The following is a 72,089-nucleotide window of genomic DNA, read 5'->3' as shown; positions in this document are numbered from 1 at the left end:
CATCACATTCGGCTCGCTCGATCCGATCCAAATACATATCGCTAAAAAGCATGAAGAAGAGTTATTGGAACTAGACAAATCTCAAGTTGATATAGATGGTGATGAAGGCTGGATTCTCGTGACTAGGCGAAGACGCAACAAGTCAAGCTTACAAAAATAATCATGTGAGCAACCGAGTAGAAAGAAAATGGTGAAGAAATCGATGAAACAGAAATCAATCAAGCGCCCAAAGAAGGCGAAGGTAGATGTGCATCACTACCAGAAACCTCGACATCCTGTAACTCTAGAAGAATTCTTACCAAGTTGGTTGCGCACAAAGTCTACTCAAGAAAATGTCGAGGCATCATGTTTTAATGTTGATAAAGAAGAAACAATGAAGGTGTCTCGAACTGACAGAGAAGGAACTACGAGAGAATCCTTACCAAAAGTGTCTCCTAGTGGCGAAGAAAAGCAACAAGGGAAATCTCGTCAATGATGACTCCTTCATCTTCTGAAAAGCCTATTGAACCTTCTTCCCAAGAAGCTTATACATGTGATACAAAAATCACATTCACAGATAACGATCTTCTGTTTGGTGAAACACTACATAATCGTCCTTTGTATATGGTTGGTCACGTGCGAGAGAAAAAGATAAATAGAATCTTGATAGATGAAGGATCTGGAGTTAACATCCTGCCCATTCATACATTGAAGGAACTTGGCATCACGACCGAAGAACTTAGTGAAAGTCGTTTGTTGATACAAGGATTCAATCAAGGAGGACAGAGGTCCATAGGCTCTATTAAATTAGAAATTCACATGGAAGATTTGCAATCAAGCGCATGGATGCACGTGATCGATGCAAAAACTTCATACAATATATTACTTGGTAGGCCTTGGGTACACGAGAATAGAATTGTCTCATCTTCTTACTATCAATGTTTGAAGTATCTTGAAGACAGGATTGAAAAGAAGATAGTTGCAGACGATAATCCTTTCACCGAACTTGAGACGCACTTTGCCGATGCAAAATTCTACTTGAAGAGTTATGTTGTTAAAGGGACAAAATCTAATGATGTCAAATCAACCAAGTCTGACAAGATCACAAGCAAAATAATTGATACCGTTGTCGAAAAGGTGAAAGTTGACACTAAAGTACTTTGTCCCAATCTCAATGAAGGGAAGACCATGTCTTCAAAGAAGAATCTTCGCTATGTTCCAAAAGTAAAGAAAGAAGAAGTCAAATCATCTAACCTTCAAGAAGATGTATTAAGAGGACTAACTTTTCCTATCAGACGGATTGATGCAATAAACTTGCCTTCAGAGCTGTCAGTAAAGACAATCGCTCAAAATCAAGTGCGAGATGTAGCACTCCCTACAAAATGAACGGGAGAAGGTTTTGATCCTAATGCTCACAAGTTATTTGCGAAGGCTGGATATAACCCTAATGAGCCATCAATGTTAGGGAAACTCCCATCAGTTGATAAAACCAGGCAATCATGTGAGGGCATAGGCTATAACCAACCACCGCCAGTTCGCATCTCCATAAGAAGAGCAAGTAATAATCATATAACTTTTGAAGATGATGTTACTGCTCCCAATAGAAAGCTTTCCGTCTTTGATCGACTCGGAGAATCGACTGCAAGAACTTCTGTGTTCAAGAGATTAGGTCCATTGAAAAAAAATAAGAATCTGAGAAGTTATTTAAAAGTTACAACGCCTGCTTCACATTTGGTTCGAAAGGATTTCAAAAGTTTGATTCCTTCTAGAATGAGGCGACGAGTGGAACTTGTAGTTTGATGTAAAGAGGAGCTTAAGGCAAAGGTTTGCACCGTGGTTTACACCAAGGAGCGCGAGGAAGATGAAGAAAGTGTAGGCTCCTCAAATCATGTTACAATCCAAAATGAGTACGATTCTCTGCCTCAAATAAAGTTTGATGAAGAGTTAGAAGATATTGTCTGGTGTTGTCATATATCTGTCAATGACAATGATCCTTTAGAAGAGGAAGATGCTAGAGATGCTCCACCAGAACTTGAAGAAGGAGTAAAGACCACAATAGACCCTTTGAAAGAAGTTAACATTGGCACTGATGAAGACCCAAGGCCAACTTACTTGAGTGCATTTCTAGAAGTTGATGAAGAAATCGCTTATATGAATATACTCAAAGAATATAGGGATGTCTTCGCTTGGAGTTATAAAGAAATGCCTGGATTGAATCCTAAAGTAGCGATCTATCAGTTGGCAGTCAAAAATGGTTCTCGTCCCATTAAGCAAGCTCAAAGACGCTTTAGGCCAGACTTGGTTCCATTGATAGAAAATGAAGTTAATAAACTCATTGAGGCAGGCTTTATTCGTGGGGTTAAATATCCTACATGGATTTCAAGTATTGTTCCTGTGAAGAAGAAGAATGGTCAAATTTGAGTATGTGTTGACTTTAGAGATCTTAATAATGCATGCCCTAAAGACGAGTTTCCTCTTCCCATTCCAGAGCTGATGATTGATGCCACCACTGGATATGAAGCAATGTCATTCATGGACGGTTCTTCTGGATATAATCAAATCCGCATGGCTCCAAAGGATGAAGAACTCACCGCATTTCGCACACCTAAGGGTATTTATTGCTACAAAGTGATGCCATTTGGTTTAAAGAATGCTGGTGCTACATATCAAAGGGCTATGCAAAATATATTTGATGACTTGCTCCATAAAAATGTTGAATGTTATGTGGATGACCTGGTGGTAAAATCCATAAAGAGGAGTGATCATTTGAAAGACTTAAGAATGGTGTTTGAGCTGCTTCGAAGATATCAACTAAGGATGAATCCATTGAAGTGTGCCTTTGGAGTTACTTCTGGAAAGTTCCTTGGCTTCATTGTGAGACATCGAGGAGTTGAAATTGATCAAGCCAAAGTTGATGCAATATTGAAGATGCCTGCACCTCAAAATATTCATGAGTTAAAAAGTCTCCAAGGAAAGCTAGCCTACTTGAGGAGGTTCATCTCAAACCTAGCAGGACGATGCCAACCATTCGGTCATCTCATGAAGAAAGGCGCTCCTTTTAATTGGGACGAAACATGTAGCGATGCCTTTAAAAGTATCAAGTCATATCTAGCAAAACCTCCAGTTTTGGCAGCCCCTATACCTGGAAAGCCATTGATACTCTACATTGCGACACAAGAAAGGTCCGTAGGAGCCCTGTTAGCTCAAGAGAATAGTGAAGGCAAAGAAAACTCTCTTTACTACTTGAGTAGAACGATAACACCAAATGAGCTTAACTATTCACCGATTGAAAAATTGTGCTTGGCGCTAGTCTTCTCAATTCAAAAGATGAAGCATTATTTTCAAGTCCATGTTGTTCGTCTTATTTCTAGAGCAAATCCCATCAAGTTTGTTATGTTGAAACTTGTCCTTAGTGACCGACTAGCGAGATGGTACCTCCAATTCCAACAGTTTGAGATCGTGTACATCCCTCAAAAAGCTGTGTAAGGACAAGCATTGACGGATTTCTTGGCAGACCATCCGATACCGAATGATTGAGAGTTAACTGATGAGCTTCCTAATGAAGATGCAATGTTAATTGAAGTTCTACCTCCTTGGAAAATATACTTTGATAGAGCTGCACACCGTGGCGGAGCTGGTGCTGGTGTAGTGTTCATTACTTCACAAGAAGAGATCCTACCATTCTCATTTTCTTTGAAGCAATGTTGCTTCAATAATGTCGCTGAATACCAAGCGTTGATACTTGGACTTGAGATGGCCGTTGACATGAAGCAATTAAACTTACAAGTCTTTGGTGACTCTCAGTTGGTGATCAACCAACTCTTGGGAAGTTATGAGGTAAAGAAGCCTGAATTGCGTCCTTATCATGATTATGCTCAAAAGTTGATAGGATGGCTTGGAGATGTAACCCTTCAACATGTGCGTAGAACGGAGAATAAGAAAGCTGATGCATTGGCTGCTCTAGCTTCAACGCTAACCCTTCCTGATCAGACGCAAGTGACTATTTGTAAAAAATGGATAGTACCACCGCCAAATAAGGAAGAATGTATAGAAAATGAGTTTAATCATTTCGTCGCAACTTCTGAAGCCGCGAAGGAAGAGTGGAAAAAACCCATTATTGACTACATGTGTTATGGGATCCTTCCAGAAGATCCAAGGAGAAGGACTGACATTCGTCGTCGTGCACCTCGCTTCCTTTATTACAAGGACACATTATATAGAAGATCATTTGAGGGTGTACTATTACGATGTTTGGGAGAGGAAGAAGCAATTCAAGCGTTGCAAGAAGCACACTCGGGAGTGTGTGGATCACATCAATCTGGACCAAAACTCCACTTTCACATAAAGAGGATGGGGTATTATTAGCCAACCATAGTGAAGGATTGCTTAGATTATGCTCGGAGGTGCGATGCTTGTCAATTTCATGCGAATTTTATACATCAGCCGCCCGAAGTATTGCACCCAACTATTGCATCTTGGCCATTTGACGCTTGGGGATTGGATGTTGTGGGACCACTACCAAAATCTTCTAGTGGACACTTGTACATCTTGGCTGCAACAGATTACTTCTCAAAATGGGCTGAAGCTGTCGCTCTTAAAGAAGTGAAGAAAGAGAATGTTGCAAATTTTATCCGAGTGAATATCATATATCGCTTTGGCATCCCTCGCTACATTATAACAGACAATGGCAAGCCATTTGATAATAAGTTAATGAACAAAATTTGTGATCTTTTTAACTTCAAGCAGCGTAAATCTTCTATGTATCATGCTGCCGCCAATGGTCTTGTTGAAGCATTTAATAAAACTCTATGCAACCTCCTCAAGAAAGTTGTCTCCAAGTCCAAACGAGATTGGCATGAAAGAATGGAAGAAGCTTTGTGGGCATATAGAACGACATACCGCACTCCAACTCAAGCAACACCATATTCACTTGCTTTCGGATTTGAAGCAGTCCTGCCACTCGAGCGTCAAATACCTTCCTTAAGACTTGCTATTCAAGAAGGGCTCACTGAAGAAGAAAATGCTCGACTGCATCTTGCTGAGTTAGAAGCACTTGACGAAAAGAGGCTAGAAGCCCAACAAAACCTTGAATGTTATCAAGCTCGTCTATCTCGTGCTTTCAATAAGAAAGTTCGCTTGAGGTGTTTTCAAGTTGGAGACCAAGTTCTCGCTGTGAGAAGACCCATCATTACTTCGCACAAGTCTGGGGGCAAATTTACCTCAAAATGGGATGGACCGTATGTTGTACAAGAAGCATATTCACATGGTGCTTACAAGCTTGTTGATGCAGATGGCGTAAGGATTGGTCCTATTAATGCAAAATTCCTAAAGAGGTACTACCCTTGAAGTAAGATGATGCTCCTTAAGGTACGAGCCTAAATTGCATGTCACTCCTGGCCCGCAAGAGTATAAACTGTGTACGGCACAAAAAAAAATCACTCAATCCCCCAGAACTACGTTGTGACTTGATCCTCTTCACTGAGGTACGTAGGCGCTTAGAATATATCCTAAGTTCAGTTGCATGAGTGTCAAAAAACCACATATTCCCACTTGATCTGTCACATGACAATCAAAGCGGTAAGTATTTTGTTTTATCTTTTGTCCCATCAAACTTTAGACTTGTACGAAGTATTCATTGGTCAATAGATGGGGGAAAACCTTTAAAAAAAATGAGTTCGGTTAACAACATGCTTGAAGTTTCTTTAAAATTGAAGGTCTTTAAGTCTTCCAAGTATGCAAGTTGAAGTCTTCAAATCCTCCAGTATACAGGCTGAAGGTCTTCAAGTCTTCCACAAGTATACAGGCTGAAGGTCTTCAAGTCTTCCAAGTATGCAAGTTGAGGTCTTCAAATTCTTCATCTGCAAGTTAATGTCTTCAAATTCTTCAAGTCTGCAAGTTGATGTCTTCTAAGTATGCAAGTTGAAGTCTTCAAATCCTCCAAGTATATAGGCTGAAGGTCTTCAAGTCTTCTAAGTATGCAAGTTGAAGCCTTCAAATTCTTCGAAGTCTGCAAGTTGATGTCTTCAAATTCTTCAAGTCTGCAAGTTGAGGTCTTCAAATTCTTCAAGTCTGCAAGTTGAGGTCTTTAAATTCTCTAAGTCTGCAAGTTGAAGTCTTCAAATTATTCCAAGTATGCAAATTGAAGTCTTCAAATTCTTTAAAGTCTGCAAGTTGATGCCTTCAAATTCTTCAAGTCTGCAAGTTGAAGTCTTCAAATCCTCCAAGTATACAGGCTGAAGGTCTTCAAGTCTTCTAAGGATGCAAGTTGAAGTCTTCAAATCCTCCAAGTATACAAGCTGAAGGTCTTCAAGTCTTCCAAGTATGCAAGTTGAAGTCTTCAAATCCTCCAAGTATACAGGTTGAAGGTCTTCAAGTCTTCCAATTATGCAAGTTGAAGTCTTCAAATCCTCCAAGTATACAGGCTGAAGGTCTTCAAGTCTTCTAAGTATGCAAGTTGAAGTCTGCAAATCCTCCAAGTATACAGGCTGAAGGTCTTCAAGTCTTCCAAGTATGCAAGTTGAAGTCTTCAAATCCTCCAAGTATACAGGTTGAAGGTCTTCAAGTCTTCCAATTATGCAAGTTGAAGTCTTCAAATCCTCCAAGTATACAGGCTGAAGATTTTCAAGTCTTCCAAGTATGCAAGTTGAAGTCTTCAAATTCTTCAAAGTCTGCAAGTTTATGTCTTCAAATTCTTCAAGTTTGCAAGTTGATGTCTTCAAATTCTTCAAGTCTGCAAGTTAATGTCTTCAAAGTCTTCTAAGTATGCAAGTTGAAGTATTCAAATCCTCCAAGTATACAGGCTGAAGGTCTTCAAGTCTTCCAAGTATGCAAGTTGAAGTCTTCAAATTCTTCAAAGTTTGCAAGTTTATGTCTTCAAATTCTTCAAGTTTGCAAGTTGATGTCTTCAAATTCTTCAAGTCTGCAAGTTAATGTCTTCAAAGTCTTTTAAGTATGCAAGTTGAAGTCTTCAAATCCTCCAAGTATACAGGCTGAAGGTCTTCAAGTCTTCCAAGTATGCAAGTTGAAGTCTTCAAATTCTTTAAAGTCTGCAAGTTGATGTCTTCAAATTCTTCAAGTCTGCAAGTTGATGTCTACAAATTCTTCAAGTCTGCAAGTTGAGGTCTTCAAATTCTTTAAGTCTGCAAGTTGAAGTTTTCAAATTATTCGAAGTTTGAAAGTTGAAGTTTTCAAGTCTTGACCTCTAAATTACCTTCCTTAAGGTGAAGATGCGTATCCATTCTCTTTTCACATTAAGGATACCATATAGATTACCTTTCTTAGGGCGGGGATGTGTATCCATCCTCTTTTCGCCTTTAAAGAATACATTTAGATTACCTTTCTTAGGGCGGGGATGTGTATCCATCCTCTTTTCGCCTTAAAGAATACCTTTCTTAGGGCGGGGATGCATATCCATCCTCCTTTCGCCTTAAAGAATACATTAAGATTACATTTCTTAGGGCGGGGATGCGTATCCATCCTCTTTTCGCCTTAAAGAATACCTTTAGATTACCTTTCTTAGGGCGGGGATGAGTATCCATCCTCTTTTCGCCTTAAAGAATACCTTTAGATTACCTTTCTTAGGGCGGGAATACGTATCCATCCTCTTTTCGCCTTAAAAAATACCTTTAGATTACCTTTCTTAGGGCGGGGATGAGTATCCACCCTCTTTTCGCCTTAAAGAATACCTTTAGATTACCTTTCTTAGGGCGGGGATGAGTATCCATCCTCTTTTCGCCTTAAGAATACCATAAATTACCTTTCTTAGGGCGGGGATGTGTATCTATCCTCTTTCGCCTTAAGAATATCAGCTGCATGACAGAATTTAAAGTTAACTTCAAAAAATCACCTAGAAAGATTCTGAAGGTATTAAACCTTGAATTTCGGATATATTGTAGACCTTTGTGTCTAGATTCTAAATAATCAAGCGGCTTGTGATTTCGTCGTTCCTACATCAAGACATAAGAGTTTTAGTAAAGCCACACAAATCTGGAATTTTCAGCATGACAGAATTTAAAGCTAACTAAAAAAAAAAATCATCTAGAAATATTCTGAAGGTATTAAATTCCGAATTTTGGATATGTTAGAGATTGAGAAGTCTAGTTTCTGAAAAATCAAACCGTTCTTGATTTCGATTTTTCTACAATGAGATATGAATTTTCTACGACAAACGTGTCAAGCTGTAGAAGGGGTGACAAAAATCAGAAAAAGGGAGGAAAACTACCTTGAATTATGCCCCTTTCGTCACAGGCTCGTAGCTCACAATCTGCAATTGAAGACAAAATTATGGATACTATGTGTCTATTTATAGATGTCATGTGGTGGGAATAAAATCTCTCTCCTAGTCCAATTACAATTCCTTTTTTTGCTAGGACAATGAAAAAGGCTATGAATTTGAAATTAAGTGGGACTACAATTCTTAGTTCAACTACATTTTGAATTTAAATGGCATCATAAAATCCCTCTCCTAGACTAATAGCAATTCCTTTTTGGCTATGCTAAAGTAATTGACGGAAATATAGTCCTAGTCAAATTCGTTTTCTTATTGCTTTTTAACAAGCATATATTTGCCTCCTATCATGATTCAAATTGGTCAAATATATGTTTGAAAGTGGTAGATTCACGTGCCCACTCCAATTACATGTATTGGAGTCAGACAACAAATTAAACATTACATGGGCATGACAAATAAATTACCATTTAATTAATGCTTCAAGTCTAGTCTTTAAATGATAAAATATTTTGACAAGCCTTGAAGCAGGGGGCATTTGTAATCATTTAAAATTTATTTAATTATAAATTTATTAAATGATTCGGATTATATTAAATTCATGAATATATTAGTCCAAATAAATATTATGGATTAATATAATTGATTTAATTATTTAAATTCAATAAATATGAATTTAATTAAAGCCCGCTCCATAAAGCCCATATGCCATGTCACTTAAATTTGATTGGCCGAAGAGAGTCCTCTTCTAAACACAACTCCTCTATTTTAAAACTATAAATAGGGGTCCTCATAATTCAGAAAAGGAGACCAAGAATTTTAACAAGAAGCTAGAGAAAGCTCGTGGATCAAAAGTTGCAGATTTCTCTACAAGTTCAAGAGTTCAAGAATTCAAGCATTCAAGTTTCAAGAACATTCAAGTCTCAAGAACGATCAAGATCAAGAACGATAAAGATCAAGAACGATCAAGATCAAGACCGCAGGATTCAAGATCAAGCTCGAAGCCCTTGGATTCAACTAGATGTCAAGATCAAGATAAAGTTCAAGTTCAAGTTCAAGATCAAGATAAAGTTCAAAATCAAGTCCAAGTCCAAGAACAAGTACAAGTTCAAGTTCAAGATAAAGATTAAGATCAAGATAAATCTCAAGTTCTAGATCAAGCTCAAGAGTCCTTGAATTATATTTGAAAAGGCGAATTCAGAGGAACAAATAGAGATTGTAACACTCGCACTTTGAAATAATAAATACGATTGTTGCTATAATTTTTCTGTTCTTGATTATTGTTTTCTCGACGCGAATTTTATTGTCTACAGTCATATAATTGAAATTTGTGTGATTATTATTTAGTAATATACACAATCTAGTAGTATAATGATTTGTTTGTTTGTCACAATGTAATTACAAATGTATTGTTTGGAAACACAATTTAATTATAAGATTATATTAAATTTTAAAAATAAAAAATAATTATTTAAAATTTATATTAGACAAATAAGAAAATTTATAAATGATATTACATTAAATATTTAAGATCTATATTGTCTCTTAAAAATAAATTAATTAATAAGCATATGCTCTTAACTAATTTTATGAAAAAATAATTAATTTATATTTTTCAAATTAGTATTTTCAATTGCATTAATCATAATAGCTAAAATACAAAATTTCTATGAACAACATGAAATGCATATTTGAAAAACAAAGTATTATAATTAAAATGTCGTAAATTATTAAAATATTTGGCAATAAAATAGTCTATCAAGTTTAATAAAAAAGTAAACGACTTGCAATGTGAAGTCTTAAGTCAATATTACTAAAACAAATGAAACTAAAAACATATATAGCATAAGCTTTACATTCAAAACAAATTAGTCTTATGTCAAATTTCAACATAACATACATAAATATCATTTAAAAGAAAAGGAAAATGTAACTCTGTAACCTTACTCAACATTGAATTCTACTTTAATTTAAAAATTCGAATACTATCAAAATTATGCCGATAAAAAAAAAAAAGCATGACATTAAAAAATAGATAATACGAAAAAATGCATGGAATCACATAAAATAAAGGTTGAGAATGAGAAGGAAATGAAATATAAAACATAAAAGATATTTTTTTAGAATAATAAAAATTAAAAAAGCATTTAGAAATAAAAAATAAATAAAAAACGAAAAAATAAAAATAGAAATTAAAACATAACCAAGTTGTAATTACACTATTTAATTATCAACAATTCACAAAACCTCCCTTGGAATTGGAAAGAGTAATTATTTCCTGCCAATTGTACCTAATTACTTGGTAACCAAGTAATTACCAGACCAATCAAACAAGTCAGAGAGTGTAATTACACCAAATCTAATTACCTGGTTTTTCGAACGGGCCCTTAACAACGGCGGACCCACGTGGGTTCCAAGGGATTCACCCGAATCCCTTGAAAAAAAATTGCATTGTATATATAAGGTCAATTTTCTGTAGATGTATATAATTTGAACCCCATCAATGATAAGGAAAAACTAATAGTGCAGTGGCAAGTCCCCCTGAAATTAAGCTTCATGTCACCAGCTCGAATCCTTGTGAAAACATTTTATTTTTTTCTTTTTTAGTTTCAGTTTTGTTTTTGTTTAATTTTTTTTAAAAAAAGTGCTAAAAGTGTGGTTTTAAACTCAAAAGAATTCAAGAGTCCCAATTCTAAAGGCTTATTTACATGTTTATACTTTTATTTTCCGAACCCCCTGAACGAAAATCTTGGGTCCGCCACTGGTTCTCAATCACGTAAGAAATCTACAAAACATTCAACCATGGCCATATTTGAATCACGTTAAGTCCTCATTTATTTTCATTAAAACTAAGACGTCTTAATTTTAAATAACATCTTAATATTAAGATGTTGTCTCTAAATCTTAATATTGTACAAATCGTTTATTGAAAAGATGCATGTCTTACGGAGGCGATAACAACGTCAGAGATATCATTAAATTATATGTAGTCATTGCAGGATGAGTACAACTAGCAACTGAAGCAGAAGTTACTACATTAATTCCAAAATTTTATAGCGAAAATTTATCTTAATATTGAACATTTATTTGGATGAAAATGTACCACAACATACCTAACTGAGTGCAGCATATCCATTTGACTCAAAATATGATCATTGAGGTAGCCCAAAAACTTCGAAAAGTTGCATACTGGTCACCTTTCATAGCTTCCTGGTTGGCGTGGGTGGTTCAATTGAGCTACCGCTATGATAATGAACATCTAAGAATGAAATAGCTGAACTTTCTCTAGTGAAAGATTAACTTGTAAATTTCTAACACTTAGAACTCAAAGCAAATGATAACATATGCTATTGTCAATAAAAAATCGAGATTTCAGTAAAACAATGTAATTCGCGCATACCTTGATAACCAGAGATTCCAATGTTCCTTGCAAGGATTACAAGAACTCTTTACCATTTCCCATTTGAGCTTCCAATTCAGCTCCTTCAATTTCCTCGAAGTCGTCCCATAAAGTAAGCAGAACTTGGTTTCGTCTGAAAGCATGAGGAATGCACGAACACTATTTTTTCTTGAGTCTATAATAAGATTGTGTCAAAATCTGAAAACATAAATATCAATGTATAACATAGAAGGTTGTACTTACTGATCATCAGAAATAGTAACCTTGCGACACCTATTTTGAGTGCGGCCTGCATATTTTGAAGGGCCACAACGGAGAACAACTCCTACAATATATGGTAGAGATAAAGAAGGATTAGTACCTATTTGGATATATTGAGAAGTCTATGAGAATAGGTATGATCAGTTCCACGAAATACAATAGAAGCAGCAACCATTGTTGCATAAGTGTCAGCAGTCCAATATGCGATCGTGAGTCTGTTTTTGTCTTAGCACATACCATCGTGTAGTCCTGCTGATCTGCCAGCTTTCTCATTGACTACACTCTGAATTCCCATACTACAGAAGAAGGCCACAAAAAGATTCAATTAGACAATCAAATTCAACACAAATACTACATTGTTTCATCTCTTAAATAAAAGGCAAAACTATCAAATGAAAGCAACACCATAGTTCAATAGCAGCAGTACAGAGTCAAATTCACCTTCTACACACATAAATTAGCTTTTGATCTAGTTATAATCGGCTCTTCATTAATGATCAAACATAAAGAAAAATTGACTAGGAGAAAGTTATTATTTACAATCAACAGATGTATACAGAGTCCTAAATTATAAGCAAACTAAATACTTGAAACATATGATATAACCTTATACAAAAAATGAATATAGCACCTGAATTCCAGTCATTCTAACTTTCCCAACAATGTAAGTTGAATTCATGGATGAGTGTTTTACATTATTAGGGAGTCATGTGAATGATCTAAGCATATATTATTGTAGACAAAATTAAGTTTACTAGTGGAAAGAAAATGTCAATTTTAGCACGATCAGGCATAATAGACTTGCCTGCAAACATTTCAGCCATCAATACATATTTTATAATCTATAGCACTTAGTAGAAGTTCTGAAGCTCTTCACCAAAATGTGACAACTTGATTTGAAATAGGATGCTCTTTTTGAAAATTTAAAGAATTTGTGAACCTAGAACTAGAGATTTTTACAATCCCATATTTGTGAATCAACAAAGCAGATACCTTAAAATCTTGGTGCAAATACCCCTCAACAAACGAAAATTAAACTTGAATGATATGTCTGTTTTTCATTGCAGGGTTATTGTGCATCAAATCCTCAACACCGAATGCGACATTCTCATTATACCCCTCTTCCATCTCTAATCCAAATAAAAAAAAATATTGCTTCTACTATGCTAATTAGTTAAGAAGTCTCAAAGAAGACATGCCATATCTTCAAGGAGCGCAAACCAAAGAAAAAAATAGAGAATCCGATTGCTTCCTGCAGTTGGCAAGCATAAAGTAAGAAAAAAATGAGATAATTAGAAAACTATTGTTAAACTATAACCATTCAAAATTCAGAGGAGACAAACTGAACAGATGAAAAGATAAGTTCAGTAATGGTTAATTGGCCAAAGTTTCTTTCGAAGCAATAGAGATCCAAGCATACTATATTTAGCACAAAAATAACTCTTATTTCTCCTTTAGTTCTCCTTTTTTTTTTCAATTTTTCGTACTCATTTTTCTCCCCCTCTCTTGTAGCCACCACTTTCTCCATCAGTTGAAAATCTATATCAAATGAAAATAGACCAAAGTATAAGCATGTGCAAATTGTGATAAAAGTTTATTGTTTATTTAGAAAATTAGAAGAGTATAGTTATCTTTTATATTATCAGTGTAAAAGTTGAATTCTACAATGGGACCCAACACAAAAAAATTGTTTGTATAAATAATAATAAGCTATCACTAAAAAAATTCATTCAATTATAAATCACAATTATAAGGGGAAAAAAGAGGACGCTCAAGAAGTTATTAGTAACATCCTCTGCTTTTGAAATCTATTATATATAAACTTTTATATTATTCAATATGTCACAGAGTACTCTTCAGATTTTTGTACATGTGAACTTTTTAGTGCAGACATTACTATTTGTTCTCGCAAATTATCAGAAAGTGTACACACCAAAAATTTGAATCTGTATAATACATATTTTTACACAAAAATTTCACAACATACAGAATTCATTGCCTACAATACACATAATGCTACAACAGAAAGATTATTAAATAACATACCTCGAGGAGAATTTGAGTTAACAGTTTCTTTGATTTTCATAGATACTGCTCTATTGGATATCAATTTAATCCATCACATTCCTTGCTCTCCATTGAATCTCTATCTCTGAATAGACGAAGAGAAAGAATAGAGTAGATGATCATATCTAAAATCACTCTCACATCTCGAAAGATGTTTGATAACCTACAAAGAGGAAAAACAACAATGCAAACAAAAAAAGACATTGTTAGAAAGAAATTCAATTAACAAAGTAATCACTCCTAAAGATTAACTAGAAATACTTGATGAATCCAACCATTTTGGCCTTAGTTTCAATATAAGCAACATCAAAACTATTTTCAACTTTTTCACATCTGAATGAACTCGAAGCACGAATAATAAAGCATTGAAAATTAAATCTATGACAAAAGTAAGTTAAAAGTGTTTCAATATATAATACAACAAAAATAAAGAGAACTCGTCTCCTAAATTAGGCCTACTAAATTCAAAGCTAAAGCACAACACTCCTCCAAAAACCAAGTCATTACTATAGAACTACATACAATTTTCATCAAGCAAACAACCGAATGACGACATTAGCATTCATCAATCAACTATCAGACATTACTTATCCAGAAATCATCTTTATACTTGTTAGAATTTATCATTTGTATCAAAACATAGAAAAGATAGCAATTGATACACAAGAAAATGTAGAAAGATATAGCAAACTGATTATATTAACAACAACGAAAGTTAGGATATGTTTAATGCGGAACACATGCCTACAAAATCAAGACCAAGGAGAATGAGACATTAACGTAAAATTTTACAGGGACACATATAACAATGTAATTTTGATTTTTTAACAGACATCAAATTGAAGAGTTAGAATCTCTAGTAGTAATTGTTTTAAAAAGAAAATCTCTTCTAGCATAGCACAAGCAACGTCTGTCTCTTCTGGACGTGAAACTAACAACACATTTAGCCTGGATTTCAATCATATTACTAAATGCAACAGGTGAAGATCCTTTCTAAGGAAAAACGTATTTCCATGGGGGAAAATTGCAATCCTCAAGTCTAGAGATATTATAATATAATGTAGGAACACTGATCGACAAATATGACTATCGGCCAGGTCATTCAGAGAGCCCGACTTACTTCACCGAGTGACTCTTCGCAGCACATTTTTGGCAACTATAAAAACATTTTTGAACAATTAGTTTAGTATCATTATTCATTATCAATTACTCTTTAGAACAATTATTATTACGTTTTGAATTGGGAAACAAGTTTTCTCTAGTTTTCCTTTAGCTTAGAAGAATTGAAATTTTTCACTTTTGAGAAATTGGAAGTGGATCTTTGAGATTCTTCGATTTGGACCTTTGTAAAGACGAAATCAATCTTACCTAGTTGATGGAAACTCAATTTGCTAAATTTTTTTTTATCTTTTTATGATGTCTAGCTAAAACCCCAATTCTTGGGGTGTGATTATGGTTTGATTTAGTTTATGAGTATTGCTAATTGTTAGCTTCAATGCAATATAGAAGTGAGTTCAATCAATAATTGTTGTTTAATTTTTAATAATTGTAGTTGCAAATGCAGTTCTACCCTTGTGTTTTTGGCTTGCTCGAGAGAGAGATTCTAAAACTAAGATTATTGATTGATGGTCTATGGGTATTGGGTTGTCATGGGTTCAGCTCGAGAGAGTGAATCTTAAATCCTTTTCCACACATTCAGCTCGAGAGAGTGAATGTAATAAGGTGTGGGCTAGTCTTATTTTGCATGCTTGTCGATGTTAGTGAGAAATTGACTTTATTCAGGGTAAATTATTTGAGAGAAAGTTTACCTCCTCTATAGTCTAGCTTACTCACTAATATTTGACTATTTTCTAATAGTTGCAATTACCCATTTGTCTATATTAGCCTATAATCGAATCACATCCCAAAAACCCGTCTCATTATTGTTAATTCGTATTGTTTGCTGTTGTTATAGTTGATAATTTCAAACCAAAACCCCCCATTTGACATAGTGTCACCCCCTAATTTGAAAGATGTCTTTATTTGATAATTTCTATTCCTATGACTGATTTGACCATATTCACACTTTCCTATTGAATCTTAAACATGTACCGCTCCCTGTGGGTTTCGACCCCAACTTATTTAGTTGGGTTATATACTGATTAATGATCGTTGATGCTTAGAATTGGATCAAGTGTCTTTGATAACATTATTCAATCAAAATGGCGCCGCTACCGGGGAGTGGTATTGTTTAAGATTCTTTTGGTGAAGTTGAATTTTGTTCTTTTTAGTCATTGTTGAATCTACTTACTTTTAGTTTTGGTTTGTATGTTGCTTGTTTAGAACAAAAAAAGGAGAATGTCTTGTAGCAACGGTAACCACGTGGAGCTCTTTCTTTCAAAAATGATGATTCTTAGGGATGACATCCTATGTTTCAGGTAATTAGAAGGTGAGGCAATCCATGAGTTGTGGCTGAGATGTAAGACATTATTGTTGCAATGCCCAACTCATGGAATCCCAGATAAGATGCTACTAGATTGCTTCTATAGAGGTCTTGGTTCTGAGAATAGAAGAGTGGCTGACCAAATTTCTCCAGGTGGTCTTACATGACTACCCTATGCAATAGCAGCCCAACTCCTTGATCACATGGCCAAGACCAACAATGGGACAGAGAAGGACCATGTCTTGGCCACACTATTGACTCAACTGGATCTCTTTGCCAGAAAGATAATTGAATTGGAAGTACCGTTCCAAAAGAAAGATAGGTCCATTCCCCCTCATGAGCGTATAAAGTCCAATGAGTACGAGGGTGGTCAAGTAGAAGAGATACTCTCACTCATTCTCCACAAAGTCGAAGAACATGACAGAGTGTTGAAAGAGATAAAAGAAAATGTCTTAGTGATGAATCAGATGACTGCTTCCCATTCCATATCTATTCAGCTACTGGAGACCCAAATGGGTCATGTGTTGTCTCATCTCCACCCATGAGTGAAGTTTGAGTGGGGACTTGCGTCATGCCACGACGTTAACTAAGGCGCTTCATGGGAGGCAACCCAAGTTTTATTGCTTTCTTTTTTATTTTTGAAATAATTGTGTGTTGATTGTGCATGTTGAAGTGTAGAATGTGTTTGAAAAGTGAAAGTTGGCGAGAAAAATGTCCAATTAGTGACTCGCCGAAGAGGTCGGCAAGCCCAACTTAGACCGTCGTTGGACTCCAGAAATTATGAAGTTGGAGTTTGTAAAAACTCGGCGAGCCCGTGGACAAGTTGGCGAATCACCGAACTTGTTGGCGATCACGACTTTTTCCGTCATTTGGACCCCATATTAACTGAAGGTCCTGTAAAACTCGGTGAGGTAAGTGACTACTCGGCGTGTCGCCGAGTGGTTCGGCGACGAAAATTAATGTCGCCTAAAGTACAAGAATTGGAGGGTTTTTAAAAGGCCAAAGGTTTAAAATTTCAAACTCTTTCACAATCCCTCACTTTTTAACTTCATACAATCACACCCGCACTATATTTTTCTACATTTTCATGTTTTTACCACTTCCTAGTCGTCAATCTTGTGCTTAGAGTTGGAAATCTTTGCCGCCTAGCATTTTAATTTATATATTCGGCATTAAAGGTTGGTTTTCCGAACCCCAAACTTGCATTTAGCGGTTTTACTCAATTGCAATTGTTTTGTTCTTAGTGATGTGTGTTGAGCCTCTCTGAATTCATATATGTATGTTTGCTTGCCTGTTTTAATTTTGATATCGTGCAATAATGCCTAAGTTGAGCAAAATCTTGTTGGGTTGTGCTTAATTGTGTTGGGTCTAGTCGGGTGAAGTCTGTGTAACCCATAATTGTGCTACATGATGCACTTTGCCCGATGATGGAGCGTTTGACGTCATTCTTAAGGGCTTAAGTCGTCAAATGGCCAATTTTGGCTAAACCGGGGAAAATCTTAGTACCACGTTGGCATGGGTCTTATGGGTCTGAGTCTAATTGAATGAGTGCATGGTTTGATTTTGTTTTCAGGGGATGCGGGGTTGATTTTGGAAGTCGGGGTAGAAAGTAGGCACGTTGGGCAGTTTGGCGAGCTGGGTCGAGCTCGTCGAACCACTTGGTGGTTCGCCTAATCCACCTTGATCGCCTTTAATTTCATGCCAATGTTGAGTTTTGGTTCTGTAACTTTTGGCGACAATCCTGAGTTCACTGAGTGCACTCGATGGCACACCGAAAGTCTTCTTTGATCACCATTTCTGCTCCCTTAACACTTAAAATACACTATAACTTTCGGCGGGCTTGTCTGTGCTTGTTGAAAGCTGTCGGGGATTCGCCAAAAGACCCCTTCTATCGCCAACATGCCAATTTTTGTGGGAATTTTTGAGCTAATCCTTTCGAGCTCGATCGGGCTCGCCAAAGTGATTAGGCGACTCACAAATCGGTTCAGAGAGTCTGTCTACAATATGATTTCTACGATTTTTCTTGAAATGTTTCTAACTTTCTACGATGTTTTTGCAGATATGGCTAGACCAAAAGTGGCAGGTAGAGACATTCTGCACCGCAAGAGGGCTATGGGAATCACAATTAATGAGGATTTAGCTGCATCCAGGGCAAAGGGTACCAAACTTCCCACCACAGGTGGGAAGGGAAAAAGGAAGGGAAATGTAGCTATTCCTGCATCACCGGAGGTCAGCTCCGACAGTGACGGAATCTATGCCACTTACCTCACCACTTCTGAGAGTGAGGGTGAGCACCAGGACCATCAGACTGCAACTTCTTATCCTGAAGTTGAGCTACTATCCACCCAAAGAGCGGATCTGTAATCCAAAAGGTTGAACGATCCATCTAGGATCAGGATTCCCCAAGCCACTACTACTCTTCATGCTCCGGCAAAGGCTGTGATTCTAGCACGAGTTGCACAGGGTCCTCCTCCCCGATTTATGAATAGACTAAAGACCGAGGGATTGAGGACCATCATCGAAGATACGAGGTTGTCTACTGATGAAGTCATCGACAGATATCCGAAGATCATGAGTTGCTTGAGGTCTCACAAGTTCCAGCTATTCACTCGACCCCGTGGCCCTTATGTTCTAAATTGAGTCCCAGAATTCTACACCACTTACTGAGAGCTAGTGCCAAAAGGAAAAAGTAGGCTGCTAAATTCCAGCCGGTTGATTATGTGGTTGTTAGGGGCAAGAAAGTGTTGTGTGACAGTACTAACATAAATGATGTCTTGGAATGCAGCGACAACATTGAAGACGATTACTAGTACAAGGTCAAGACTAATTCCTTGGAGAACATGAAAAACTGGTTAGCTCCTTTGATTTATGATACCACCCCGATCTGGATAGAGGTGGGAGCTCCCATCGAGAAGAAGAACCTAAACGTAGCAGCGATGTACTGGTTTGGCTTCATTAACAGCAGTATCATGAGATCCCAGAATGAGTCCATCCTCCACCACACAAATGAGGCTTGTCTTGGATCGATCATTGCACAAGAGCGCATAAATTTGGGTATGATCATTGAACAAGAGATGGACATGTGGGTCAAGCAACGCCAAACCTCTCTTCCTTTTTTGGAGTTGATCACTGAGTTGTGCAGACGGGCTCGGGTGCCTCGATATGAGAAGAAGGATGTGGAAGTGATTCCCATATTTTCTACCAATATCAGGCGGATTAAGGCTGAATACCTAAAGGATGAGGCACAAAAGAAGACGGCAGCCTCGGTGGACACCTCCCCGGTTGTTGATACTGACACATTACCTACAGATGCAGTATTGCCTACTTTTACCCATGTGCCTTTAGGTATATTTAGTGTTGTGCCTTTTGTTACTCCTAGTTCCTCTACGGCTCCCCTGCCTCCTAGGTCTAGTGCCTCTGCTGCTACTTCCCGACCGCCACTCACCTAGGTTGCATTACTATGGATGGGGCAGGTAGCCCATTCTGCTGATAGATGCGCTCTAGGCTTGAGGCCACCATTCCTGGCATGATCGAGAGGGCCCTCACTGATGTTGTGACACCTCTGAGTTTGACTATTGATGCCCTTACGGCAAGGATAGCAGTGTGCGAGCATGACCAATGGGCCATTGAGGAGGTGACGACTTAACTTAATGCTGAGCTGAGGAAGGATGTGGACCAGCTGAAGTCCATCGACATATCGATGATATTTGGGAGTGTGGAGATCCTCGATATTATAGTTAATCCCGATGTGCCTCTGGCTACCAGCAGAGATGAGGTTCAAACTGAGGAGATAGTTGCTGCCGAGTCTAAGGCTGAGACCGATGAGGAATAACTTGGTTTTGATAAGGAGACTTCTTATGAGGGCCTTACAGAGATTGAGAAGGCCATGGTAGATTCAGCTGTACAAATCTTTTTGGCAGACACCCATGGCTGACCCTAGTGGTGTTAGTAGTGCTGATGTGACACGGGCATTAATGCACCGACATATGGAGTGACTATGTAGACATGAATTTCTTTACCTCCCTCTCTGTCACTTTCATTGATTTTTAGTGTTTTTATTGCGTTTGAGGATAAATTGCTTTCTGTTTGTGGTGGGGTGAGGTATTTCCATACCTACCTCTTGTGTTTATCTTTTTTTGTATATATTGGGTTTTTGTGTTTGTATTGTGTTTTGACACTGTTTTGTGGATGTTTGAGCTTGTGGCTCCGTATTTTGAATGCAAATGGTTTTTGACCCTCCTAAAAAAATTCCACCGCTTGATTGTGTTTGAATGTGGCTATTCTTGTTCAAATTTGAGTGTCGGTCATGATCAATACCGATGACTTGAATAGTGCTCTTAATCAAACAAAAATGAATGTGCGGCTACGATGAGGCCAAATGAAGTTGCATAGACAATATGTGAACCTTTTTCATCTCGTTGTGACTAGCCGATTATTGAATTAAGTCTCTTGTGATGAACATTGCACACTAGCAAAAATGTGGAGTCTTGTTTGATATTGGTGCCAATGCCTTGTGTGATGAGCTTACCGTGAACCATGTGTGATGACACCTAGAATTTTCCCCGTTGGTCCAGTTGACTAAGTGATGCAAGCTCTTTAAATGATCTTAAGCAACAATTTTAAAGAGTGAAACAATTTAGCATTATACCTCTTTTGTGGCCAACCTTGTGAGTGTGTGAACTTTGCTTTCACACCCTTTGAGCCTTAGCCTTTTCTTGGAAGAAACTTGATGAAATTGTAACCCCTCTCTATCCATTCACCCATAATCCTCATGAAGTGTAGTTTGTTTGAATAGCCAACTTAGGCCAAAAGCCTAAGTTGGGGATGTGGTGAAAAGAGAAGGTAAATTAAGAAGTGAAAAGAAGCCCCCCTTGATCCATGGTTTTGAGAAATATGGAACCCCTCCATACAAAAAAAAAAAGAGAAAAAGAAAAAGAACGAAAAAGTTATGAAATAAAGTTGTGAAAGTTGCAAAAGAAATGGGTGTTCGGTATTCCATGAGAATGAATAATGGGGTGAATTTTGAGCATGAGTGAAAATGTTGAAGAAAAGGAAAGAAAGTGTTGTTCATACCACATTTCATGAGGATAGCAACTACTGAGCCTAAATGACCATACATTTACATTTAGCCCCATTACAAGCCTTGAAAAGACCTTTTCGATCTTGAATGAGCTTAAGTGAACGTGGATTGGAATTAAGGGAAAACCTATGGGTGAAGTCATGCATGTGTTCATCTTTCTAAGTGTGAGAGTTGTATGTGATTCCGGAACTATAATGTGTTGAACAATTGTGTGAATATGGAATCATTCTTTGTCTGAAGGCATTTGAGTACCTTTGTTGAGCTTGAACTTGCATTTGAAGCAAGTATTGTGAAATTGAGAATCTTTGATAAAGGTGAAACACAAATTGAATCTTTGAGTACATAATTGATCCTTGCAGAAGTAAGTTGAGTCTTGTTATGTGCATTCATGATTGAGGCTTGTGTAGCACTGTTTGAGACATCCTTTTTGAACTACTGAACTTGAGTTTTACTTGAGGAGAAGCAAAAGTTTAAGTTGGGGGTGTTGATGAGTTCGAGAGTTGGACTAATTTAGAGCTTTATTTATATAGATTTAGTGTCCTCAAACGCTTATTTTGTGCTAATAACTGACATAAATTCCTTGATTTCCAGGTATATGGATTGAGGAACAATGCAAGGACAATAATTTGCAAAAAGGAACTAAGCAAGCTGAAAGAATGAAGAAAAGCAAGTTTGGTGATCGCCAAGTCCACTTGGCAAGTCACCGAACGGCTGCTTGACCGCCTAAAGTTCCAGTATGCCAAGCCATGAGGAAAGAATAAAGTTGGCGAGAAAAAGGAGCAGTTGGCGGAACGCCAAGTGGTTCCACGATGCTGTGTTAGATCGCCCAAAGTTACAGACCTTGAGGATACTGAAGGCCAAGGCAGAAGGGCAATGACAATGATCAAAGGGCGGATCGTCAAGTCAATCGGAGAGCCCGACTTACTTCACCGAGTGACTCTTCACAACAAATTTTTGGCAACTATAGATATATTTTTGAACATTTAGTTTAGTATCATTATTCATTATGAATTACTCTTTAGAACAATTTTTATTAAGTTTTGAACTGGGAGACAAGTTTTCTCTAGTCTTCTTTTAGCTTTGAAGAATTGAAGTTTTCCACTTTTGAGAATTTGGAAGTGGGTCTTTGAGATTCCTCGATTTGGACCTTTGTAAAGGCAAAATCAATCTTACCAAGTTGATGGAAACTCAATTCGATAACGATTTTTCTTTTTGTGATGTCTAGCTAAAACCCCAATTCTTGGGGTGTGATTATGTGATTATGGGCTGAGTTAGCTTATGGGTATTGCTAATTGTTAGCTTAAATTCATTTTAGAAGTGAGTTCAATCAATAATTCTGGTTTAGTTTAAGAATTGTAGTTGCAAATGCAATTCTACCCTTATATTTTTGGCTTGCTCGAGAGAGAGGTTTTAAAACTAAGATTATTCATTGATGGTCTGTGGGTATTGGGTTGTCATGGGTTCAGCTCGAGAGAGTGAATCCCAAACCCTTTTCCACACATTCAGTTCAATAGAGAGAATGGACTAAGGTGTGAGCTATTTTTATTTTGCATACTTGTCGATGTTCGAGAGAGATCGACTTGATTAAGGGTAAATTGTTTGAGAGAAAGTTTACCTCCTCTATAGTCCAGCTTACTCACTAATATTTGGCAATTTTCTAATAGTTGCAATTACCCATTTGTCTATATTCACCTATAATCGCATACCAAGAACCCGTCTCATTATTGTTAATTCGTATTGTTTGTTGTTGTTGTAGTTGATAATTTCAAACAAAAACCCCCATTTGATATTTGTGTCACCCCCCGATTTGAAAGATGTCTTTATTCGATAATTTCTATTTCTATGACTGATTTGACCATATTCACACTTTCCTATTGAATCTTAAACCCGTACCACTCCATGTGGGATTCGACCCCAACTCCTTTAGTTGACTGCTATATAAGGAGTTACGAAGGAAAGAGTATCCCCTGAATCTAACAAATCATAAGTATCTAAGTTAAAAATTCACAATGTACCAGTGACTACATCAGGAAATTCTTCCTGATCCTGGCGAGCCTGAAGAGCATAGAACCTGTTTTGGTGTCGTCTGCTACCTGAACCAGATGAGTTACCCTGCTGATTCGGGTGACCTTCTAGCGGTGCTGAAGTTGTAGACTGAGCTTTACCATTATTACCTCATTGCCCTTGCTTAGAAGAAGGACTTCTCTTAACCTGTGACCAGTCTGACCACACCCAAAACATACTTCCTTCCCTACAAGACTCTTGCCCGGATTGTTCATACCACACTTAGGACAAATTGGGTAGGTTCTGGTGCCTAAAATAGACAAATTGGGTAGGTTCTGGTGCCTTAAATACTCCCCTAATACTTAGAGCCTAATGCCCTACCTTTCTGATCCTGTCAAAACCTGGAGGATGGAACACTAGCTGATGAATGTGTTGGGGCTGAAGACTTTAGTTGACCCCGAGGGGGTCGCATACAAGCCCTTAGCATATCTTGAACATAAGATAATAGAAAATACGGAAAAATTTAAAACATTTACAATCGAGGTCATTTTTCGTAAAAGCAAATGGAAGACTTTCTACACTTTGTCTCGACCATCTAATACAATTTTTTAGAATAAACTCTTGGGACAAAGCCCATACAATAGTCTCAAAACATGAAATAAAGACATAAAGGAAATGGTTGGTTTGTCCTCGAAGCTATGAGGACTCACCAAGTTCTTCAACTCTCCTTGCACCTTAGAAACCTAGCCTCCAAATGAACTCAATCTCCAAGACCCTACATTTGATTAGAATGTAGGCAATATGCGTTAGTACAAAATGTACCAAGTATGGAAGCTAGCACAACATCATAAGAGCATCTGGAATGGTTAGTCAACATAAGACATAAACATAAGAGATAATAACATAATCATCATAGTCAATAGCAAAACCTCCAATATAAGCATTATATAAACATAAGTCAACATAAGACATAGTTAATGAATATAGGAGATACGCCATAATCATAATAAGCCAAGTTTTCAACATGAACATCTCATAAGCATAATTTTCTCTTAGTCCTCATTACCATAATACCACCATTCTCAAGTAACCTCAAAAGCATACAACTGCAAGGCAAGAATACCATCCCATAATACCACCCACACCAAGTATCCCATTTTGATCATCTTAATCATAGTATGCATACATGGTCTAAGTCTTAAGCCTTGCTACCATAAGGGGACCATACTCCTAAGTAACCTCAAAGCACACTTGTGCAATGTATGAAAGGCATCCCATAATACCCTCCACACTAAGCATAACCTTGAAGTTATCTTAGTCATACTCACCCTCCTTAGATATGTATACTAGCTTGCTTCATGTAGACAAGGGGACTATCACTTTAGTCAATCATATCAAGGAAGGCAACTATAGCACAATCTTATCTTAGCATACATCAAATAAGCCAACACTCATAAGGTAACCTTTAGTCATACTTGTGCAAGGTATGACTAGCATCCCATACTACTACTCATACTATGTACTTCTTTAGATCATCATACTCATGTTCCTTGATTAGAGACTAGCCCTCTTTTAAAGCATGGGAACCCTAGGAGACACTTTACTAAGGCTATCTTAGTTCCTTCTTGTTTTGAACCCTAAGAGGTACTATACTATGTACATCTTAGTTCAACATATTAGAACTCTAGGAAATTCTACTTAAAGCACAATTTAAGTTCATTAGACTTGAACTCTAGGAGATGCTACTTAAAGCATAATCTTAGTTCATTATAAAGTTGGACCCTATGATGTACTTCTTTTAGCATGTCTAGGTTCATTATTATTATGAACTCTAGGAGGTACTATTCAAACAAATCTAAGTCCATTTATACTCTTGAACATTATGAGGTCCTTCACTAACTTGTCATAGTCCCTCATTACTTAGAACCCTAGGTTATACTATATTAAGTACATCTTAGTTCCTTAAGGTTGAACCGTAGGATATACTACCCTAGGTATATATTAGTTCATCATATTTGGATTGTAGGAGATACTACTTAAAGCATACTCTTATTTCATTCAGTTTGATGCCAAGGAGATGCTACTTCAAGCATATTCTTAGACCATTATTGACATTGGACTCTAGGAGATGCTACTTTATGCATATTCTTATCCCATGAGGTTTGAACCGTAGGAGATGCTACATTGAGCACAATCTTATATCATTACCTATCTTGTTTAATTGGGATAGCCTTAACCGACATGAGAACATATGAGTCATCGCATAATCTCCAATGGTGTTCCCCACACCATTAAGGGTTGGTCCACTTACCAAGTTAGGACCAGGTTGTTAGCTTAGTCGGATCCACTAGCTAACTTTCCTATGGGGCACGTAGTTATGGGATACGGAGATTGCTACTAGAATCCCAAACTCCACTAGGTGAGGCTTCTATCGCATGAGACACCCTTGGGGAAATCAATACTCTTCTAGGTGAGAGATCCCTTGTGGGAAGCCCAAACTATGCTAGGTGAGAACCTCCATGAAAGCCCAAACTCAACTAGGTGGGAACCTCCATCTCATTTCAATATCCACTCGGTACTAGGCCTAAATCCCACAAGATAATCATTAAGTCTCTACTTGGACTCAAGTTAATGGAAAGAGGTTCTTGACAACCAATCCATGCTTACACCTTTTTTAGACCATGTGTGAGCAACTATCAGCATGCATGACCTAGGTATAAAGGACCTCTAGCCTTTTGTTGAATTAGTTAGGAGAAATCCTTCAACCCTAGAACCATTACTATGTGAGAAGTCTTTCATGTTAAGTTCATATTCATTCTTAATATCATGTCTAGAATTCTACATTAGGCAAGGATATCATCATGACCTAAGTGATTCTATCACTTCCTACCATCTATGATTCATAAGGTGGTTTAAGTAGGTAAAGGTTTCTCAACACAATTCTATTCATTAGTCTTGGGTTCATATGTAGATTTTACTCTCAAGGCCTTAGGATCTAAAGTTGATCTTATTAGCTTCTTTCTTAAGCCCTAATGATCATCATTCATCATTATGACTCCTCATTCTCAATGACTCAACATCAAGGAAGCATATTATGAACCTAGATTACAAGACATTCAATCACATTCTTTGATACTAGGTGATCTTAGTCATAAATTGCCTTAAAGGTTCAATTTCATTTTTACCAGTCAAGATCAATCATGTTGTATACAGTCTACTTTAATTCATGGATAGGTATTCATAATCTTGATCAATTACTACACACAACATTGATTTAGGAAGATCACTCATGAACCTTCTATTTCACCTCCAATGGCATCAACCCACAATTATCACACACATCAATTTTGATTAGGGTTTACCATAGAAGTCACATGAAATCATACTAATATCATTTAACAAAGAAAATTCAATCATAATTGGATGTTATCCACTAAATTGGAATCACATCAAAAACCTACCCATAATGCATGCACAACCCTAGCTAGAATTGGGTTTTTGATTTCACAAGTGAGGAAGCTATGGGGGCTCCATGGGTGGAAGAACCCATGGATGATTAAGATTAACATAACTTCAATTAAATCCCTAAACAAAGGTTGAATCAATGGTGAAAATCCCCCTAAGCTGCTGCCTCAACTTCCTTTCTTCTTCTTTTTCTAGACAGAGGATTTCTTGGAGAGTAATTAGGGGTCTTTTGATAAATGAGCTAAAGTGATTAGTTTAGGGTCTATTAACTATTTATAGGAGGTTAATTAACTAACTAATCACCCCTCCAAATCCCTAAACTAATTACTACACTAACCCTCAACTCCTCACTTAAAACTAAATTACAAAAAACTGGCAGCATTCACGAATCCCCATCCACGGACCATGGATGGGTTGACTTTACGTGGTTTTGATCCGTGGTTTGGACCTGAGCCTCATATGTTTCAGGCCTACTCAGGCCTGACCTACGTCCATGACCTACGGGGCGTAGGTTGATCTTCTGGCCGTGAATGGCCAACTGTAGTTCACTATTTTTGACAGCTTTTGGGGACTGTTTTGGGGTCCTCCTCAAGGACCTCTCGGGTGGACCTTGGAGAGTCGTACCCGGACGTTTAACCGCTAAACATGTCATTCTATGCACGGGAGTCATTTCTATGAGTTTTAACCTTCATACAACACGCCAAAACTCCATTGCAAAACTCTACCACACACTAGTTCAACTCACTAAAATATGGGGTGTTACAATATCCCCCACTTGGGGAACATTCGTTCTCGAATGACACTTTAAACACATCTTAAAATCACAACTCTAACCTAGCATCCTATTATACATGCACCACATCTAAATGCACCCCATAAAGCAAAACAACTTCAATCCAAAACTAAACTCACTCAATGCAACTCAAGGGAGTAGGAACCACTTTTACCAACCCAAAAAGGCATAAAATTCAATGTCTACTTCTTTTCAAGGAGGTACTAACATCTCCTAACTAAAACATGCTCAATACTCCCTCATGGAGCCAAAATGCAAGATCACCTCATAAAACATTCATTAAATGAGGAACCTTTCAACTCCACAAACTAGGGCATGCTTGTAATCAACTGTTGAAGTCTATATGCAAACCTACTTAAATGCACTTCAACAAGAGGAAACAATGTATAAAAGTCATTTCTAACAAGACCTAAGTATTTTCATGAACATGCATATAAGGAAATCATGACAACACATAGAGCACACAATAACCCTACTAGATAGGCACACTATCCCCCACTTGGGAGTAAGCCTACACAACCTTTCTTAATCATCATGCATACTAACAATAACTTTAAAGTCCAACATAACAAGTCACAAAATACAAGAAATCCAAAAATTTTACTAAAGCATAAAACACTTATCGGAAGGGACCTGAGGAGATCACTCTTGATCTTCTCTAGGTTGGAGAGCACAAAACCTATGAATACTTGGGAGAATTGGAGTTGGCCTCCCTCCCTTTATCCCTAAGGATTGGACAATCTCTCTTCTTGTGACCCTCATTACCACAACCATAGCACCCTTCCTTTCTGGCTAGACACTTACCAAAATGCTTTCTCTCACACTTAGAGCAAGTAGGCTTAAGCAACACGGATTCACTATTACTCCCTCTTAGAGGCTTAGTCTTAGAAACCCTCTCTTGGTTGGAAAGTTTTTGTTGGGTCCTAGGTTGATCATATCCCTCGGACCTAGAATTGGAGAAATCCCCATCATCGGTTCTAGGTCTCTTAACTTCTTTATTTTTCTTCCTAAGCTTTGTCTCCTCAACTTGTTCAGCATAAATCATTAGACGTGAGATGTCCATAATATCATGTAGAATTTCTGCATGACACTTTTCCTTAATCAACTCGGACACTCCGGTCACAAACCGACTCATCTCCTCTCCGATTTGCCATCAAAGATGGAGCATATTTGGATAACTTAGTGAGCCTCAAGGAATATTCTTGAGAACTCATACCTCCTTGGTGAAGATTGATAAATTCCACCACCTTTGCTTCCCTCTTTTCTCATGGAAAGAACCTATCAAGGAATGTTTTCTTGAATACTTCCCAACTTATGGGACTCACCCATATAGGCCTATTATCTTTCCATTGAGCATACCACACTTGGGCCACATCCTTCAATTGATACCCGTCTAATTCGGCTTTCTCAATAGAAGTGACCCCCATAGCCTCCACTATCTTGTAGACCTCCTCCACAAACTCTTGTGGATCTTCATTCACTTTGGAATCGAAGAAAATAGGAGGGTTGATGAGTCCACAAATTGGACTCATTTAAGGTTTTTTTAATGGAAGTAGTGTCCTTGAATGCTTATTACCTCAATACCTGATTAATATGCTGAAGTTTCAGGTATTTGAATTTTTAGTGGAAGCATGGACACTTAGGCGCAAAATAGAGAAAATAGGGCTGAAATGAACAAGAAATGGAAACCTGCAGATCACCGAGTTTAACTTGGTGAGTCACTGAAACGACATAAGCTGCCCTTCGTTCCAGTATGCAAATCCTTGAAGGAAGTGGATCAAAAGGCGAGGAAAGGAGCAGTCGACGAGTCACCAATCAGTTCCGTGAAGTAGTACTATACCACCCAATGATCCAGAATGCAAGGATGCTAAAGGCAAGACACTGAAGGCGATGAGCTGACTTAAGGGCGGATCACCGAGTTCATCGGCGATCTTGACTAATGTCACCGAACAATCCTCCGCAGCACAATCTATGAAAACTATAAATACTATTTAGAGTTGTAGTCTTAAGGTTGGGAAAGTGTGGAACATTTTAGAGTAAAAATTATTATTAGTCTTTAGTATTTTTATTTATTTTTCTCTCAAGTTTGGAGAGGGTTTTGTGGAGACTTGAAGAAAGGAGTTCTTCTTCCCTAAGTTGGAAGTGAGTCTTCTCTATTCATTTCCCTTTGCTTAATTCAAGGTTTAATTTCTTATACCCAGTTGATTTCTTTATGATGTTAGGTATAATTTCTTATTTCTTGATGTGTAGCTAAAAATCCCCATTCTTGGGGTGTGATTTAGCAAATATGGGTTGATATTCTTGTTGGGTCTTGCTTGCTGATAGATTAGATGTATTTTAGTGGTGATTTCACCTAGTGGTTGTGGTTTAATCTAAAGGTTTTGTAGTTGCAAATAGAAAGCCACCCATGTGTTTTTGGCTTGCCCGAGAGGGACGTCGCGAAACCAAAACCACTAGACTGATGGCCTAAGGAGTGGGTCGACATGAGGTTCAGCCCAAGAGGGTAAGCCCTAGTCCCATATCCTAACACTCAGCTCGAGAGAGTGAGTGGGGTAAGGCGTAGGCTGGTCTTTATGCGGCAAATGGGTGTTCGAGAGGAACGTATTTGAAACTGGGTAAGTTGCCCGAGAGGGAACTTATTTCCATTTAAAGCTTAGCCTAGTCACTATTATTTTGCAAATTTCCTATCGAAAACATGTACTCAACAATTTATCTCAACTTATATTGCGGTCACATCCCAAGAACATTTCCCCATACTTGATTTCTTATTTACTTTGCCGTTTTAGCACTTGTTACAAAAACTCCATTTGATATTTGACACTTTCGTGTCACCCCTTTTAATTTACTATGTCTTTTATCGCAAATGTATTTAGCTACGACTAATTCGAATGAAAAATTATTTTTCTATCGTTTCTCAAAACTACTCCCTTGTGACACGACCCCAACCTTTAGTTGGGTTAGTGTACTATCGACGATCGTAGACACTCATACCGTAGGTTAGTGTCGTTGGTCACGATAATCATCAAGGGCTCATCCTAGTAAAATCTCTCAACCATAAGGCCATGGTACTCTCATTAGGGTTTACTCGGGGTCCAATTTCTCGGTTGGCTTGGGTCGTTATGGCTTGAGCTTGAGTGGTGACGACTTGAGTTGGAACCTTCATGAGTTGAGTCAATGTTTGGAGAGCCGCCCTTATTTCAACATTGGTCATAGGCCGTTCATCATTAGGAACTTGAGAAGGAGTTTGGTTAGGAACTTGTGGAGTAACCTCTTGTTCCCCATTGTCTTCCTCATCCCTCCTAACATTAGCCCTATTATTAGCCATAACCTGAAAAACCATAGGGCAACAGTTAGGAGAAAAACCTACTAGATCTAAACTCTATAGCACAACTTAGAGAATGAAGAAATGAGATTTCCTAAACATCCAATAGCCTCCTATTCATAAAATGTGTCGCGACTCGCACCCATGAACAAGACTCTACTAGACGTGGTTTGAGACATCCTAAAATTTATCCCAAAACCTTATTCTCTGATATCAAGTTTTTAATGACCCAAGGGTACCCCCTAGACGTAACATGGCATAGTTGATCCCGAAAGGGTCGCATACAAGCCCTTAGCATATCCTGAAAATAAGATAATAGAAAATACGGGAAAATTTAAAACTTTTACAATTGAAATCATTTTTCATAAAAGCAAACGGAAGACTTTCTACACTTTGTCTCATAGCATATAATACAGCTTTTTAGAAAAAACTCTCGGGACACAGCCCATACAATAGTCTTAAAACATGAAATAAAGACATAAAGGAAATGGTTGGTTTGTCCTCGGAGCTATGAGGACTCACCAAGATCTTCAACTCTCCTTGCACCTTAGAAACCTAGCCTCCAAATGAACTCAATCTTCAAGACCCTACATTTGATTAGAATGTAGGCAATATGCGTTAGTACAAAATGTACCAAGTATGGAAGCTAGCACAACATCATAAGAGCATCTCGAAAGGTTAGTCAACATAGGACATAAGCATAAGAGATAATAACATAATCATCATAGTCAATAGCAAAACCTCTAATATAAGCATTATATAAACATAAGTCAACATAAGACATAGTTAATGAACATAGGAGATACACCATAATCTTAATAAGCCAAGTTTTCAACACGATCATCTCATAAGCATAATTGGCTATTAGTCCTCTTTACCATAATACCACCATTCTAAAGTAACCTCAAAAGCATACAAGTGCAAGGAAAGAAAAGCATCCCATAATACCACCCAAGCCAAGTATCCCTATTTGATCATCTTAATCATACTCTACATACATGGTCTAAGTCTTAAACCTTGCTACCATAAGAGCACCATACTCCTAAGTAACCTCAAAGTACACTTGTGAAATGTATGAAAGGCATCCCATAATACCCTCCATACTAAGCATAACCTTGAAGTCATCTCAGTCATACTCACCCTCCTTTGATATCTCTACTAGCTTGCTTCATGTAGACAAGGGGACTATCACCTTAGTCAATCATATAAAGGAAGGCAACTATAGCACAATCTTATCTAAGCATACATCAAATAAGTCAACAATCATAAGGTAACCTTTAGTCATACATGTGCAAGGCACGAGTAGCATCCCATACTACTACTCATACTAAGTACTTCTTTAGATCATCATACTCATGTTCCTTAATTAGAGACTAGCCCTCTTTTAAAGCATGGGAACCATAGGAGACACTTTACTAAGTCTATCTTAGTTCCTTCTTGTTTTGAACCCTAAGAGATACTATACTAGGTACATCTTAGTTCATCATATTGGAACTCTAGGAAATGCAACTTAAAGCACAATCGAAGTTCATTAGACTTGAACTCTTGGAGATGCTATTTAAAGTATACTCTTAGTTCATTATAAAGTTGGACCCTATGAGGTACTTCTTTTAGTATGTCTAGGTTCATTATTATTACGGACTCTAGGAGGCACTATTCAAACATATCTACGTCCATTTATACTCTTTAACATTATGAGGTCCTTCACTAACTTGTTTTAGTCCCTTATTACTTAGAACCTTAGGATATACTATATTAAGTACATCTTAGTTCCTTAAGGTTGAACCCTAGGATATACTATATTAAGTACATCTTAGTTCGTTAAGGTTGAACCCTAGGATATACTACCCTAGGTATATCTTAGTTCATAATATTTGAATCTAGGAGATACTAGTTAAAGCATACTCTTAGTTCATTTAATTTGATCCCTAGGAGATGCTCCTTCAAGAATAATCTTAGACCATTACTTACATTGGACTATAGGATATGCTACTTTATGCATAATCTTAGCCCATGAGGTTTGAACTCTACGAGATGCTACATTGAGCATAATCTTACATCATTACCAATCTTCTTTAATTGGGATATAGCCTTAACTGACATGAGAACATATGAGTCATTACATAATCTTTAATGTGTTACCCACACCATTAAGGGTTGGTCCACTTGCCAAGGTAGGACCTATTTGTTAGCTTAGTCGGATCCACTAGTTAACTTTCCTAGAGGCATGTAGTTATTGGATACAGAGAATGCCTCTAGAAACCCAAACTCCACTAGGTGAGGCTTCCATCTCATGAGACACACTTGGGGAAATCAATACTCTTCTAGGTGAGAGATCCCTTGTAGGAAGCCCAAACTATGCTAGGTGGGAATCTCCATGAAAGCCCAAACTCAACTAGGTGGGAACCTCCATCACAATTCAATATCCACTCGGTGCTAGTACTAAATCCCACAAGATAATCATTAAGTCTCTACTTGGACTCAAGTTAATTGGAAAAGGTTCTTGACAACCAATCCATGCTAATAGCTCTTTTAGACCATGTCTGAGCAACTATCACCATCCATGACCTAGATATAAAGGCCCTCTAGCCTTAAGTTCAATTAGTTAGGGGAAATCCTTCAACCCTAGAACCATTACTATGTGAGAAGTCTTTCATGTTATGTTCATATTCATACTTAATATCATGTCTAGAATTCTATATTAGGAAAGGATATCATCATGACCTAAGTGATTCTATAACTTCCTACCATCTATGATTCATAAGGTGGTCTAAGTAGGTAAAGGTTTCTCAGCACAATTCTATTCATTAGCCTTGGGTTCATATGTAAATTTTACTCTCAAGGCCTTAGGATCTAAATTTGATCATATTAGCTTCTTACTTAAGACCTAATGATCATCATTCATCATTATGACTCCTCATTCTCAATGACTCTACATCAAGGAAGCATATTATGAACCTAGATTACAAGACATTCAATCACATTCTTTACTAGGTGATCTTAGTCATAAATTGCCTTAAAGGTTCAATTTCATCTTTACAAGTGAAGATCAATCATGTAGTATACAGTCTAGTTTAATTCATGTCTAGGTATTCATAATCTTGATCAATTACTACACACAACATTGATTTGGGAAGATCACCCATGAACCTTCAATTTCACCTCCAATGGCATCAACCCACAATTATCACATACATCAATTTAGATTAGGGTTTACCATAGAAATCACATGAAATCATCCTTATAAAATTTAACAAATCTAATTCAATCATAATTGGATGTTATCCACTAAATTGGAATCACATCCAAAATCTACCCACAATGCAAGCACAACCCTAACTAGAATTGGGTTTTTGATTTCACAAGTGGGGAAACTATGGGGGCTCCATGTGTGGAAGAACCCATGGATGATTAAGCTTAACATACCTTCAATCAAAGCCCTAAACAAAGCTTGAATCAATGGTGAAAATCTCCCTAAGCTGCTGCCCCAACTTCCTTTCTTCTTCTTTTTCTAGACAGAGGATTTCTTGGAGAGTAATTTGGGGTCTTTTGATGAATGAGCTAAAGTGATTAGCTTAGGGTTTATTAACTATTTATAGGAGGTTAATTAACTAACTATTCTCCCCTCTAACTCCTAAACTAATTACTAAACTAACCCTCAACTCCTCACTTAAAACTAAATTACCAAAAACTGGTAGCATTCATGAATCCCCATCCACGGACCGTGGATGGGTTGACTTGACGTGGTTTGGGTCTGTGGTTTGGAACTGAGGCTCATATGTTGCAGCCCAACTCAGGCCTAACTTACGCCCATGACCTACGGGGCGTAGGTTAATCTACTAGCCGTGAATGGCCAACCGTGGTTCACCATTGTTGACATCTTTTTGGGATCTTCCTCAAGGACCCCTTGGGTGGTCCTTGGGGAGTCGTACGCAGGCGTTTAACCCCTAAATATGTCATTCTAAGTATGGGAGTCATTTCTATGAGTTTTAACCCTCATACAACACTCCAAAACTCTACTACAAGACTCTACCACACACTAGTTCAACTCACTAAAATATAGGGTGTTACAATTTGCTCTATACATGAGTGGGTTGTGAAGTTTTCCAAAATAATATCATTCTTAACTTTATTCTATTCATGTTATCACATGTCAGTATGTGCCTATTTTTTTTCTTTTTGGTATGAAGAATGTAAATTACGATAATGGCATATTTGAAACTACTAAGGTAGGCGGTGAATTCTTTCATTAGTTAAGAGAATGAATAGACCTACAGTTGAGTGACAGTATGCTAGAAACATAATTTGTTACATTGATAGTGGGAAACTTATTGCAGAAGTTAAGAATGGAGGTATGTCACATACTGTTTTCTGGTCACAGAGGCAATTCTACTTTTTTGAACCTTGAACCACTACATTTTCCTCATGAGTGTGGCTCAAGGTTACTCCAAATGCTTTCTTTTTTGAGGCAGGGAGCATGGCGTGGTCATTATGAAGCCTTTTTTTTTGTTGATTTTGGAAACTCTCTCATGCATTTCCTCAAAGTAAGTGTTTCCAACTGAAATAAGAAAACTTGTGATTTTCAGCCTTTTAAAAATCTGTTTACTTCAGTTTGAGTCGGATTTGCGAATGCTACTCTTCCTATGACTTGTTGTGCATTTCTTGGAAACTCTACTTCTTTTTGTAAGAAGATTTCATGAGATTCGATATCCAGTGTAAACAATGATATCTGGTTACATCTAATCTTTTATTATCATTGCAAATGAGCTTGTAGGAAAGATATGGAATACAAATGTGCTAGCTCTAAGCGATGTGGGTATTTCGATAATATTCTCTCTTTATCATATATCACGAGACACTTACAATTTTAAGCCAATTAATAGAACATAGAACATAGGATAGAATATCATAGATGTAGAATGCACATTTAAGCTTGTTAGAATGTATGCGTCACTAGCTACGATAGGACCAGGTCCTCAGCACGATTTACAATGACAGAAAGTAAATAATTACTGAATGTAAATAACAATTGAAAGTAAAGATTGTACACACAACTTTACGTGGAAACCTCATTGCTCAAGAGAGTAAAACCACGACCTGTCTCATAGGGATTTTAAAACTGGTTTTACTAAACTTCACAAGCAAAAGTAAAATAGTTTACAACAAGAGATTAACCTGCTAATCTCCACACAAAGTAATACCACCTATTACTTAAAAGAGCCTAAACAGATACAACACTGCCCACTATACTAACCCAACTAATTAATATAGACTTTTACGTAAGACACTAAGTTACTCACAACTAAGTTCTTACAATTATTCACCCAAGTTTGAAACGTTTCTATCACAAGCGAAATGATTCCTACAATATACACACAAATACAAGCAATCAAAGTAACAACTGGTATAGGAAGCAAAACTGCAATCTATTATGTCCCTTGTTGTTTTGAGGCTTGAATATCTCTTTTTGAATAAATGAGTGAATTGTTATTTGTAAGTTGAATATATCAACCATGAAGAGCTAATGTCCATCGTACAAAGAACCACGTCCATTTTGATTGGTTCAGGTAACTGGCACCTCACCAACCGCTGAAGTGACAGCTTGCCACCTGTATAGTATATAATCCTGGACGAACATACTTTGCAGAGGACCGGGTCCCTGCACTTGTGAGGAGAACATCAAAACATCTAGGAGCATTAAAATTTATCATTTCCCCCCATTTTTGATGATGACAAACAACCTACAATTAGGATCACATGAGTGTTAAGCATTCATTCAAAAGTACATTAGTTCCCCCTGCCACTGATCCCCCTATCACTGATCTTCCCCCTTAGTTCAGTTCCCTTCTAATTTCATGATAGCTTACCAAAAAATTCTCTTTTTTGACATCATTGAAAAGGAGTAGCAGTAAACATATGCGAGTTATATGCAAAGCATTTAAGAATTCAGGGCCATGGGCCACACAGAACATGTACATGTAAGCATAAAGAGAATATTAAACCTTACTAAGCAGGGAACAATAACAATTAGTATTAGATCACAAAAGTCAGTCAAAACAGTACACATAGCCACTAGAGTTTTGACACAGGATTGAAAAGACTAGGGAAACAGGACTCGTTTAGGATGGAGAGGGAAGGGGATCAAGGGTGCTCATTAGAAAAGACATCCTCTCATTTGTAGCCTCAAAAGCATGGATAATTTTCTTGTTGAGAGCTTTGACTTCCTCACTGAGTGAGGCATTTGTCTTCAGTAGCAGTTCATTCTCATCTCTCAACTTATGCACCACTTTCTCATCCACATCACTGGTACCAGGTCCCCTTGAGACAGTTTTCTGCAACTTAGACTTTAGTTGCACAATTTCAACCTCCTTATCATTTAAGATTGTAGTGAGGTCAGTCAACTCACGTTTAAGAGAGGCTTGTTGTTCTAGAAGATCCACCACCTGAGACCTGCCATTGGCCTTCCCTTCAACACACTCACATTCCAGTAGGGCGGCAGTAATAAACATTTGCTTCGTCCTAAAGGCACTTTGAAATGTTTGAACACATAATTCAACAAGTAGCCATAAGGAATCCCATTCTTAGCCCATTTCCAAGTCATTACCTTGTGCATATGTTCAAGCATTAAAGCAGGGAAATTGATTTCCTCAACCTCATACAACTTTTCCATGAGAAATAGATCAGCAGCAGAAGCTACCGTTCTTTTCTCCATCCTTGGTACAAGCACCATATTGATGAACCCAAAGAGTAACTGATATTCACCTTCGAGAAACTTCTTTGGCAGCCTTGCTACGATCATCTTCCTTTGATATAATTTGCCTACAACAATAGTTATCACTCCACCATTTGTTATGGCTTCGTTTGAAGCACTATATGGAAGAAGGTGTAGATCCCCGGTTGGGTGGTTTGAAGTAGGTGAGTTTGCTCTAATTGGTCCCGAACTAGTCTATGAAGCCATTGAGAAAGTTTAACTCATTAGAGAGAGGTTGAATACGGCCCAAAGTCAGCAAAAGTCCTATGCCGACAATAAAAGAAGAGATCTTGAATTTGAGGTTGGTGATTGGGTCTACTTGAAAATCTCACCTATGAAAGGTGTGATGAGGTTTGGCAAGAAGGGGAAGCTTAGTCCCTGGTATGTGGTCCCATACCAAGTCTTGAAGCGTATTGGGAAAGTTGCTTATGAGGTGGACTTGCCAAATGAGTTGGCCCCGGTTCACCCGGTGTTTCATGTCTCTATGCTCAAAAAGTGTATTGGTGATCCGGTTTCCATCCTTCCCTTAGAAGGTTTAGAAGTTGATGAGAACCTTTCTAATAAAGAGGTCCCAGATGAGATTTTAGACCGGCAAGTGAAGAAGTTACGAAATAAGGAAGTATCTTCTGTTTAAGGTTCTTTCAAGGAATCATTTAGTTGAGTGTGCTACTTGGGAGGCCGAGGCCGATATGATGTCCCGCTACCCTCATCTTGTTCCTTCTACTCCTATTCAAGCTTGAAGTAACTAGTCTCTCTTAAGTTTAATGTTTTGGAAGTCATGTGTGTTGTATGATTTCCCTATGTTGTGCATGTTCTTGTGAGAATTCATGTTTTAATATATATTGAGTTTTCATGATGCCTATGTTTTCTCATGGTGATTTGCAATTTTGTGTGATCATTGCATTTTGACCCATGAGATGAAATGATGAACATGCTTAATGTTGTGTTTATGAGATGACACATTGGCTCTATATTGTTGTGTTGAGCTTAATTGATTTGGAGAAATTAGTTCCTCCCATGCTTATGTGAATTAATGAGTTTCTTACATATTGAGTTAGTAGAAGTAGTTCCTACTCTCTTGTATTGCATTGGCCATGTTGTGAAAAAAAGAGTTGAAGTTTCCTCCTTTTGAAAGGTGCAAGTTGTGAATAGTGCATTTGTGAGTTTTGCATATTTTAATAATTCATGCATAATGGGCTGTTAGTCTAAGGTTTCTAACTTAGTTAGGTTTCTTGGTCACCATTCGGGGACGAATGTTCCCAAGGGGGAGATAATGTAACACCTCGTATATCTAATGACCTAAGCTAGAGCCTAACATATCACTAGTGTAGTGGCCTAATGAAGTCTAAACGTACGGTTAAAATCCGAAAATGAACTTACTAACCTAGTACTAGGGTTCTAGTGCCTAAACATCAAGACATGAATCTCCCTAGGGCCCCCAATGGGTCCATGAGGAGGACCCAAGGGAAGGTCCAAAACAGCTTGGACCACGAGACTCAACCTACGAGTCGTAGGTTGACTCACGCCCTGTAGATGGGAGTCGTGAGTCAACACTTAGCCTCACCAAAACTCCCCCCTAAACTCCCTAGTCTCTGTCCCAAACCGCGTAGGGACATTATTGTCCGTAGACCATATCACGCCCGTGGTCGGGGACTCGTGGATGAGGCCTGTGAAGGCTTCCTTAAGTTGGACATGCGCGGGTAGGTTAGTAATTTACTAATTAACTTAATAAAGGTAAAAACGGTCATTTTTAGTTATATTAAAGTATTATTAAGTATTAAAACAAGTCTTTTAACTCACAAACTCAAAATCAAACCCATTTCCCTCTCAAAACATTCTCTCTCTAAACTCTATTGAAGAACAAAGAAGAAGCTCAAGATTAGGGTTCAAGCTCCAAGCTTTTCACTCCAATTTCGTGGAAAGCCATCAATTAAGGTATGGGAACTTTGATTCATGGAACACTTTCCTCCATGAAGCCCTTCAACTCTTGATTTCGAAATTGATACATTGTTCAATAAACACTAGGGTTTCTATTCCAACCATGGGTTCTTCCTAAAAATGATTTTATTATGTTAATTGAATTATATTATGAATGATTTGATGTTTAATGGTGATTTTCATCATAAAATTCCCCTTGAACCCATGAACACCCCCATGACCCCAATTTCAAGTATTGTGATGGGTGTATTGATGCAAAATGATGATAATGAATTGTCTCTATGTGAATTTAGTTATTGAATCTTGTTTTATTCATGCCTATTGTAGTCTATTTAGTTGTAATTGTGAGACATGATTCATGACCTTGAAAAGAGGTAAATTGCTAGGGTTTGTGCATATGAATGCAAGATGTGTATAAATTATTGATTCATTTAGAAAGTAAATCTCCTATGACTAATGTGTAAAGAATGGTATTCTTGAAAGGTAGTTCTTCCCTTACCTTTGCACTTAATTATGAAGGAAGTGTCTAGGATGATAGTGTTGTTGATTGTGTCATTGCAAGGACAATTACACACCCACACTACATGCATAAACTTGATTTTGATGTATTAATTGAAAGTATAGTTCTCATATGCACCTTTACACATTGTTATGCATGAAATTGATGATCATATTGTGTTGATTAAAAGTCCATTCTCATGAAAACACATGATCTTGGTGTGAAAGTTATTCTCACATACTAATTATGATTCTAAAGTTGAAAGTACATTCTCACCTTTAATGAATCTATGAGCTATTTTGATGAATTGTATTGAACGAAGGGCAAAGTATTCCTTCACACATGTAGATACAATTCAAAGACTAATAATGTATAATTTTGGGGAAACAATGCTTAGCACCGAGTGGATATGGATAATAAGGTAAATACCCCTCCGTTAATGCAAGAGGTTGGGTCATCCATGTGAACTCACAAGATGGGAACTCCTCCGTTAATGGAAGAGGTAGGGTTTCTAGAAGCAATCTCCCTATCCCATAAACTATGTTCCCACATAGGTCTTTAGGTAGTGGATCCACCTTATAGCTATATATTTAGTTCTACCTTAGGCAAGTTGGACACCTTTTTTTGGTGTGGGGTTTTAGACACCGGATTCCATGTAGCTCACATGGTCTATGTTGGTTATGGCAACTCTTCCCTATAATAATGAAGATAATGAATGGGACATGAACTACACTATGACTTCTTGGTGAGCTTACTTAGTAGGAGTGGGGGTAGGGGACTTCACTTCCACATTGCACAAGTAGGCTTAGTAGGATCTTGTAGGATGGTTCCTTTATGTTATGATGAGATTCAAATGTGTGCATGTGTATTGGATGGATAGTTGTTATGAATGGATTTCTTTGTATTCAATTAATGTACATGACTATTTCTTCAATTGTGACTACTGATTTTGATGAGGTCTAAAGATGATGTGCATGACTAAGGTAGGTTCAACGGGGTGCTTAGTATGGTTGGTATTATAGGATGCCAACCATACATTACACAAGTGTTCCTTAAGGGTTACTAAGGTAATGACTTTACCATGTAATGAGAATAAATGTGATGTTTGGCTTGTCTCTGACATTGAAGATGTATGTTGGTTTCCAAACATCATAAATGCATTCTTTCAAATAAAATGTCCTTTTTATCATGTTTTAAGGTTTTTATGCATGTTTCCATATTTAGTACATGTTATGTGATAACCCCTTCTTCCTTCTACTTCACTATGAGTGTAGGTTCCGGTCGTTGATACTTACTACTTCCTTAAAGGTGAAGCTTGGATCGACTATTCCCCTGGCTTGGTGAGTCCTCAAGTTCGAGGACAAGTTGCTATTGATTCTAGTCTCTAGTTCCCTTCCTATGTTTTAGACTATGTTGTATTTCCTATTTTGGAGACTTATTAATGTAAAGGGCTTTGACCCTAGTTGTACTCTTATGTTTAGATGGTGATTGAGACAATGTCTAGTTCTTATTTTCCTTATATGAAGAAGGTAGACTTCTATTGTAAAAGTTTTAAATTTTTCCGCATTATTTTCTATGTCTTATGTAATGATGATGCTAGAGGCTTGTGTGAGACCCCTTCGGGGTCAAGTACGCCGTGTTATGTCTAGGTGCTAGCCTTGGGTCATGACACTTAAAGCTTCATCACATTGAAAGGGTTTTGTTGGAATCTGGGTTTATCAGGTAAAAATTTCTATCTTTAAAAGTCTAAGATTACGGCATCTGGATTTATTGCTTGAGTGTGGTTACAAATTTAGCTTTAGGGTTTTGATATTCTTGTGTTTTTATACGATATTTGTTGATTTATGTTGATGCACAAGGAAATAAGGCAACAAAAGTTCCTTTAACTTGGCTCGAGTAAGTTGGTTGTTAGAGTTTGAGTATATCTTTGCTGCATCGCTTTCGTGCTAATAAATGGTAGATAATATTAATCTTTATAAGGCTAATAGACTGAATTTTTACATAGATTGGGCTAAGCAATTATTTCCTGATTCAAAGAATAACATGGACTTTCTTTAATTGTTTTGGCTAATGTTTAAAAATGTTATTGGCTGGAATAGTGCACTCTGGGTTCTGTTCAATAAATCTTAGTAGCAAAAGAAGTAATTCTTAGTTCCCTTCATGTTAAATCTCACTGAATTAGATTTTAAGTTGCATTATGATATTTATGCACTAGATCTGCAAAATCCAATATTTTATGCTTTGTGTATGATGAATTCTTATGGCTGATGTCTAAGTTGCAGCTCTCTCTGCCACTTTGTTGAAGCATATAGCTATAATCATTTTTTATTTAATTGAAGAAGTTTACTCGTGGCTGCCTCTCTGGATGCTCATGATCTAGTTTTGGAAAGGGTTCTTATAGAGGACACTAATAATTTTACCAGATGAAGTCTCCAAATCTTTTAGAGGAGAATTAGTTAATAGGTGCACTCAACTGATGCCATTGTTATCTTCCTTTGTCTTACATTTGATTTGTCTTTCATTCTTATCCTTAAAACTTAAAGGGGTTTATTTCTTATATGTGGAGTTTGTTAATGATCTTTGGTGATAAGTTAATTTCTTGTTGTTCATGATGTTCAGTGCTAATGCATTTCGTTTCAACTTGGTCGTAAATTAGGAGTGTACTGCCATCAGTGTTCAGCTTTAAAATATTGTTAGGAGGCTTCAACCATCTTACCTCCTAGATTTTTCTTCATGTATGCATTTTTCCACCAAGCTGAGTAGATCAATCCAGTTGTGAAGCCATTGTTGTGAGGAAATTCTGCATTAAGGAGGTGGTTGATATCCTGCATTATCTTGTCAACACGTGCAGAACACTAATTGAGGAACAATCGTTTAGCCAATCGAAGTGACGAGTGACTAAACTTTGTTTGTAGTTATTTTTTACTGTGTCTGACAACACGATGGTTTGTGTTCATGTCTATTGTCCTTGTGTTAAGCTTGCTTAAATGAAAGAGGATAGGGCAATTCTTGACAATTGACAGTGAGAGTTGCGTCATTGGATTTACTTTTGCTTGTTGATCATGTAGATTGTCCTTTTGTTAAGCTTATTTAAGTGCAAGAAGACAGGGGTTTCATCAAAGTGAGGATTGACGTGTTGGATTTAATTTCCCTACTCATAGATTCGAGAAAAGCTGCTATGGCTTATTACCTGTAACAAAGTGTTCTTTTGTGCCTTTTTTCTACATAAATCCTTTCTTTAGTGGAAGTGTTCCTCGTCAACACTTTGTACTCTATGTAAAAAGATCTAATGCACAGATATCGAGTGGGCATTTAGTAATTTAGCCCAGTGGAATACAACGTAGTAGTGTTTTAAATGCTGTCAACTGACACCGACTCATCCCTAATTTCTTGAAAATTTTCTCTCCAGAGTTGTCTTTTGGTATATAAAATAGCGTGCATGTGTTCCTTGTGATCATAATTGCATTATTCATTCTTTTGTTGTCCTCTTTCTAAAATATTTGCATCTGACATCATTAAGGTTTCAGGCTAATAAACCACAGTTTTATACTGCTCAATTTCAGATGGTGTTTGTTTGGTGACGAAGTATAAGAAAGAATCGGGGACTTTTGAAACTTGTGGTATAAAATATTCTATAGATATTTATGTGGCCATAAATCATCTCATTAAGGTAAACTTGGAATTTTGAAGTTAAATAGTAGTTTTAAAATTTAGAAAGGTGACATTCTTTTTGAGACAAGAGAGAGAGTATTAACATTTTCTGTGATGCACAATTCATTTTCGCATCCATACACTCATTTCATCATACCAATCCTAGGATTACTAATTCTCTATGTGATTGACTATTTTTATAGTTTTTTATCATTGAATAATTTTTCAATGAATGCAGACCGTGGATACTATTCAGTGGAGAGTGTCACACTTTTGGTTGCTCTGAAGGTTAATTATAGAGATAGAATCACGATTCTTAGGGGAAATCATGAAAGCCGGCAAATTACCCAAGTGTAAGACTTCTAATTTTTCTTTAAGTAATCTTGTTATTTAAGTTGGGGGTGCCTAGTAATGGTTTATCTTTCTCACAAGTTATATCCAAAGAACTATTAATTTCATAGTTATACTATTTGCATAAGGGCATATGGATTTCTATTGTACCTCTTTTTTTTCCTAGTCTCTTTGTATAGAATGTAGCTTTAGCTGCTGTGTACTCTGATTTTATTCTTTTATAGGCTCTAATTAGTCAATAATAACACAATTAGAACAATGTTAAAAAACCTACCTAGTCTACTTTGCCTGAAGGTCCATGTTAAATGTTAACTCTAGTCACACTAGAATGTTTATCCCCGTATTTCTTCGAGAACCTATTTTTCCATAAGTTCCAGCAAATAATAAGAGGCAGGGCCTGCTGTAACAGTTTCAGAGCTTTATTTGTTGCTTCCAATTCCCACCAGCTTAGCAGAAGGTGTTTCAGCAGTGAGAGAAACTGTTATGAACACAAATGGTGACATGGAGGACAACCTGGCAGCCACAGTGGACAAGACTATTACTCAACCTAGAAGAAGCAAGCGCGTGTCAATTCCCTCCAAAAGGTTAGCAGATTTCATGGTCAAGCTCTGACGACAAGCACGTGAATTGCAAGTGGTCTAGGGAAATATTGCAAGGAGTGTGAGTTGATATAAGTAGCAGTGAATAGGCACAATAAGGAAGCTATTTTTGGTGTAAAGTTGACTATCTTCTCATCCTTTTATCTTCTTTTGTATCTCATCTCTTTCTTCCTCTCCTTCTTAACTGTTCTTCCTTAGCAGTTGTTATTTTTCTTGTAATTCCAGTTAGCAATTGTAATACTACAGAAGTTTCCTTGGTTATTTTTGAGTTTATTACATTGGTGCTTTCATCCAGAGGTTTCTCATGGAGGACCAAAGACTTAAGGCTCTTATCAATGAATCCATTAAGGAGGCGAAAGAGTCATTTTCCAAAGATATTGCAGACATTCGCCATATATTACAGGAGGTTACCGAAAAGTTCGTTCTGGCAGGGCCTCATATTCGAGATCCAACAATGGAGGTTGCTCGTCTTCATCATGGGAAAGACACTCTTGAAGCCCCCACACTCCGTCATAGGCCAGCTCCGGTGGAACTAGGACGATTTCATGGTGAAAATCCAGAGGCGTGGATTGTCCAAGCTGAGCGTTATTTTGATTTTTACGGAATCGCAGAAACGCACAAGCTAACCTTGGCATCCTTTTATCTCGACGGTGAAGCTTTAGAGTGGTACCGATGGTTATTCAAGAACAAACAATTAGTAGGATGGGATCATTTTGCTGAGAAGGCACAAATTCGATTCAAGCAAAAGGTGCTTGAATCAGCGGAGGGACGTTTGGCAAAGCTCCAACAGGTGTCTACTGTATCAGAGTTTCAGGGGAGGTTTGAGGCGATTGCGAACGAAACCACCGATGTCTCTGATGGGTTAATGGTACGATTGTTTATTTCTGGGCTAAAGGAAGATATTAAACATTCAGTTATTGCTCATGAGCCCAAAAGTTATGAAGAGGTGCTTAAGCAAGCCCATATCCAGGAGCGGCGTATCCAAGCGGAAAAAGGGCCGATCCGACCTTCTCTAGCCAACAGAGGACCCCCTATTTTACCCAATCCCATCTCAGCACCACCTCGAAATTTCACGACCACAGCTCATGTTCCATCCACTTCTCCGACACAATCGCAGAATCGCCAGCCCCTTAAACGTTTATCTCATGCTGAGATACAAAGCCGTCGTGAACGGGGTCTGTGCTACTACTGTGAAGAGAAGTACACAGTAGGACACAAATGTAAGGTTTCGCCACAACTACTGTTACTAACGGATAGCTCCGATATTGAGCCAACCTTGCCGGAGCAATTTGCCTCTGATGACTTCTTGGCCGGAGATTTGCAGTGCTTAGAGATTCAAGAACATTCCGCCCTCTCGTATAATGCATTAGCCAGAGGAAACTCGGCTTCCACTCTTCGATTCACTGGTCATATTAATGGGCTTGAGGTTCAGGTCTTGCTGGATGGTGGAAGCACCCATAATTTCATTCAGACTAGGGTGGCTAAATTTTTGCAATTGCCAATTAATACCACTTCGAGCTTCCCAGTGGTGGTGGGCAGCGGGCAACGACTATTGTGTGATGGCGTGGCACCCACAACTTTACTTTCGGTACAGGGTTGTGGTCTTACTCTGGATTTATACTTACTACCAATGCATGGGGCGGATGTTGTGCTTGGTGTTTCATGGTTGTCTACGTTGGGTCGGGTGATTAAGGATTATGGAGCTCGTTTATTTGAGTTTCAATTCCAAGGGAAGACATACTGCTGGCAGGGAGACGGAACTACGAACCAACCAGTTCAATTGCATAGCCTTCGCAGGTATGCGGCCACTGAGGCTATATCCTCTTATTTTTGCTTGCAAATGGTTCAATCTGATGCAACTTCTGTTGAACCCATTGATTTGGAGTTGCTTACTGTTCTTAAAACCTATGAGGATGTCTTTCAGAAACCACAGGGACTGCCTCCATCCCGACCACAGGATCACGCGATTCATTTGAACGTCGGGGCCGAACCAGTCAATGTTAAGCCCTATCGTTATCCGTACTTTCAACAGCAAGTTATGGAGAAAATGGTAGCGGATATGCTTAAAGAGGGAATTATTCAGGCTAGCACGAGTCCATTTTCTTCGCTAGTATTGCTGGTTCGAAAGAAAGATGGTACTTGGCGATTCTGCGTAGACTATAGAACATTGAATGCAATCACTGTGAGAGACAGATTTCCAATCCCAACCATTGATGAATTATTTGATGAATTACATAGTGCTGTCTATTTTCTAAGCTTGACTTGTTGTCAGGCTATCATCAGATTCGGGTAAGGCCCGAGGATGTGGACAAAACTGCTTTTCGTACACATGATGGGCATTACGAATTTTTAGTTATGCCATTTGGATTGTCCAATGCTCCTTTGACATTCCAAACCACTATGAATGAGGTTTTTAGACCTTACCTCCGCCACTTTGTATTGGTCTTTTTCAATGACATTTTGGTGTACAGCGTAAACTAGACGGATCACATTAAACACTTACAATCGGTGCTACAACTTTTGCGCCAACACCAACTTGTAGAAAAGAGAGCCAAATGCCTATTCGGGCAGACCTCGATAGAGTATCTTGGGCATGTGATATCGAATCAAGGCCTTAGTGTTGATCCAAGTAAGATTAAAGCCATCCAGCAGTGGCCTCCGCCTAAGAATATAAAGGAAATACGTAGTTTTCTTGGTCTGGCAGGTTACTACCGCCGCTTCATGATACGCTCAAATTACACCTCCTTTCAAAAGCATAAGCGATCATTATCAAGTAAAGAACCCAACTTGTAGGTTAGGATCGATCCCACGAGGAAAATGGTTTAGACTTTACTTTTAACCGACAATTATATTCGATTAGTCAAATTATTTCCAGAAACAGGTAATAAAAAGGGGGGTTGTGCTTGTGTAAAACAAATAGTAATACGAAATATTGTAATCAATAATTAAACTCAACTTTGGTTGTTATCAAGATAAGAGAAATAACTAGGGTATACGTGTTCCCCATAATCTCATAACGCAGTAATCTTAGTAATAGAAATCTTCTTCTAGTGTATTACATACAAAGTGATAAGTTAGGTATATCTAAATCCTTGGTCCGGTATCTAGAGAATTTCACCCCACACCTTGGTCCGGCTACGTGTGTATAATTTACTAACCCTTACCTTTACCTCATATTAGACATCATAATCGATGTTTGACTTAGTTATTACTTCGCACCAATCGACACTAGCCTATTAGATAGTATCACACTAAATCTATGTTGATAATTCTTTTCTTGTTAATTACCTCCTTGGTCCGGCAAGTAGTAACAAGGCGAGTTCTAACGTTGGCCACCATTAAAAAGACTTCTAAACGAAAGAATTAACAATGCATGCAAAATACTAGTCAAGAATTGCTTATTTACTATTCATACTTTGTTAATCGATCATGGTTCCCACAACCCTAGTTGTGGATTTAGTTACTCATATTCGCAAGAACACAATTCAAAATTGTAGATGGAGAAATCATGAACTTACGTAAAGAGAATAATAAACCTAGAGAATTAACTTGAATTGCAAAGCCAAACTCTTCAAAACGAACTTGGGAAATCAATAGTTGCTAGGGTTGCAAATTAATCTCCAAAGTTACAAAGCAAAAATAGAATAATAGTGTCTAACCCTCAAAAACGAGGTTTGCATACCCTATTTATAGAAAACAAATCCTAAATAAAAAAGGAAACAAATTAAGGAAAGTTTTGTTCAGGTACGCGTCTTCGATCCACGAGAATGACTTACGGACCATCGATTGATCTACGGTCCGTAAGTCCCTTCCGTCACTCGGGACTTAGAAAATATTTCAGCATCCAAAAATCAGCTTCTCTGAAGCAAACGACGGACCAGCAGCACGGACCGTAGATCGATCTACGGTCCGTCAATCCCTTCCGTAGCTCCATACTTAGCATCTTCAAAAATCAGGTACTGGAACCCTCGCAGTCTCACTCTACGGATCAACAATACGGTCCGTAGATCAATCTACGGACCGTCAATGGGCACCGTGGTTCCACACTTGGTCAGATTTCCCTGATTTGTCCTCAACACATTCCTGCTGATCTACGGTCATCACCTACGGACCGTGAATGGAAATACGGTCCGTAGATGACCTCCGTGGATCCCTTTTTCTGCATTTCCTTCAGCTGTCTCTAAACTTCCGCACCTGAACACCTTTCCTGCAAAACATGATAAAATACATAAAAAACAGTATAAAAAGGCCCTAGACACACACAACTTGTAAGTGAAATGTATTAGAAATACCGTAAACTCACGGTATATCACTTCATCCACCATTATGCAGCAATAGCAGGGCCTTTCACTGATTTGCTACGAAAAGATGCGTTTGAGTGGGATGTTACAACCCTCACTGCATTTGAGACATTGAAAGATAAGCTTAGTTCTTCGCCGGTACTTGCATTGCCAAATTTCTCTCAAGAATTTCAGCTTGAAACTGATGCCTCCGGCCGAGGCATAGGAGCCGTGTTGTCCCAAATAGGGCATCCAGTTGCCTATTTCAGCCAAAAATTAAGTACTCGGATGCAGGGGGCCTCCACCTATCATAGAGAGATGTTCGCCATCACTCAAGCAGTGAGTAAATGGCGGCAATATCTATTGGGGCATAAGTTTACTATATATACTGACCAGCAATCCCTGAAGAACTTAACCAATTAGACTATTCAAACGCCGGAGCAGCAAAAATGGCTTAGTAAGCTTGTTGGCTACGATTTTCAGATCTTATATCTCCCGGGTAAATTGAACCAAGTTGCTGATGTGCTTTCTCGCACTACTGAGGCGGTCCTACTGGCATTTTCTGCTAGGAGTTATAATCTGGAACATGAGCTAAAAGCACTTAATAAAACACACCCAGAGTTAGTGACATTCAGCAAAAGTTGGAAGGGAAACTTAATGCCGGCATTGGTTATACCTTTCGTAATGGTCTGCTTTTTTTCAAGGGACGTTTGGTGGTTCCATCCGATTCTCCGCTCCGTCAACAATTGCTTCATGAATTTCATGCCACTTCGATTGGGGGACACGCAGGCATGGCTCGGACTTATCATAGGTTAGCTTCTAATTTTTTTTGGAAGAAAATGAGAAATGTCCAGAGTTTTGTTGCATCCTGTCAAATTTGCTAGCAAATGAAAGATGTGCACCACTATCCAGCAGGTCTATTGCAACCATTGCCCATTCCAGATCTGGTATTTGAAGATATAGCTATGGAGTTTATCACGTGTTTGCCTAGTTCAAAAGGTAAGTCTACTATCTTAACTGTGGTAGACCGGTAGACAAAATACAGTCATTTCATTCCTTTATCTGCCTCATTTTCCACTCCAATTGTTGCTGAAGCTTTTGTGGTTGGGATTATTCGCCTTCATGGTCCTCCACGAACCATTGTCACTGATCGTGACCCCAGGTTTCTACATTCGTTTTGGCAAGAAGTCAACCGATTACAAGGGACGTCTTTGGCTATGAGTACAGCGTACCACCCCCAGTCTGACGGTCAATCAGAGGCTCTTAACAAGTGTGTTGAGCAGTATCTTCGTTGTTATGTTGCTGATGCACCACATAGTTTGGTTGTAATGTTGCCATGGGCTGAATATTGGTACAACACGGCGTATCAGACCTCCGCTGGTATGTCCCCATTTAAGGCCCTTTACGGAAGAGAACCTCCCACCATAGCACGTTATGTGTCAGGCAGCAGTCCTAGCGAGCTAGTGGAGGAGTATTTCGTTGATCGTGATAAGGTTTTGAACCTTTTAAAGATCAATTTGCTTAAGGCACAGGGGCGAATGAAAAATTTTGCTGACAAACATCGAACTGAGCTTGAATTGAGTGAGGGAGATTGGGTGTTCGTCAAGCTCAAACCATACCGCCAAAATTCTGTTCGTTTACAGAAACACTCCAAACTTGGTCGTCGTTACTTCAGACCTTTCCAAATCATTAAGCGCATTGGACTATTGGCTTACAAGTTAGACTTACCTGAGTAGGCCCGCATTCATCCCGTATTTCATGTTTCGATGCTCAAGCGTTGCATTGGGGATCCGGTGACCCCAGTTACTCCATTACCACTGCTGGATTTTGTTACTTCAGATGTTGAGGCTTCCCATAACCTTGTGGACAAGGTTCTTTCCCAGGAGGAAAGTATTGTTATGAACACAAATGGTGACATGGAGGACAACCTGGCAGCCACAGTGGACAAGACTATTACTCAACCTAGAAGAAGAAAGCACGTGTCAATTCCCTCTAAAAAGTTGGCAGATTTCATGGTCAAGCTCTGACGACAAGCACGTGAATTGCAAGTGGTCCAGGGAAATATTGCAAGGAGTGTGAGTTGATATAAGTAGCAGTGAATAGGCACAGTAAGGAAGCTATTTTTGGTGTAAAGTTGACTATCTTCTCATCCTTTATCTTCTTTTGTATCTCATCTCTTTCTTCTTCTCCTTCTTAACTGTTCTTCCTTAGCAGTTGTTATTTTTCTTGTAATTCCAGTTAGCAATTGTAATACTACAGAAGTTTCCTTGGTTATTTTTGAGTTTATTACAGAAACCCATAAAAATAGTGAATTTCCTCCATATATGATTAGCAAAATGACTTGAAACAATAACAGTATCTATGTTATCCATTCCAGGTCTGCTGCAGCCTGAGCAGTTGACTGGTTCCATGCCAAAATTTCTGATCTTCTCATTTGTTGGAAGCTTTTCTCTCAGTGCCCTCCATATGAGAAATGATACTTTGAAGGGAAAATGTTCTGCCATGAAAATGTTTCCCCGAGGAAGAAGATCATTCTTACTTTGGTTTTTAGTTAGAAAATATTTTCCACCAAAAGGAATAATTAAAATTACATCACTTATGTCCAGAAATCATTTTTCTTTACAAGTTAGAACTATCTTAACTAGTAACTTCATTGCTTGATAGTTTACATTGTCCAAACAAGATTTCAGGGGGGAAACTGCATAAATAATTTTGAGCAGTAGCAAAAGTTGAAAACAAAAATAGTAGCTTCTTCATGGAAGCATTTGTTGAAATCTTAGCTAATTATAAATTATTGGTCTAGTATTGATTAAATCAAAGTCTTATCCAAATTTGTATACCAAACACAATATGTTATTCATCAAAAATATTTTTCAAAATAAACAGATTTTGAAAGTTTGTGGACTACATAGTGTATATATCACGCTGGCATTATATCAATAGAGGAAGTGTCCCAACATTTAGTATAATGTTGCATCTTGCTTCCACATTTAGCTGGCGGATGCACTAATATGGTTGTGTTTCACTTCCATGCAAGTATATTCAATCAAAGGGTCTCTAATTAATGTGGTTGCGCATTAACCTGTAATCGTAAACAATGTTATAATAATGTGGTTATAGTCCCTAATAAGGTTAATACTTTATATTATATCTTTTGAATCTCTAAAAAATGTACAATTGCTTGAATCCAAAATTTATAACAATTTTAGAATATGAAAAGAGCCAGTAATTTGAGTAAGGTGTTTGTTGCATGAGGGATGCATATTTTTTGAACCCCATGACCAATCTTCTTGAATAACCAATATTTGCAATCTTTTTAAGTTATCTTGCACGCACAGATTTATAATGTGACATATTTGGTGTTGTCTGTTTTTATAAAGATATGAAAATTCTCTTAACAATCAAAGCACATATGATGCTAATTAAACAAAATTTAATCACCCATTCCTACTTATAACCATATGAAAATATGATGGCAGCAATGACGGCTCAATCTCAAGAAAATTACAATTCGGCTTCCCTTTAGTCGTATCACTTTTTATTTTGTTACTCAAATATACTCTTACATTTTAGAGTTGAATTCCACTCTTTCTTCGAGAAAACAACTTCCCTAAACCATTTCTACTTTTGGATGTTGTCACTTCAGTAGCTGATGATGATGATGACGAAGAAGATGATGATTCTCCTTCATTTCCGTTCATAGAATGACTAGAATTTTCAATCTTTGGAGTGTCTGAATTGTTGTTTCGGGTAAATGTCTCGTTTACATGTAACTTCCATTCCTCTCCACTAGCTCCAACCACAACTGAACCTTCCCCAAAAAATCCAGAAAGATTTGTTGTGTCAATCAAAAGATTTTCTAAAGTGGCTAGTGAGTGAAACTGCTTCCTAAGAGATGCAATTGTTTTCTGGCATTCGGCAGGCTTGTCAGCACCTACAACTACATCATCCTCCAAATAGAAAATCTTAGCATATAAGAGCTTCAATACTTTTGAACAACATAAAAAGAATCCATTGATACAAGCGTTACGTGCTTTATTTTTTATTAACCATTTGAAGTAGAAACTTGTTGAAGTTCAAATTCCTGGGATTTTCTTCTTAGTTCATTTTCCAATTCCTGGCACTTAGTTTCCTTATAAGATGACAAGGATCATTCTCTTTCGAATTTTGTCTTTAAAGAGTCAATGTTTGCAGACATTGTCTATGATTCTGTTTTCATGCGAGGGAGTTGAAACTCAAGCAACTTTTTTAGTTCATTCACTACATATAACTCCTTCTATATCTCTTCTATCTTTATTTGAGCATCCTTAAGCTGCAAATCAGACACCTTGAGGGTATCTCAGCTCTCACTTAAAGCATTTTCCAGTTCAACTTTATCTGCTTCAATCTTCTCCATCTTTTGCTCTAATTCAACCACCCTTTGTGAAAGGGTCTCATATTCTGCTGACAGGGGATTCTCTTCACTTGATGAGTCATCAACAACAACATCAGATATAAGTGAAGAGGCTTTATTCACAATTTCAAATACTGCAGCGACTGTGTCCATCTCCAAGAAGTCATCCATAATGTCAATTTCCAAAAACTGGGCAGCAAGAGTTTAGGCATAACTTTTTCGTGCTGAAATTGATCAAGCTTAGAAATTAGCGTTGATTCCCATGAATCAGAGCAACTTTGTTCACATTCACTTGTTTCCGATTTGTGCAACATTTGGCTATCAGAGTGGACTGTCTTCAGTTGATCTCCACTATCGGATTGACCATTGGTGAAGGACTCAATAGAGAAGGATGAAACAACATAAGATCTTTGGTCATTGAGTAGGGATGATTTGTGAGCCAAGGCTTGTAGTTTTTGACATTCCACTTCAAGCTTGGTCACCTTCTTTATGCTCTATAACTGCTGCTTACTAGCAGTTTCTGCTTCTTGGGTGCTCAAGCACCTCTCTATGGTCTTCATTTGCAACTCATTTAAACAAGATGAAAGGTCAAGTTTGAGAGTTGTGTTCTCCTTCTATAGACACTCGAGCTTGACCAGAACATTTGGATCAGTAAAAACAAGAGAACCAGTTCTACTAGCCTCTCCTTCAACATGGATTAGCTTTCCAAATGATTATTTGTTTCTTTTAGATGTCTCTTGTATTTAAAATGTTGAAATTTATAAATATTTTTCTTCCAGTAGTCTATTTATGCCTAAGGAAAAAGTTTTAGTCAATTGGCACCGTCAACCGATATGCAACACGAGGGGTCTCTGTTGTTGTTGTTGCTAATGAGATTCATTTGAGCAGCTCTTGTGTGTAAAAAAATGATGGGAATGGAGACAAGATAAGCACTATTTCTTCAGCAATGGCTCCAAGTTCGAGTTCTACTGGTTCCACAACTACAAGTACTACACAAATGCTTAGGGATTTTTCATTGGAGATTTATGACAAGAGAGAGTTTCAGTATATGGTTGGTTCTGGTTCCAGTGAAAATGATCAAACTTTCTCTTCTGGATCCTGATTTGCATCTATTTGTACTTTTTCAAACCTTTTTTTTTGCTTAATTCGTAGCTGTTTTAACATTTTACTATGTTGTGATAACATGGGTTGGTCAATTTTCAATGTCAACTTGTTGTTTTATTGGTCTTGCAGACCTTTGCTGTGACTTTATTGTTATGACTCAATTTTAGATTTGTTAGTTTTGGAGAGCTTTACTGCTGTGACTCAATTTTAGATTTTTATTACGGAAAGCTTCAGTTTATGGTTGCTCTCCTGTGACTTTTTGTTATGGATTGGTTTGGCTTACTGTGAATTTGAGCATATTAAATACACATTATGTATTTCACTAACTTATAATTTTATTTTGAATGTACATGAAAATGACAATAATTGAATTTGAATACTAGCCTAAAGTAAACTTGATCTATATGTTTGAATTCATTTAGTTTTGTGGAATTTATTGATAGTAGAGAACATGTTTGTCGAAGTTTGGTTGTACAAGACATGTTTGTCTAAGTATTGGTTGTACAAGACATGTTTCTTGAAGTTTATTTGAAATATATAATTTTGATTTATTTATTAGCTAATTTTGTGCTTTAGATCGCTTATATATCTAATTATTATATGTGATTATTGAATATATGCAATAAAAACTACTATTCTTAAAAATGAAAAATTGTGGCTACAAAAATTCTACGCAACATTGCCACAATTCAAAAGTGTTGCATAGGGACGTCCAATGTGTGGCTTGCTGTACATAAGAAAAGTTATACTTATAAGTGTTGTTCTAGATAAGATTTAAAAGAAAACATTTTTGAAGTGTGCCCAATAACAAAGAAAATGCCACACTTTTAAGTGTAATATAATAAAAAAAAAAAGGTGTTGCTAATGAATTACTAAAAAGCATGCCCTTATAAAAGCATGCCCTCTTTTGCCACGCTTTTTAAGTGTAGCTGCTAAGGCGACATTTAAAAAGTGTGGCCTAATGTCAAAGTCTACGCTTCTTTTGGCCACCCCTGAAAAGCGTTGCTTAAAGTCCAAAGGTGTAGCCTTTTATCAAAGGCCACACTTTATGCTAGTTTAGGCTACACTTTACTAGGGTGGCTAAAAGCCTAAAATGTTGTTGTACTAGGATCATTTTGATTCGTATAAGGGGAATACGTGCCAAGGGTACTTTGACGATGAAACAAGTTTAAACCCTGCATGCTAATACTTGGCAGAGTAAGCACATACATTTAGTAATAAACTCATATTATAGTACTCACTTTGATGCTCTAGGGAGTAGGAACTGCAACTATGGATTAGTCACTACCAAGGGCACTTAGAAAGCTTACTTTATAATACAAGTGTTGGATTCATGCCAAAGAAATAGGAAATCGAATAGCCTTACATACCTCAATTTCCAATTCATATAGCTTACGAAGTGTCAACCTGTCCTTTAACGTCATAGGTTTCATCTACAACAACCAATCATTAAGGCTAATATTAGCAGGTTACCAACCAACTCGGGATATTTCAACTCATCAAAATAGTAGCCAGGCAGCAAGCCCATAATCCGTCTAATTGATTGTTTTCTTTCACAAATTATATCTGTTATAATTATTTTCATGAAACAACCATCCCATGGAACGGGCAGTGAGCTTACCAAAACATTAATTTAATGGTACATCACCATAGCTTATAAATCTGCCCCCTACAGTTTTCCGCAATCATTCTCTAAGTACATCCATGACCTCCCATAAACAAATCAATACAATAGTAGTCCTCAACACTCAAAAATAATCAAAAGACTTGAATTTATGGTTTTCAATCACCATCCCACAAGTTGCAATAAAGAAGTAAGTCTAGAATTCTCAAATAAACTAATAATTAGAGGTTGTGGCAGCGCCCTTACCTTGGCTATTTGAATCTGTTATTCTCCTTCAATTACTATTTTTATAACCTTCTCTTAATCTTTGTAAGAGGGTGGCAGAACCTTGGCTGCCAACACATATAGCTATCTCCATTTCACTCCCCTCGAAGAACTGTCCAATATACTTGAAACAATAGAAGAAAGAAGGTGATCTTGTAGCTGCTTTGGAAGAAACAAGATGAAAAATAGTTAGAACCCTAGTGGAAATATTGGGTGACTGTTTCATCTTGAGGGAAAAATATATGAACTTAAGAGCTTAAAATTTTGATAAGAGGAAAATGAGATATTTGTATAAGATTTTTGGCCTTAATAGGTTCTCTTTTCTTGTACTTCATTTGCAGCCAACATGTGTCTTTAATTTAGGCCACACATTTAATTAGGTGATGCACCTACTTTTCCATTCAAATTATTTCTTGTGGGCTTGGAAAGATTGGGCCTTGGCTGTCCATTTCCCCTTATTCTTGTATTCAACTTGGGCCAGATTGATGCAAGTAGGTGTAGTGTACTTGGCCCAATAACATGGTCAAAAGAGTCTTAGTAGGTGATGCATCTACTTGGTCCTTTGGGCTGGTCAATAAGTCAAAGTAGGTGATGCACCTACTTGGTCCTTTGGCTAGTCAATAAGTCAAAGTAGGTGATGCACGTACTTGTCACCTACTACCTTAGTTAAGTCAAGCAAGCACCTCAATATTTTTTTCCATTTCTAGACCTTATTAACCTTTAACTTAACTTAAAACTTATATACACTATGTCACTTTAAACTTTAGACTCAAATACCACCATATGATCTCAAGTTTAAATACTTCCATTGACATCAACTTAATCGGGTCGCATCAAAATCCAAAGATAGTTCACTTTAAGCCTATTCTATTGTCACTAGTCGCATAAGCAAACTAGTCCATAACTATACCACAAGGAAATTTATAAGCATCATATAAATAGAACTAATACACGTAGAATACGGGGTGTTACACTCAATACATCTCTCAAGGTGATAACTTCAAGCTAATCCAAATCATGAACACCAAGAATATTCAACGACCAAACTTTCTAGGCACATCATCTCCCCCTTGGGAGTAAGCCTATATCAACTCTTCTAAGCATCATTTTTTTCAATTCTAAGGTTGGAGCAAGTCAATTCTAAACTATTTCAACTCATATCATCACCTTTGGTGGGACCTACCAATCAATCATATTCAAGTAATATCTAAACACCTTACTCAAAATGACCATACTTAAGATCAATCTTAAAGATAACTAAATCTTTGAAGTTGGTCAACACTTGAACTCTTCTCCTTTACCTTAACTAGGTGATTCATGCAACCCTCAAAATCAACTTTAAGACAAAACATAATCCAAACTTAGGACATAGACTTTCCCTCCTTCCACTCATGTATAGGCTCACTCGGAAACTAACCATTTGACTATACGGGTTCTACAATCACAGAGGAGCATAAAAATAATACTACCAATCCATACTAAGGATATCATCTAAATCTAACATATCAAGCCTTACCTAGTCACATAGTCATAGTTGGTATCACAACCAACATTTTCTCCCTCGCTCCTTGTAGCATGAGCACTTCGAGTGGTCATATCCTGAAGACCATCATATTGGGAGAAAGACCTTATAGAGTTAAACTCTATGGAATAACTTAAAGAATGAAGAAGTGAGATTTCCTAATCATATTCTAGCCTCTCATTCATAAATGTGGCGCGCTTCATACTTTGAACAACACTCTACAAGATGTGACTTATGAGACATCATACTGATACCAAGTTTGTCACGACCGAGGAGTACCCCCTAGATGTAACACGTAATACTTGACCCTGAAGGGGTGTCAGACAAGCCCTTAGCATCTCATCACATAAGATAAAAGAAATTTGTGGAAATTTAAAACTTTATCCATACAATCGAAGTCTTTTATAAAAGCAAGTGAAAGTCTAACTTGTCTCAGATAGCCATCTAATGCAATCTTTGAATCAAATAGGGACACAACCCTTACAATATGGTCCGAAAATGAAACACTATAACTAAACTACTAAATAACTCATACGTCCTCAAATCATGAGGACTCACCACAAGCTAGGAGAATAGTCGATCCATGATTGAACCAAGAGAAGATCGCCTTAAGAACCAGACCCTACACTTTGGGGAAAATGTAGAAAATATGGGTTAATACAAAAATGCACGAAGTATGATAGCCATGCACCAAAACCTTTACATGCTAAAAAGGACATTTTAGCTGAAAAGCATGCACTTTACCCAGTTTGAGAATCACCATGCACATTAGTACAAAAGCATAAGTCATAAGCATTTTCAACATATAGATCAACATAGCATACTAGCACCATCTCATAAGTAACCCTAAGTTATATTTGTGCAATTCATAGATAAGATCCCATAATCCCATCTATACTAAGTACCACTTTTATGCCACCGTAATCATAATTACCATTCTTTGATTTCATCCGTTGTTCATACTCATAGATAAGGATACTTTCACATTTAATAAGTCATATCAAGAAAAGCAACTCATAGCAACAATCCACATTAAGTATACTTCATTTCATAAATCATCATAACATAAGAGGAACACACCACAACTACTCTCAAAGCCTACGTGTCCAATGCATGGATGAAGTCCCATACCCCCACCCACACTAAGTAGTTCATTCTTGAGAAGCCATAGTTCATAATCTTTCATTGTAGGGGTAAGACTTAACCGACATAAACCATGTGAGCAAATCATGGAATCCGGTGTTACCCAGACAGAAAAGGGTGTCCTACTTGCCTAAGGTAGAACCATTAATTTAGCTTTTAGGTGGATCCACTAGCTAATGACCTATGAGGGCACATAGTTATGGGATAAGGAGATTGCTACGAGACACCCTGCCTCAACTCACGTATGGGCATCCATCTCAAGAGATTGCTACTAGAAACCCCTCTTCAACTCACGTGAGAGCTTCCATTTCATATCAATATCCACTCAGTGCTTAGCATTATTCCCCACGGAGTACTTATCATTTCATTACTTCAGTTCATTATTATGGAAGAATGCATCAACACCCAATCCAACATCATTCATAAGATAGCTCCTAGATTCAGTAGGTGAGAATAGCCTTTCAACTAAAAAATCTCCATACTGTGAGAAAACCTTTCACAATTTGTCATTATCATTCATAAGTGTATAATTAAGAATAGACTTTCAATCAACACATCATCATTATCATAATAATAGAAACTTCATTCATAAGTGTGCGTGTGTGAGAATAACCTTTCAACAACACTACAATTACATCACAGGTTTAATCACTTTATTCTCAATGTATTCAGAAAACATGTACACAAATATCATGATAATACATAATTCTCATAATTTTCCCTTCAAGGAAAATAGATCACATTCAATCAACATACCTAGAATTACTACAGTATGCATGAATGATAACATAATTCAAGTAATCAATTCATAACATTCTACTTGCATCAATCCATACCGGCACTTTAAGATCCAATTTGAAAAAATAGGGCAATTAATGGATTCTTGGGGAATTCAACTTAAAATCATAGAAAATCATCAATCTATCCACAAAATAATAATTCAATCATTTAAAATGAATTTGAAAGGAATCCATGAGATTGAAGTCAAACAGTAACTTTTGGGTTTTCTAGCTTTAAAATTGGGGGGTTTTGAAGGGGCTCTATGCGTGAAGGCTACCCATAGATGAAGAGATACCATACCTTATTGAGTATTTCCCATGAATTTGATGCGAAAATATTGATTCTTCAACACTAGATTTATTTTTCTTCTTTTTCTTCCGTGGAGATCTAGAGAGAGTTTATTTGGGGAAAGTTGGTTATGGATTTGGGTATTAGGATTTATGAGGCGAATGGGTTGGTTAATGACTTCAAAGGACTTATATAGGTGTATTAAAAAAATACAAAATGACCTCACATCATACTAACTAAAATAGGAATTACCTAAACTACCCCTTCTTAAACCGACTTGGACCAACCTACAGGCCCCATCCACGACCTCCACTTATGGGGCGTGGACTGACCCACGGCCCATACTGGTAGGGTGTGGGTTGGGGTTCTGCATCCCCTCATCTTTCCATTTGTTATGACCCAAGGGTACCCCCTTGATGTAACATGGTGTACTTGATCCCGAAGGGGTCTCATACAAGCCCTTAGCATCATAACATAGGTAATAGAAACAAAATACAGGAAAATCTAAAACTTTTCCAATCGAAGTCATTTTTCATAAAAGCAAGAGGAAGTATTTACTAATCCCTTGTCTCAAACCATCTAACATAATTCTTGAATGAAACTCTTAGGACACAGCCCATACAAAGTTTAAAACATAAATAAATGACATAAAGGAAACATGGGTTTGTCCTCGAAGCTATGAGGACTCACCAATTCTTCAACTCTTCTTGCACCTTAGAAACCTAGCCTCCAAAGCAACTCAATCTCTGAAACCCTACATTTGATAGAATGTAGGCAATATGCGTTAGTAAAAATGTACCAAGTATGAAAGCTAGCACAACATCATAAGAGTATCTCAAAATGGTTAGTCAACATGAGACATAAGCATAAGAGATAATAACATGTTCATAGCATAATCATCATAGTCATAGCATGGTCTCCAATATAAGCATCATATAAACATAATTCCACATAAGACATTGTTAATGAGCATAGGAGATAAGGCATAATCATAATAAGCATAATTGAATCTTGGTCATGTTTAGCATAATAGCACCATTCTCAAGTAACCTCAAAAGTATACATGTCCAAAGCAAGAATAGCATCCCATAATACCACCCAAGCCAAGTATCCCTTTTTAGACATCTTAATCATAGTCTATATTCATGGTTAAGTCTTAAGCCTTTATACTATAAGGGTACCATACTCCTAAGTGACCTCAAAGCACACTTGTGCGATGCATGAAAGACATTGATGCTTATCGTGACCAACGACACTAACCTACGGTATGAGTGTCTACGATCGTCGATAGTAACCCAACTAAAGGTTGGGGTCGTGTCCTAAGGGAGTGGTTTTGAGAATTGATAGACAATTAAATTAAGCTCTAACTAGTCGTAGTTAAAGACATTAACGATTAAAAACATAGTAAATTAAAGGGGCCAACACAAAAGTGTCAAATATCGATTTTGGGGTTTTGTCACAAGCAGTAAAATTAGCAAAAATTAACAAGAAAATCAAGTATGGAGAAATGTCCTTGGGGTGTGACTGCAATACAAGTTGGGATAAGTAATTGGGTACATGGTTTTGAAAGAAAAACTGTAAGATAATAGTGACTAGACTAAGCTTTAAATGGAAATAAGTTCCCTCTCAAGCAACTTACCCCGTTTCAAATGCATTCTTCTCGAACACCCATTTGCCACATGAAGACCAACCTACGCCTTACTCCACTCATTCTCTTGAGCTGAGTGTTAGGATATGGGACTAGGGCTCCCCTCTCGGGTAGAACCTCATGTCGACCCACTCCGTAGGCCCTCAGTCTAGTGGTCTTGGTTTCGTGACCTCCTTCTCGGACAAGCCGAAAATACATGGGTGGCTTTGTATTTGCAACTACAAACCCTTTAGATTAAACCACAACCACTAGGTGAAATCACACTACAAGAAAAGTGCTTTTTAACGACCATTTGTTAACGACGGGACATAGATGTGGTCGTAAAAAGTGTATTCCTTACAACAAAATATTTTTTTTGCGTCGTTAGAGTTAGTTTTTAATATATTATAAGCAATGGGATAAATATTAGTCGTTCTAAAATTATTTTTCGGTCGTTAAAACAAATTACTAGTACATAAATATATATATATATATATATATAGTATTTATTGAAGAATAATTATATTTGGGTTAAATATTAAATTTATAAATAATAACTTAAACATAAAAAAGAGGCGCGTATAATTATTTCCCTCATTTTTATTTAGGAAACAATCTGAGAGAAGCCCTACGTTTCTCATCAGATCCACGTTGCCTAGCTAGGTTTCAATTTTCTTTGTTAATAGGAGGAAAAAGAGATCGTTGTGAATCTACAGAGAGGTATTTCTTCTTCTCTTTTTCAAGCAGAGTTATTAGCTTTGAATCTTCAGAGCAATTGGGAACTTCCTCCTCTACAAAATCAATAGTAAGTGCTGGTTCTCTTCTCTCTGGCAAATCGTTAGGAGTGTGTGGTGCTACTGCAGAGTTGGGAAAGCCTATGGCTATTCTATCTACATGTTAAGAGTGTGTGGTGCTCAAATATATAGCTGAAGGGGTCAGTAAAGAATCAATATTTCTTGGTTAACATCTATGGGGTTTGTCCGTTTTTTACTTATATACAAATTTAAATGAGTCTTGATTGATTTGTTGGTTATGCTATCATTTGTTTTTGTTGTATGAATTGCTTGTGTGCATTTATATACATGTTTACAGCTGAACTGTTCAATAAAGAGTCAATCTTTATTTGGTTAAATTTTGTGGGGCATGTTCCTTCTGGGGTGGAAATTAAAAAACATCAAGTCTTTTAAAGGTAGGATGATTTTGGAGCCTAAATACTATGTACTAATGGTTGTTTTCTTTTCTTCTGATTATCAGTTCACTTACAAGTCAATATTTTGCACAAGCCACTAAAAATGAATCATCCACAAAAATGAAACTAGGATCTTGAAGGTTTTCAATTTGGAGCATTTTGAGATAAAAGAGGGAGAGGTGGTTAAGTTGTGTGTGTTGGAGGATGGGCTAGCAGTTTAATCATGAAATGTCCTATTTCCTGGTCAAATGCAAATATTATTTTTTGAAAAAGATGTCCTACAACATGCTATTGGATTAGTGTGAGGTTCCTCTTTTCTTATCCCGGAGTTTGTGTGTCTGAGCAATACTTTTGAGATTTTAAATAAGGCTGATACAAAGATTCTTTTTATATGTCTACTGATATGATGATATCTAAAAAAGATACTAACCTTACGGTTTTGAGATAGGAAGTTTTCTACAGAATGTAGCTTTGGATGTTGGAGTTGAAATGGAATGAATATGAACTCTTTGCACTTTGGTTGAAAATCTGTAAACTTCTCGAGTCAGCTAACATATGTTATTGTAACAATAATCTAATGCTTAGGAGCTTGACTGTTACTAAGAAGTCGTGGATTTAGTGGTTTTAGGAGAGCGGAAAATGTGTTTAGTGCAAGACAAGCCTGTCTTGTGGTATTTTTTTCAGCTTGCTGCTCAAGCTTAGCATATATCCATTTTCTGAAATTCAATTATGTGGTAAGAAAACTGTCATAGTTACGTAATTATTTGATTATGTGATAGGAGACAATGAGTCACACACACTAGGGAAGATCAAGGCACCTAGTTTTGGGTGAAGGCAAAAATATTGTTCCGTTCGATAAATTCAATAATATTTTTTTATCAGATTAATGTATTTATACATTTTAGAAATAGGTACCGTTTCTTTCAATGATTCTCTGACTATGTAGAATTCAGGTTCACATAATTTCTTAACCTAGCCAAGGCCCAAGGTTAAATCCTCAAGGGTAGAAAGCTCAGTTGTATAGGACTTGTGCAAAACCTATACTAAAAACGTTTAGCTCACAACTTCGAAACTATCCTCCATTAGAGTAAGAGTTAAGTTCTTGTGTATCATCTAACTTAAGGGATTTGTCTCACGTAGCTTCTGCATCTAATGCAGAAATATACCAATAAGACATCTTGGAAAGATTCAGGAATGGCATCTTCTATATTTCCCTCCTCGCTCTAACTCGGCCTCAAGAGAGGACGTGCTTCAGGGAAATGCCAAAAAAAATTTTACCGAATACAACCAATTTTGTGTTGAACTTCTTAGTCATTGTATATGAGTGTTTGTTTATATGAATCGACACTCTTCTAATTAATCTAGAGTGAGCTATGCAGATCAGCGAGAAACAATTAGTTTTTCTTATCCTTCTCTCAGCCAAATACTTAAGTTTCTTCTCTTTATATTCTATAAAGTTTAATTTATTTTTGGTGTTTTATATGTTGTCTCATTCTTATTTTTGTATGTTAATCGATCTTTGAAATTCAATTGTAAATTAACTGAAATGGATTTGAAATTATGTTTCATCTAACTTCAACAAATTAGTTTTTATAAGTTGACAGTTTTCCAGAAATTGTCCATATTAATTCTTTGGGATAAAAAATAAAGCTTGTAGATTTTTTTTATGATTTACTGGGCTGTAAGAGAAACTGAGAACTATTGTCGTTTCTACTAAATCAACTATTAGTGTACCTGATTAACTTTTCTGTAGCACAACTCTATCTCCATTAGTACACACACCTAGAGGTAACCCCTACTTTCTTGAAGAATTTAACATGCAACTTCAAGTTTGTGGACCTGATCAAGTTCATCTATAGCAGAACACCATTAGATTCTTTTATATGTGTCAAGCAGAATCTAATATAAGTAGAGTTAGAGTTGTTGGTTAATTTGTTGTCCCTTTTTTTTAGGTTTGTCAACCCCCTGTCGAACTTGTTTGATTGATTTATTAATTCTTGGCCGATTAAATATAATTTTAGTTTTTGCACCTTTTGTATTCTTGTATTGAAACACTTTTGTTCCACATTATATTGTCTAGACTGGATTATGGCACCTGATAAGCAATGGATGTAACTTATTCATAATAGAATTGATGATGCATATATACATAGGGTGGAAAGCTTTTTGAATTACACTTTTAAAAGATTGAGGGAAGCGAATGAAATAAGATGTCCATGTGTTAAATGTTGTAATTCAGTCTCTCGAACACGAGAGATGGTTAGATCAGATTAATAGTACATTGAATGATCCAAAATTATACCTTTTGGTATCACCATGGAAAGGGGACAGGTGAGATAGAAGAATCAGATTCCGAATCTGAAGATGATGAAAATGAAATTGGTGAGGATGAAGAAGAGGATGAAATACATGAAATTTTTACATATTTGCATCCTGCTTTTAATGTAGAAAATATGAATATTGGTGATGATGATGTTCTCAAGGAGGAACCAAATCCTGAAGTGAAAAGATTCTATAGTCTTTTAAATAAATATGATCAACCATTGGTCGTTGGAGTAATGACTCATTTAATATGCTATTGAAGATGTTAAAGAATGATCTGCTTCCTGATGAACCAAACTTGCCAGATTCATATTATGAAGCAAGGAAGCTAATTCAAAGCCTAGGGCTTTCATATGAGAAGATCGATGCATGTAAGAATAATTGCATGTTATATTGGAAGAATAATAAGTTTGTTGATTCTTGCAAACTTTGTGGTGCATCTAGATGGAAGGAGAATAAACATAGTGGGAAAAGCAGATTTAAAAAGGGAAAAAAGATACCACACATGATCTTACGCTATTTTTCTTTAAAGACAAGGCTTCAAAGATTGCTTATGTGCTAAAAAACATCTTCTTTAATGAGATGACATCGTGAAAACAAAGCTAATGATGGGATTATGAGGCAGCCTGTTGATTCAAAAGCATGGAAATTTTTTGATGAACTTCATCAATCATTTGCTATGGAGCCTCGTAATGTTAGACTTGGACTTGCTAGTGATGGTTTTCAATCATTTGGATGTTCTAGAACTCCCTACAGTATTTGGCCTGTGGTACTTATTCCTTATAATTTACCACCTTGGTTATGCATAAAGCAGGAAAAAATTGTTTTGTCAATGCTTATTCCTAGTCCTGGAAGTCCTGGAGATGCAATTGATGTTTATCTTCAGCCATTGATTGATGAATTATGGGAAACTGGAGTTGTTACCTTTGATGTATCAACTAAACAGAACTTCACATTGCATGTTGCTTTATTGTGGACCATTAGTGACTTTCCATCTTACGCAAATCTCTCTGGTTGGAGTACATAAAGAAAATTGGTATGCCCATGTTGCAATAAAGAAACAATCTCAGATAGGTTGATACATGGTCAAAAACAGTGTTATATGGGTCATAAACACTTTCCTCCTCTTAATCACAAATGGGGGAATGATAAAAAGTCATTTGATGGTACTACAGTGTGGAGATTACCTCCAAATACATTGTCTGGTGATGTCATACTTGATCAAGTGGCTGATTTAGATGGGTTGCCTCTAACAAATGATCCAAAGAAGATGATTAAAGTGTCACATGAGAATAGAGGTTATAATTGGAATAAGAAGAGTATCTTTTTTTTATCTTCCATATTGGAAAACTTTGTTGTTGCAGCATAATTTAGATGTGATGCACATTGAGAAGAATAGATGTGATAATATTTTGGGAACAATCTTTAGTATCAATGGCAAAACAAAATACACCATGAGTAGTCGCTTGGATTTGCAGGAATTGAACATCAGGAAAGAATTACATCCAAAAATAATTGGAGATAAGTATGTGCTACCAACATGTTTCACATTATTTCCTAAAGAGAAGCACAATTTTTTAAATTTTTGAAGGATTTAAGGGTTCCTGATGGGTTTTCATCAAATATTTCCCATTGTATCAATATGAAAGATCACAAAATCACAGGATTAAAAGTCATGATTGTCATGTTCTTTTTCAACATTTAATCCCACTTGCCATACGTAGTATGCTATGCAATGAGGTGTGTGATCAAATAATTGAGTTGTCATGTTTTTTCAATATTCTTGGAGCAAAGTGCTTAAAGCTAGAGGAGTTGGAACAAATAGAAGCACAAAATCCTGAAACTTTATGCAAGTTAGAAAAGGTTTTCATTCTTGCTTTTTTTGATGTCATGGATCACTTGCAACTTCATTTAGCTAATGAGGCGATGATTGTTGGACCTGTTCAATACCGATCAATGTATCCAGTGGAGTGATGGTTATACTTTTTGAAGCTTTTTATTCATAATAGATAATACGTTGAAGGTTCTATTGCAGGGGGCCATATAGCAAATGAATTTACGACCTTATGTTCAAGGTATTTGCATACAATGGAAACAAAATTTAATCGCCTTGAATGGAACTATGATTGGGGTGCTATAGAATCTGATGGAGGTTTAATGATTTTTTGTCAACCTTGAAAACCTTTAAAAGGTGGTAACACACACCAACTTGATTTAAAAGAAATGGAGCAAGCCCATATTTATAAAATACAAACCTAACCTCTATGAATCCAAATCCTAATCTCTTCATAATCCCTTGGTGATTCACTACTTCGCTCCTTTTTTCATCAAAATGACCAACTCCTCTACATATTCAATGACTCCTATTCCCCAAGAGGTTGAAAACTCTAGTTCAATGATCTTCTCTATTCCTCTCCTAGAAAAGTCTCCTTCGACACCAGTTTGTGGAGTTGGTGAAACAGGTGAATCCATCACTCCTCTAATTGAAGTAGTGGCTTCTCCTGAACTTCCATTTGGGGAGATTTTTCCCTGTTCTCCTACTTTAGTGCTATCCTGTGATAAATCCCAGAATTCGGAGGCACACTCTGTTGTGAAACCTAGTGTTGAACCTACCACTGAAGAAGTAGAAGTGGCTTCTAGGGCTGTGTCTTCTATAATCTCTGAGCGACTTTTTGAAGGGGATCTAGCTGAGGGAAGGGGTCCTAAGTCAAACATTCTAGCAACAGGGGCAAAACTGGTGGCTCTACAAAATCTAGCTTCACTTAGAGGAGATGTTCAACCAACTCGGTTGGAACCAAAGTTAAGATCACCGGAACAGGTCCCTCACAATGTCCAACCTGTGTTTGACCAAACTCCCAGATCTTTTGATGTTGAAAGTGAAGAGAAGGAGGAAGAACCTCCCTTGAGATGGAGCAGAACGGGGGTATGGGGAGCCAACACATTAACAGTTGGTGTCCCAGATTGAGAGATAATTAAGAATGCTCCTAAGGTTGACCACATTATTCAGTCTACTGAGTTTGAGAAGGAGAGACAAAGAAAATGGAAGGGAAAGCTGGTTGAGTCCCGCTCAAAAGGTGACAAGAAGAGGTACGGGACAAGAAGTGAAACATAAAATATTTTGGGAAGAGCCATAGCGGCAAGCATAATTCAAACGAAAAGGGCCAGGAAAAGGACGAGGGAAGGTCATGAGCCTGAAAGACCTACCTCTACCCCTTTGCCTATTGGGTCCAGTGACACTAAGTGTGATGATGTTGCTGCATATGTGGCAAAAAGAAGAAAGGAAGGAGAGGATGAGAGGGTTAAAAAAACAAAATTTAGAAGGCGGCAAAGAAATCACCTGTGAAGAAGGAGAGAGTGAGAAACAAGGTCACTGGTAAATCAAGTCCAGTCAAAGGACTCGGTACGTCTGTTCAAAATCCAGTTGTAAACAAAGAGATGAGAAGGGAAGATCACATAGCCCAAAAGGAGAATCAGAAAGTACTGAACAACATAGTATTCGACCCTGACATTCTTACTGCATTTGGTATGTCGAATCTCTTTGATATTGTTTCTCTACAAGGTTGGGGACATTTGTTCGAACCCCCAGCACCATATCTTCATGAACCTGAGGTATGCAAATTTTATTACAACATGGAGCTTCTAGAGGATGGAGGAATCAGGACTACTGTAAAGAATGTTAAAATCCTTCTAGATGAGGAAACCTTGGGGATCATTCTAGGTATGCCTATGGAGGGAATCAGGTCAATAGAAGGCTATCAGCCATCTAGTGGGTTCTCAAAACAGGCCACAAAGTGTGAGGATATCAAGAGACCCTCAAGAGTTGACACCCTAATTTTTTGTTGACGTGGCAAGCCATGTGGGACTAATCCTTCCACTTAAGCGTTGCCAACTAGGATTCACTACAAAAGAACTAGACCTTTAGCGGCAAAAACAGTCGCCACAAAAGCCTAGAAAATCGTCACTAAAAGTTTTTAACATTAAATTCTAATTTTGTATTTTTTTTCTTCATTGTTTTTAAAAAACCAAATATGATATCGATTAAGTAGGAGTTTGAAGACACTATATGTTTTATTTTTATGTCATATGTAAATGTATAAAATGTACAATGATGCATTTTATATATATATATATATATATATATATATATATATAGTAGGAGATTTGAATCGAGCAGTAATTTTAATTATTTTTTGTAATAATATTTGATGTTTTTAATATGGATATTGCAAGTTATTTATTTTAGAAAATTAGGTCGCAATCGAAAATTAATTATCATATTTTTTTGTTGAAAAACTAGGTTTTACTAGCGAATGGTTGTTGGAGCGTTAGTCGCCACTAAAAATCACTCATAACCTTTAGTGGCAATATTTTGGGATTTTGTGGCGACTTTGTCGCCACTAAAAGTCAAGTTCTTTTGTAGTGAATCTTAGATGACAATGCTTAGGTGGAGGGATTAGTCCCATGTGGCTTGCCATGTCACTAAAAAATTGGGGTGCTAACTCTTGAGGGTATTTGTGGTCTCCTGGGATAACTGCGGGGGTATTTTTGATCCCAAAATATAATGAATGGTATAAGTGGTCTATTTCGCATAGTTCAAGGGCAATTTTGACCCTTTTCCATTATTATTATATTAATAATTATTATTATTATGATTATGTTTACTCATTTTGTTCCGGGATAATTTTAGATATTTTCTCTTTTATTAAATTGTTCTCTTTATACGTTGTAAGTTAAAATTGGTCAATGAGAAAATCTCTCCGTCGATTTTGGAGTTCTCCTCAATGTTAAAAGATGGAAATTTAGTTTATGTTTATATTATTTGTATGTTAAAATTGGCCGATGAAGAAATTACCGTCGATTTTCAAGGCCTCCCATGTTCATAAGACATATTTTTATTTTGAAATTATTATTTAAGTTATTCATTTATATTCATATTTACTTATTACTAACACTTTTACTAAGTGTCTTTAAATATACCCAGAGTTGCTTCCCATTAAAGCTATTCGAATGAAGTTCGAATTATATTCTTTATTCATTATCTTGTATATATCGATGTTAGGCAAACCTTAAGCCGTTTCTTACATTATTGTTTTATTTTATTACTTGTGTATATTACATGTTTATTATACTTGTATATTTATTTCAGAATAACTTGAACTCCTTACTTAGAATCTGTTGATTTCGTAGACATTTCTTTTAAGTGAATTTGGTAATTGGTTTCCTAGTTTTCCTAAAAATTAGGTGGTGACTCCCTTTTACTGCTTTACACTTTTTAAAATTCTTTTATTCTTTAAAAATAGAATTACTATTTTTTAGTGAGTCACTGCAATGTTGTGACCTCTCAAAGGATGTCAACACTGATCGTTATAGAAAAAACAACTGGAAAAAATTTCGGGTCGAAAAACTTTTTGGTAGTAACTTTGAATTTTCTAGCCTAGACAAAATTGGAGTCATGTGAGTCTAGGGAAATCTGATAACAATTGGGTGATTTAATAAGGAATTTGATTGCAATAGTAGAAAGCTAAGACGTTAAGGAATCCATACGACTTTACGGAATCGAATTCGGGTGAGTAGAACTCCTGAAACTGATCGTAGCGTGAACGGGTATTTTTTGAGTGTCATGGGACAAAGGTGTGTTGTGAAATGGGAGTTTGAAACTCTTAAATTGACTTACTAGTTCCGTGTAACCCGTTGTGGTAGAATTTTTCCCGCCAGGGCGGGGTCGCTGTAGCGGGGTGAGGACCACTGTGGTGGGACAGAAATAAACCCCAAAAAACATTTTATTGTGCATTTTTTTGACTTTGAGAGCTAAGGAACGATCCTAGGTGTTTTCTTGACAGTTTTTCTCCATTCTTGAGGCTAAATATTAGGTTTTCACTCCTCGAATCCATTTTTCGATCCGTAGAACTTAGTTTCTTTGTTATTATCGATGGGGGAGGGTTTTTATCTGTGATTTATGGTGGAAGAAACCCTAACATTGGAATGGGGATCAAGAGTTTGGGCTAGGGTTTATGTTATTGGTTATAATCCAGGCAATTAGGCCTTGTATATTGATCCTCACATTATTATGATTGTTTGTAGCCCAAGAACAAGCGAAAAGAATCCGGAAAGGGAAGAATCAAGTTTCTTAGGGGATTCAAGTTTTGTTCGAGGTAGGTGATGGTTGTGATTTCATGTTGGTGTGATATGTATTTTTAATTACTTTATTATAATGCATGTATGTATAGAAATGTTGCATTATTGATCACATTATTCGTAAATGAGAGTGATTGAATAAATGTATGCCATGAATCATGACTTGATTGTATGATTATGAGAATCTACATTGTGATTGTGATTCTGGCTTGTTGAATGGATCAGATGTTACGTTTCGACATACTAACTTGGATCGGGTGCCACGTTCCGGTGCATATATAGGATTGGGTGTCACGTTTGGCACACTAACTTGGATCGGGTATCACGTACGGGTACACTAACAATTTGGGTGTAGGTTCAGTGAGAGGACCAATGACTTGGCATATATGTATATCTTGAGATTGTGCAATTGTACATTGTTCGTAAGTGATATTGATATTGTATATGTTCGGTGTATGCATGTTTATTATGTTGTAATGATTTATATATGTTTCACTTAATGGGATAGCTGCGTGATCCAACCACTACATTGTGATTGTGTACTGATACTGCACTTGCTCTTTCTTTGTTAAGTACAGGGCATCTTCAGGGGGCTACTGACAGACCTGA

General features: G+C 37.2%; 1 pseudogene; it reads right to left on the bottom strand.

Moving 5' to 3' along the window:
- Positions 1–52,658: 52,658 nt before the first annotated feature.
- Positions 52,659–56,114, bottom strand: LOC125863883 (filament-like plant protein; annotated as a pseudogene).
- Between the last annotated feature and the right edge of the window lie 15,975 nt (positions 56,115–72,089).

This window comes from Solanum stenotomum, chromosome 5 (assembly GCF_019186545.1).
Source record: "Solanum stenotomum isolate F172 chromosome 5, ASM1918654v1, whole genome shotgun sequence".
Taxonomy (NCBI): domain Eukaryota; kingdom Viridiplantae; phylum Streptophyta; class Magnoliopsida; order Solanales; family Solanaceae; genus Solanum; species Solanum stenotomum.
The sequence above is the reverse complement of the archived record's forward strand: the minus strand, read 5'-3'. Positions and strand labels throughout refer to the sequence as shown.